The 70,514-nt window shown below is 34.7% G+C and overlaps 5 protein-coding genes and 3 long non-coding RNA genes across 17 annotated transcripts in view; 3 read left to right on the forward strand and 5 right to left on the reverse strand.

Moving 5' to 3' along the window:
• Window positions 1–427: 427 nt before the first annotated feature.
• LOC134270974 (uncharacterized) lies at window positions 428–9,548 on the reverse strand. Of its 3 annotated transcripts, XR_009992916.1 has the most exons (8): window positions 9,471–9,548; window positions 9,281–9,359; window positions 8,850–9,184; window positions 8,638–8,744; window positions 3,212–3,300; window positions 1,046–1,115; window positions 626–955; window positions 428–520 (listed from the first exon to the last, which is right to left on the reverse strand). It is a non-coding gene; the product is annotated as an uncharacterized LOC134270974 (long non-coding RNA). The 3 variants fall into 3 exon arrangements; XR_009992917.1 differs by lacking the exons at window positions 8,638–8,744; window positions 8,850–9,184; window positions 9,281–9,359; window positions 9,471–9,548 and adding an exon at window positions 4,471–4,545 and having other exon boundaries at window positions 626–745; window positions 858–955; XR_009992915.1 differs by lacking the exons at window positions 8,638–8,744; window positions 8,850–9,184; window positions 9,281–9,359; window positions 9,471–9,548 and adding an exon at window positions 4,471–4,545.
• A 3,407-nt stretch (window positions 9,549–12,955) lies between these two features.
• Window positions 12,956–17,882, reverse strand: LOC134270979 (uncharacterized). Of its 2 annotated transcripts, none has more exons than XM_062753245.1 (5): window positions 17,491–17,882; window positions 16,389–16,484; window positions 16,214–16,290; window positions 16,020–16,095; window positions 12,956–13,103 (listed from the first exon to the last, which is right to left on the reverse strand). In XM_062753245.1, the coding sequence occupies exons 1-5, from the start codon at window positions 17,539–17,541 to the stop codon at window positions 13,095–13,097; spliced, it is 309 nt and encodes a 102-aa protein (XP_062609229.1). In that variant the 5' UTR covers window positions 17,542–17,882; the 3' UTR covers window positions 12,956–13,094. The 2 variants fall into 2 exon arrangements, with proteins under 2 accessions (XP_062609229.1, XP_062609230.1); XM_062753246.1 differs by lacking the exon at window positions 12,956–13,103 and adding an exon at window positions 15,855–15,925.
• Window positions 17,883–17,989: 107 nt separating this feature from the next.
• Window positions 17,990–19,745, reverse strand: LOC134270981 (uncharacterized). Of its 2 annotated transcripts, XR_009992925.1 has the most exons (6): window positions 19,347–19,745; window positions 19,118–19,242; window positions 18,633–19,006; window positions 18,423–18,529; window positions 18,174–18,266; window positions 17,990–18,065 (listed from the first exon to the last, which is right to left on the reverse strand). It is a non-coding gene; the product is annotated as an uncharacterized LOC134270981 (long non-coding RNA). The 2 variants fall into 2 exon arrangements; XR_009992924.1 differs by having other exon boundaries at window positions 18,029–18,266.
• Window positions 19,746–20,083: 338 nt separating this feature from the next.
• LOC134270980 (uncharacterized) lies at window positions 20,084–22,746 on the reverse strand. Of its 4 annotated transcripts, XR_009992923.1 has the most exons (6): window positions 22,348–22,746; window positions 21,938–22,013; window positions 21,620–21,714; window positions 21,400–21,477; window positions 20,896–21,305; window positions 20,084–20,482 (listed from the first exon to the last, which is right to left on the reverse strand). It is a non-coding gene; the product is annotated as an uncharacterized LOC134270980 (long non-coding RNA). The 4 variants fall into 4 exon arrangements; XR_009992920.1 differs by having other exon boundaries at window positions 21,620–22,013; XR_009992921.1 differs by having other exon boundaries at window positions 20,084–20,497; window positions 21,620–22,013.
• A 6,103-nt stretch (window positions 22,747–28,849) lies between these two features.
• Window positions 28,850–46,395, reverse strand: LOC134270992 (deleted in malignant brain tumors 1 protein-like). The gene is made up of 24 exons (XM_062753263.1): window positions 46,332–46,395; window positions 45,234–45,667; window positions 39,802–39,895; window positions 39,314–39,387; window positions 38,603–38,938; window positions 38,117–38,437; window positions 37,878–37,983; window positions 37,602–37,762; window positions 36,861–37,178; window positions 36,550–36,752; window positions 36,346–36,454; window positions 35,757–36,080; window positions 35,169–35,486; window positions 34,675–34,977; window positions 34,205–34,537; window positions 33,184–33,501; window positions 32,470–33,078; window positions 31,947–32,048; window positions 31,642–31,863; window positions 31,320–31,500; window positions 31,151–31,281; window positions 30,605–30,934; window positions 29,864–30,178; window positions 28,850–29,743 (listed from the first exon to the last, which is right to left on the reverse strand). Exons 2-24 carry the CDS (start codon window positions 45,664–45,666, stop codon window positions 29,112–29,114), a joined length of 6,273 nt encoding a protein of 2,090 aa, XP_062609247.1. The 5' UTR covers window position 45,667; window positions 46,332–46,395; the 3' UTR covers window positions 28,850–29,111.
• Window positions 46,396–47,031: 636 nt separating this feature from the next.
• On the forward strand, window positions 47,032–53,074 carry LOC134270982 (peptidyl-prolyl cis-trans isomerase FKBP8-like). Of its 2 annotated transcripts, none has more exons than XM_062753247.1 (11): window positions 47,032–47,060; window positions 47,455–48,038; window positions 48,204–48,351; window positions 49,045–49,132; window positions 49,437–49,547; window positions 49,953–50,027; window positions 50,635–50,746; window positions 51,112–51,201; window positions 51,395–51,472; window positions 51,985–52,122; window positions 52,614–53,074. In XM_062753247.1, coding segments are annotated over exons 1-11 (1,509 nt in total). In that variant the 5' UTR covers window positions 47,032–47,059; the 3' UTR covers window positions 52,698–53,074. The 2 variants fall into 2 exon arrangements, with proteins under 2 accessions (XP_062609231.1, XP_062609232.1); XM_062753248.1 differs by lacking the exon at window positions 47,032–47,060 and adding an exon at window positions 47,142–47,160.
• A 4,269-nt stretch (window positions 53,075–57,343) lies between these two features.
• Window positions 57,344–60,322, forward strand: LOC134270975 (ficolin-1-like). The gene is made up of 5 exons (XM_062753241.1): window positions 57,344–57,576; window positions 58,131–58,282; window positions 58,611–58,707; window positions 59,126–59,281; window positions 60,030–60,322. Exons 2-5 carry the CDS (start codon window positions 58,256–58,258, stop codon window positions 60,284–60,286), a joined length of 537 nt encoding a protein of 178 aa, XP_062609225.1. The 5' UTR covers window positions 57,344–57,576; window positions 58,131–58,255; the 3' UTR covers window positions 60,287–60,322.
• Window positions 60,323–62,473: 2,151 nt separating this feature from the next.
• LOC134270990 (ubiquitin carboxyl-terminal hydrolase 3-like) overlaps window positions 62,474–70,514 on the forward strand; it is an 11,142-nt gene continuing 3,101 nt past the window's right edge. The window contains exons 1-14 of one of the 2 annotated variants that reach the window (XM_062753261.1): window positions 62,474–62,582; window positions 62,797–62,959; window positions 64,903–64,963; window positions 65,467–65,553; window positions 65,956–66,039; window positions 66,411–66,498; window positions 66,944–67,029; window positions 67,136–67,246; window positions 67,757–67,870; window positions 68,424–68,644; window positions 68,887–68,973; window positions 69,351–69,469; window positions 70,276–70,395; window positions 70,479–70,514. The exon at window positions 70,479–70,514 is cut by the window's right edge and continues 38 nt beyond it. In XM_062753261.1, the coding sequence (XP_062609245.1) occupies window positions 62,872–62,959; window positions 64,903–64,963; window positions 65,467–65,553; window positions 65,956–66,039; window positions 66,411–66,498; window positions 66,944–67,029; window positions 67,136–67,246; window positions 67,757–67,870; window positions 68,424–68,644; window positions 68,887–68,973; window positions 69,351–69,469; window positions 70,276–70,395; window positions 70,479–70,514 (1,302 nt within the window). In that variant the 5' untranslated portion in view covers window positions 62,474–62,582; window positions 62,797–62,871. Of the gene's footprint in view, window positions 62,583–62,668; window positions 62,960–64,902; window positions 64,964–65,466; window positions 65,554–65,955; window positions 66,040–66,410; window positions 66,499–66,943; window positions 67,030–67,135; window positions 67,247–67,756; window positions 67,871–68,423; window positions 68,645–68,886; window positions 68,974–69,350; window positions 69,470–70,275; window positions 70,396–70,478 lie in introns of those variants that run through there. The other variant, XM_062753260.1, reaches the window with a different exon arrangement.

The raw sequence follows: 70,514 nt of genomic DNA on the forward strand, positions 1-70,514 counted from the left end.
AGCAAATAAAAGAGTGTGCAATAAAAGGGGCTGAAATCTTACCACATCAATCCAAAATGGTTGTCGTTGATTGGGGAAACTCTAAATGTTGATTTATGCTAGCTGCATCTGCCAAGTGATAAAAAAGGGGGATAAATGTATTAAGTCTCTTACAGTTGAGCAGGTATATTTTTAAAGTGAAACAGAGCATCCAGAGGTATAGGATGTAAAACTATATTTTCTTACCCATTTGTGTAGGATTGAAGTCGGTTCACTGGACTCTTCTTTGGCAAACAGACTGCTCTCAAATAGGACATAAGGAAATTGTTCTATCTCTAAATAAAATATAGAATGGAAGTCAACAACAAAAATAGCAAATATTTCATAAAATGGCAAAGGAAATAAAATATCAAAAGGAGAAGTTTGTGTCATACCCTGACTTCCATGTTAAAGACTTCTCTCCATCCGTACACTGTATAGTCTGGTAATGAGTTATCAAGTCAACATCCACAGAGTGACTGATTCCTGCCAAACTGCACATCTGTTGAATTAAACATAGAAAGAGGTCTAACAGGTGCACCACTCAGATCAAGCGAGATCACAAAATAAAAATCCTAAATTTCAACAAATTTAGTGTGTCTTTTACCACTTTTGCTGTTTATATCTGTTTACATAGTGGATACTCTGTATTCCAGTCATTGCATTATATTTTTCTCTTCTTTGTGAGGCAGGTCACCATCCAATTTTTCTATGCTCCACTCTTTCCCTTTCAAAGATAGAAACTAATACAAGATTAGTTATGTCAAAAACATAATTGAAAAATGTGCCAAAAGAAAAAATAGAAACAGAAATACAGGCCAAGAAAATAATTAACTCACCTCTTGTCTGCTTTTTAAGACCAAACCTTTTCCTTGGTCCTTGGTTGCTAAGTGATTATAAATCCTGTTGTTTTCGAAGGGCCCTACTGCTCTACATCCTATCAATGGAAAGGTTAGAGGTCAAAGTGGGTCTCACTCTGTTCTTTAGCAAATAAAAGAGTGTGCAATAAAAGGGGCTTAAAACTTACCACATCATTCCAAAGTGGTTGTCGTTGATTGGGGAAACTCTAACTAAATGTTGATTTATGCTAGCTGCATCTGCCAAGTGATAAAAAAGGGGGATAAATGTATTAATTCTCTTCCAGTTGAGCAGAGAAACAGAGCTTGCAGAGGTAAAGGATGTAAAACCATATCTTCTTACCCGTTTGTGTAGGATTGAACTAAGTTCACTGGACTCTTCTTTGGCATATAGACTGATCTCATATAGAAAATAGGGAAATTGTTCTATCTCTAAATAAAAAAAATAGAATGGAAGTCAACAACAAAAATAGCAAATATTTCATAAAATGGCAAAGGGAAATAAAATATCACAAGGGAAAAGTTGGTGTCTTACCCTGAATTCCATGTTAACAATTTTTTTTTCATCCTTTCACTGTACAATCTGGTAGAGAGTTATGAAGTCAACATCCACAGACTGATTCCTGCCAAACTGTACATCTGTTAAATTAAACATAAAGATCAAATAGATGTACTACTCAGATCAAGTGAAAACAGAAAATAAAAATCCCAAATTGCAACAAATTTAGTGTGTCTTTTACCACTTTTGCTGTTTATATCTGTTTACATAGTGGATACTCTGTATTCCAGTCATTGCATTATATTTTTCTCTTCTTTGTGAGGCAGGCCACCGTCAAATGTTTCTGTGCTCCACTCTTTCCCTTTCAAAGATAGAAACTAATACAAGATTAGTTATGTCAAAAAAATTATTGAAAAATGTGCCAAAAGAAAAAATAGAAACAGAAATACAGGCCAAAAAAATAACTAACTCACCTCTTGTCTGCTTTTTTAAGACAAACTAAACCTTTTCCTTGATCTTTGGTTGGTAAGTGACTATAAATCCTGTTGTTTTCGATGGGCCCTGCTGCTCTACATCCTATCAATGGAAAGCCTAGAGGTCAAAATGGGTCTCACTCTAGTTTTTGTTAAAGCAAATAAAAAAGTGTGCAATAAAAGGAGCTCAAATCTTACCACATCATTCCAAATTGTCTGTCATTGATTGGGGAAACTCCAATTAAACGTTGGTTTATGCTAGCTGCATCTGCCAAGTGATAGAAAAGGGGGGTCAATTATTAAGTCTCTTTCAGTTGAGCAGAGAAACAGAGCTTGCATAGGTAAAGGATGTAAAACCATATCTTCTTACCCGTTCGTGTAGGATTGAACTAAGTTCACTGGACTCTTCTTTGACAAACAGACTGCTCTCATATAGGAAATAGGGATATTGTTCTATCTCTAAATAAAAAAAAAATAGAATGGAAGTCAACAACAAAAATAGCAAATATTTCATAAAATGGCAAAGGGAAATAAAATATCACAAGGGAGAAGTTTATATCTTACCCTGAATCCCATGTCAACTACATGTACTGCTCATCATTCTTTCACTGTACAATCTGGTAGAGATTTATGAAGTCAACATCCACAGACTGGTTCCTGCCAAACTGTACATCTGTTAAATTAAACATAAAGAGCAAATGAATGTACCACTCAGATCAAGTGAGAACAGAAAAAAGTCCCAAATTTTAACAAATTCAGTGTGTCTTTTACCACTTTTGCAGTTTATATCTGTTTTCATAGTGGATACTCTGTATTCGGATCATTGCATTATATTTTCCTCTTCTTTGTGAGGCAGGTCACCATCCAATTTTTCTATGCTGCTGTCTTTCCCTTTCAAAGATAAAAACTAATACAAGATTAGTTATGTCAAAAAAATTATTGAAAAATGTTCCAAAAGAAAAAATAGAAACAGAAATACTGGCCAAGAAAATAATTACCTCACCTCTTGTCTGCTTTTTAAGACCAAACCTTTTCCTTGGTCCTTGGTTGGTAAGTGACTATAAATCCTGTTGTTTTCGAACGGCCCTATTGCTCTACATCCTATCAATGGAAAGGTTAGAGGTCAAAATGGGTCTCACTCTGCTCTTTAGCAAATAAAAGAGTGTGCAATAAAAGGGGCTTAAATCTTTCCACATCATTCCAAAGTGGTTGTCGTTGATTGGGGAAACTCTAATGAAATGTTGATTTATGCTAGCTGCATCTGCCAAGTGATAAAAAAGGGGGATAAATGTAATAAGTCTCTTTCAGTTGAGCAGAGAAACAGAGCTTGCAGAGGTATAGGATGTAAAACTATATCTTCTTACCCGTTTGTGTAGGATTGAACTCGGTTCACTGGACTCTTCTTTGGCAAACAGACTGCTCTCATATAGGAAATAGGGAAATTGTTCTATCTCTAAATAAACTAGAACTGTCCAATCAGGACAAAATACCCCCCGCTGGGTTTTTCAGAAGTAAGTTTTTGCATAATAAAGATATGTATCAGACACGAATTATAAAATTTTTCTTCCAGTGACCTTGAACTTCCCCAAATGACCTTGGGTCAAGGTCATGACACACCCTTGGGTCATGGGCAATCTTTGTGTGAAATGAGAACCTACCCAAGTTTATTCATGAGAAAGATATGGACCGGACACGAATTATTAAATTTTTCTTCCAGTTACCTTGAACTTCCCCACATGACCTTGGGTCAAGGTCATGACACACCCTTGGGTCATGGGCAATCTTTGTGTGAAATGAAAACCTACCAAGTTTATCCTTAAGAAAGATATGGACCGGACACGAATTATTAAATTTTTCTACCAGTGACCTTGAACTTCTCCAAATGATCTTGGGTCAAGGTCATGACACACCCTTGGGTCATGGGCAATCTTTATGTGAAATGAAAACCTACAAAGTTTATCCATAAGGAAGATATGGACCGGACACGAAATATGGAATTTTTCTTCCAGTGACCTTGAACTTCCCCAAATGACCTTGGGTCAAAGTCATGACACACCCTTGGGTCATGGGCAATCTTTGTGTGAAATGAGAACCTACCAAGTTTATCCATAAAAGATATGTGTCAAACATGAATTTTGAAATTTTTCTCCCAGTGACCTTGAACTTCCCCAAATGACCTTGGGTCAAGGTCATGACACACCCTTGGGTCATGGTCAATCTTTGTGTGAAATGAGAACCTACCAAGTTTATCCATAAGAAAGATATAAAACCGGACACGAATTATGAAATTTTTCTTCCAGTGACCTTGAACTTCCCCAAATGACCTTGCGTCAAGGTCATGACACACCCTTAGGTTATGAGCAATCTTAGTGTGGAGAAGTAGATTCTAATGTCCCTCTGTAAGAAAGATATGGACCGGACACGATTGCACAGACAGACGGACAGACGGACAGACAGACAGACGGACAGACAGACAGACGGACAAGGTGATTCCCATATACCCCCCCAAACTTCGTTTGCGGGGGGTATAAAAATAGAATGGAAGTCAACAACAAAAAAAGCAAATATTTCATAAAATGGCAAAGGGAAATAAAATATCACAAGGGAGAAGTTGGTGTCTTACCCTGAATTCCATGTCAACTACTTCTCTCCATCCTTTCACTGTACAATCTGGTAGAGAGTTATGAAGTCAACATCCACAGACCAAAACTGTACATCTGTTAAATTAAACATAAAGAGCAAATGAATGTACCACTCAGATCAAGTGAGAACAGAAAAAAAATCCCAAATTGCAACAAATTCAGTGTGTCTTTTACCACTTTTGCTGTTTATATCTGTTTTCATAGTGGATACTCTGTATTCGGATCGTTGCATTATATTCTCCTCTTCTTTGTGAGGCAGGCCACCATTCAATTTTTCTATGCTCCCCTCTTTCCCTTTCAAAGATAGAAACTAATACAAGATTAGTTATGTCAAAAAATAATTGAAAAATGCGCCAAAAGAAAAAATAGAAACAGAAATACAGGCCAAGAAAATAATTAACTCACCTCTTGTCTGCTTTTTAAGATAAACATAGGTAATCAGAGATTACAGAGCTCACCTCAACGAATGTTGTCTTTAAGTAAGGCAAATTAAGTCACACAATTAACCAACAAAATGTGTACATCCAAAAATGCAAACTTTATGCAATTTTGATACTTTGGAATAGACCTATATAAAAACTTAAAACTAGTTCTTCATCATGAAAATGTAATTAAAATCCAGCATCTGAAGCAAGATTGAGAGTTTTCATCCCTTGATGCATCATTTGTGCAACTTTGGTTTATATAAGCCTTATAGTTTCTTGGTGATAGACCTGCACCCATAACTTTTACGAGGTCTATTATCTGGAAAATGTATGTCAAATTCAGCATCTGAAGCAAGTCCATTAGTGTGCATCCTAAGATGTATCATCCATGCAAGTTTGTTCAACATAGAGCTCAAAGTTACTTGGAAATGAAACCTGTATAAAAAAACTAACCTTTTCACTAATCCGGAAAATGTAGGTCAGATTCAGCTTCTGAAGCCAGCCTAGTAGAATGCACCCTTAGATGTACCATCCATGCAAGTTTGGTCATTATAGGGCTCAAAGTTACTTGGAAATGAATCCTGCACCATAAACTTTAACCTGTTTACTCATCCAGAAAATGTAGGTCAGATTCAGCATCTGAAGCAAGTCTGGTAGTATGCATCCTAAGATGTACCATCCAGGCAAGTTTAGTCATTAAAGGGTTCATACTACCTTGGAAATGAAACCTGCACCAAAAATTTTAACCTGTTCACTCAACCGGAAAATGTAGGTTAGATTCAGCATCCGAAGCAAGTCTTGTAATATGCATCCTAAGATGTACCATCCATGCAAGTTTGGTCATTATATGTCTTATAGTAACTTGGAAATGAAACCTGCACCAAAAACTTTAACCTGTTCACTCAAACGGAAAATGTAGGTCAGATTCAGCATCCGAAGCAAGACTGGTAGTATGCATCCTAAGATGTACCATCCATACAAGTTTGGTCATTATATGTCTCATAGAAACTTGGAAATGAAACCTGCACCAAAAACTTTAACCTGTTCACTCAACCGGAAAATGTAGGTCAGATTCAGCATTCGAAGCAAGTCTAGTAGAATGCATCCTAAGATGTACCATCCATGCAAGTTTGGTCATTATAGGCCTCATAGTATCTTCGAAATGAAACCTGCACCAAAAACTTTAACCTGTTCACTCAACCGGAAAATGCAGGTCAGATTCAGCATCTGAAGCAAGTCTGGTAGTATGCATCCTAAGAGTACCATCCATGTAAGTTTGGTCAACATAGGGCTTATAGTTACTCGGAAATGAGACCTACACCAAAAACTGCACCAAAAATGTTAACCTGCACCAAAAACATTAACTTGGTCATTCCTTTGCTGAAATTGCAGCATCTGAAACTTTGACTGGTACAATGAAACACATTAGAAACATCTTCCATGCATTTCTAATCAATATAGGACACAGAAGTACTTAAAAAAAGAAAACTGCTCCAAAAAACTTAACCTTAACCCGGGACGCCGACACCGACGCCGACGCCGAGGGTATCACATAAGCTCCCCCCAACTTCGTTGAGGTGAGCTAAAAACTAAACCTTATCCTTGGTCCTTGGTTGGTAAGTTACTATAAATCCTGTTGTTTTCGAAGGGCCCTACTGCTCTACATCCTATCAATGGAAAGGTTAGAGGTCAAAATGGGTCTCACTCTGTTCTTAAGCAAACAAGCTAATTCAGAGAATTTGTGTCCCCCGCTTAAGGAAAAAGTAAAACATGCACAGCTCGGGGGGAGGGAGGGGGGGGGGAGAGTTGGATCCCCCTCACTGAATTTGTAGAATTATTAAATGTATACATGCATGTATACTGAAGCAAATAAAATATACCATTATGGATATAAAGATTTAATTGCTTATTCTTTATTATGTGTATAGAAGATTCTTTTTATGTGGAATATTTATCACACTGTAATGATGATTTTATGAGTTTGTACAAGCCAGACCTCGTAAATTTTTCATTTCGCGTGCTGATTAGTATTATTTAGTTAAAAAAAACTATTTCAAAAAAAAAGTTGTCGGTCCGGGACTTGAACTCGGGACCTCTCACTTTGGTAGCGAGAAACATACCACTAGACCACGGAATCGCTTTACATGGTGTCAAGTATATGCAGAAGTGAAGTCACATACATGTTAATATTCATATTCGGTATTGTCAAAATTTTACACAATCCATGGTGTTTCATTTATTTAGCCTTTATTAAACAGTTCTAAATAGATGTAATAAGAACATAAAGTCCGCCGAGAACCTGTTTATACGCAATAACTCTCCTCATGCCCCTGTGCTAAAAATAGCGACATGTACTACTATAAATACTAATAAAACAAACGGAGCGGGGCACTTTGAGAGGGGTGAGAGAGGTCCTAGGGAGTTTTGGCATAAAATTACATTGAATAAGCTCAAAATTTTCTTGAAATATCGCCCGGAAATGATAGTGTTACACACAGAATGTGTAAATTTACGACCTTGAAATTTGACCTTTTGACCTCTTTATTAGGCCACAGGGAGTTGTTATGTAAAATTTCATTGCAATAGCTCAAATGGTTCTTGAGATATCGTGTGGAAACGAAAGTATTATAACAGACAGAATTTGCTTATTTATGACCTTGACCTTTGACCTTTTGACCTCAAAATCAATAGGGTTCTTCTTTAGTCCATAGGAAGTTGCTATGCTAAATTTCATTGCAAAAAGTCAAAGAGTTCTCGAGATATCGTGTGGAAACGAAAGCGTTACAGACAGACAGAAAGACGGACGGACGGACAGACGAACGGACGGACAAACCCAAATTAATATCCCCCACTTTTCAAGCGGGGGACAATAAAAGAGTGTGCAATATGAGGGGCTTAAATCTTACCACATCATTCGAAAGTGGTTGTCGTTGATTGGGGAAACTCTAACTAAATGTTGATTTGCCGTATATACTCGCCTAAAAGCCGGTCCGCCTATAAGTCGGTTGTATTTTTTGAGGTTATTTGGCAGGGATTTGCTATTGACCCGCTTATAAGTCGGTACAACTTTTTGCCAGAATCAGATGACATTGTCTAATAAATGCTATGATGTTTTACCCTGTTTTTATAATATTTTTAGAAATGCGGTCGATATATAACTTTCAATTATGAAAAAAATGAAATGATTAAATACATGTATATAAGATACATGTAATTTATGCATTATCTTATAATATATAAATGATATAATATATCCATACTTTGTTCAACGATACAGTAGCTGTTAAAAATGTTTATAGAATACGATTCGCCATCCAGAAAATTACCAGTTTTTTATGACTCGCCTATAAGTCGGACATAGAGCTTTGGACAAAAATTAAACTCCCAAAATACCGACTTATAGGCGAGTATATACGGTATGCTAGCTGCATCTGCCAAGTGATAAAAAAGGGGGATAAATGTATTAAGTCTCTTTCAGTTGAGCAGAGAAACAGAGCATGCAGAGGTATAGGATGTAAAACTATATCTTCTTACCCGTTGTGTAGGATTGAACTCAGTTAACTGAACTCTTCTTTGGCAAACAGACTGCTCTCATATAGGAAATAGGGAAATTGTTCTATCTCTAAATAAAAAATAGAATGGAAGTCAACCATAAAAATAGCAAATATTTTATAAAATGGCAAAGGGAATTAAAATATCACAAGGGAGAAGTTTGTGTCTTACCCTGAATTCCATGTTAATGACTTCTCTCCATCCTTACACTGTACAATCTGGTAGAGAGTTATCAAGTCAACATGCATCCACAGACTGATTCCTGCCAAACTGTACATCTGTTAAATTAAACATAGAAAGAGGTCTAACAGGTGCACCACTCAGAACAAATAAGGACAGAAAGCAAATATCCCAAATTGCAACAAGTTCAGTGTGTTTCTTACCACTTTTCCTATTCTTATCTGTTTTCATAGTGAATACTCTGTATTTGGATCCTTGGAACATGTTCTCCTCTTTTTTATTTGTGCAACAACCATCTGTCTGTTCTATCCTCCAATCTTTCCATTTCAAAGACAGAATCTAATACAAGATTAGTTAAGTTAACAAAAAATTGAGAAATGTGCCAAAAGAAAAAAAATAGGGAAAATAGGCTAAGAAACAATTACTTCGCCTCTTGTCTGGTTTTTAAGACAAAAACTAAACCTTTTAAGTGATTCCTCTTTGCTTAGTAGCTATATGTCTTGCTGCTTCCGGTGGGGGTCTGCTGTCATCATTTAGCCTGTCAAAAGTTCAGAGGTCAAAATTGGACTCAATATTCCTCATGTGAACGCAGCTCATTAATTCCAAAAATGTCAAGAGAAAGAAAATATCTTACCGCATCATCCAAAGTTTGCAGTTATTGATTCGACAGACTTTTATTCATTGTTCCTCCAAGCTAGCCAAGTCCTCTTCTACTAACAAAAAATAGTAAAAGTGTCAAGTCTCTTTCAGTTGAGCAAAAGTAGCGTAATTCAAGAAAGAGTGAGCAGAGCAAGAAGATATCTTTTTCATTCTCGCAAACTTACCTGAAGAATTTGTCAAAGTGCTCTCGACTCTTCTTTTGATGAACAGACTGCTCTTGGATGGACGGATTGAGGCAATTCTATTTTACATCCAAATAAAATGATAAAATGAAGTCAATAAAAGGGGAAAATGCCAAGACTACATCAAATTGCAAAGGGAGAAATTGTCAAAAATGGGGAATTTTATGTCTTACCCTCAATTTCATGTTAAAAGTGTTGTCCATACTTACACTTGACAATCCGATTGACGAGTCATATGCATCGAGTTAACCTCCACAGTGGGTCAAGCTTTTTGCTAGTTGGTTGAAACATAGACAGAGATCAAACAAGTGCAGCATTTGAATCAAGTGAGAACAAAAAAAAAACAAACATAGGTAGTCAGAGATTACAGGGCTCACCTCAACGAATGTTGTCTTTAAGTAAGGCAAAGTCACACAATTACCCAACAAAAAAGTGTATATTAAAAAATGCAAAATTTATGCAATTTTGATCTGATACTTTGGAATAGACCTATATAAAAACTTCAAACTAATTTTTCATCACAACAATGTGATTAAAATCCAGCATCTGAAGCAAGTTTGAGTTTTCATCCCTTGATGCATCATTTGGGCAAGTTTGGTTTATATAAGCCTTATAGTTTCTTGGTAATAGAACTTCACCCATAACTTTTACCTGGTCCATTATCTGGAAAATGTATGTTGAATTCAGCATCCTGAGCATCATTCATGCGAGTTTGCACAACTTAGGGCTAATAGTTACGTAGAAATGAAACTTGCATAAAAATTTAACCTCTTCACTAATCCCCCCCAAAAATGTAGGTCAGATTCAGCATCCGAAGCCAGCCTGGTAGAATGCAACCTTAAATGTATCATCCACGCAAATTTGGTCATTAAAGAGCTCATAGTTACTTGGAAATGAATCCTGCATCAAATATTTTAACCTGTTCATTCATCCAGAAAATGTAGGTCAGATTTAGCTGCAGATCAGTAGCGTTATGGTTTTATATATTTGTCTTTGACCATAACGCTACAGATCCCGTAGTGCAAAAAAGGTGCAATTTACGGCGCAATATTTTTTGCGCCCTTTTGGGGAGAATTTCTCCACTTTTCAGCATTGGTCAATCAACTACCTTTCACTACCTAATTCTAGACATGTTCTGTAGCCAGTATGTATAGTTTATCCACCTCCCAACCATTTATAGTTGTCTCTACAGGCAATAAACTCGCTGGAAGTGAATTTTCAGTAATCTAACAAATAATTTTAATCAAGCGAGTTTATCACTTGTAGAGAGAACTATAAAAGGTTGGGAGATAGATAAAATATACGGTTTAGTTAAATAATGTGTCTAGAATTAGGAGTTGAAAGGTAGTTGATTGAACAATGCTGGAAAGTGGAGAAATTCTCCCCAAAAGAGTGCAAAAAATATTCCGCCGTAAATTGCACCTCTTTTGCACTACGGGATCTATAGCGTTATGGTCAAAGACAAATATAAAAAACCATATCGCTACAGATCTGCAGCTAGGTCAGATTCAGCATCCGAAGTATGCATCCTAAGATGTATCATCCAAGCAAGATAAGTCATTATAGGGCTCATTGTAACTTGGAAATGAAACCTGCACCAAAAACTTTAACCTGTTCACTCATCCGGAAAATGTAGACCAGATTCTGCATCCAAAGCACGTCTAGTAGTATGCATCTTAAGTTGTACCATCCATGCATGTTTGGTCATTATAGGACTCATAGTATCTTGGAAATGAAACCTGCACCAAAACCTCTAATCTGTTCACTCAACCGGAAAATGTAGGTCAGATTCAGCATCAATAGCAAGTCTTGTAGTGTACATCCTTAGATGTATCATCCAGGCAAGTTTGGTCAACATAGGGTTTATAGTTCCTTGGAAATTATAGACCTACACCAAAAACTGCACCAAAAATGTTAACCTGCTCCAAAACCATTAACCTGGTCATTCCTTTGCTGAAATTGCAGCATCTGAAACTTTGACTGGTACAATGAAACACTCTAGAAGTATCTTCCGTGCATGTCTAATCAATATAGGACATAGAAGTACTTAAAAAGAAAACTGCTCCAAAAAACTTAACCTTAACCTGGAACGCCGACACCGACGCCGACGCCGAGGGTATTACATAAGCTCCCCCAACTTCGTTGAGGTGAGCTAAAAAAATTCAACATTACAACAAATGTAGCTTGTTTCTTACCAAGTTTGCCATTGTTGACCTGTTGTCTTGTAGTGGATACTCTGTATCCAGATTCTTGCAATGCTTTCCTACTTGATGTGCGGCCAGCCAATGTCTGCCTGGGCTATACTCCTCTCCGCCATTCTCAAAGATAGAAACTGATACAAGATTATTCAAGTCCAAAAAGAATTTTTTAAACTGCACAGAATAATGATATATTTAAAATACATATTAATAAAGAAAGGCAATTACAAAGGGAGAGTTCATGTGATGGTAATATAAGAAAGAAATAGGGCATAGAAATACAAGCTAAAGAAAAAATTTAGCTCACCTCATATATGACTTTTAACACAAAAACTACACCTTTTCCGTGGTCCTTGGTTGCTCATTGGCTTCGTGTTGCTGCCTCTGGTGGAACCTGCTGTCATACAGCCTGTCAATTGAAAGCTTAGGGGTCAAATGAGACTCAGTCTAGTTCATGTGAATACAATTCAAAAATAATCGAACTGTCACGTAAAATAACGCATTTTACATTAAATCAAAGTCAATAAATGGGAAAAAATGTCAAGACTTTATTGAATAACTAAAGGAGTTACTAGGAGCCTCTTACCCTCAATTCCATGTTAGGACTGTTGTCCATCCTCTTTGTGCTCTAACTGAAGAGTCAGTCAGACGACCTCAACAGTGAGAATGATTATTGCCAAGCTTTTCGTCTGTTAATTGAAAAATGATTGAAAATTAAAAAGAGATCAGACAAGTGCACAATTTGGATCGAGTAAAAACAGAAATAAAAAATGCAACAAATGCAGCTTGTTTCTTGTCACATTGGCTATTGTTTGCCTGGCCCCAGGATCATGAAGAAGACTTAGACTTCAGTCAATTTTTCAAACGTCTGTAAAATGTTGATTAATTACACTGAATTAATCTCAAAATTTGCAAATAACGGCACTTTTGAGAATCAATATTGTACTTATTTTAATTTTGATTTGCTTGACTTCCACAACACTCAAGTACAACATGAAGATTTTGACTTAAGCTTAAGATGCTTCATGATCCTGGGGCCTGGTGTCATAGTACAAATTCATACCTAGATCATTGCAATGGTCTTTTTTTATTTGTTTTATTGGCCCATGTCTGTCTTTTACGCTTCCATACCCTTATCAAAGATAGAAACTGAAACAAGGTTGGTGAAACCCTCAAACAAAGTACAAAAATGAAAAAATTCAAAATATATGAAATAAATGTTAACAAATAGGGACAATTACAAAGAGAATGTATAGAAATGAAAGAAGAGTATAGATTATAGAAATACAAGCTAAAGAAACAATTCATCTCACCTCATATCTGGTTTATAATACAAAAACCAAACCTTTTCTGTGGTCCTTGGTTGCAAAGTGGCTTCGTATCTTGCTGCTTCTGGTGGGTCCTACTGTCATACAAGCTGTCAATTAATAAGTGTAAGGGTCAAATGGGACTCAATCTATGTCATGTGAACACAATTTGTAAATAATAAAAAGAGCCTGCATCTTACCGCATCATCCAAAGATGACAGTTTTTGATTCGGCAAACTCCTATTTAATGTTGCTCCAAGATAGTCATGTCTCCTTCTGATAAAGAAAAAAAGCTGATCAAATGTAACATAAATCCAGAAAGAGATAAAGAAGTAAGGAGGCATAACTTACAACAGTGAAACCTGTCTAATTTGACATGCACTGGGAGACACATTTTGTATCGGAATAGACAGGATGTCGAATTGCACCGTGTTAAAATCATGAAAAATAGTAAAATGGGAAAGAAGTTTAACGTCGGAATTCACAGTGGTCGGATTATTCAGGTGTCGGATTAGACACTGTAGTACCATTAGAATTGGCAGCGGTGTGCTGGGCTCTCCTTTTGATACCAGATTGCTCTCTAACAGGAGAATGGAGGCAACTCTATTTTTGATTAAAAAATTAAATGAAAGTCAATACAAAGGCTTTTTTAAACTCTGAGAAAATTTCAGAAAGAGAAGTTTGTCTCTTACTGTCAATTTCACGTTAGGACTGTTGTCCATCATTACTCTTGGTGCTCTAGTTGAGGAGTCATCCAGTCGACCTCCACAAAAAGAATGATTCTTTGCAAGTTTTTGTCTGTTGATTGAAAAAAATAGAAAGAGATCATACCAGTGAACTATTGGAATCATGTGAGAATAGAGAACAAAAAAATCCAAAATTGCAACAATGCAGTTGTGTCTTACCAAGTTGACTATTGTTGGCCTGTGGTCATAGTAGATACTCTGTATCTGGATTCTTGCAATGCTCTCCTATTTGTTGTGCTACTGGCCACTGTCTGTCTTATACTTCTTTACGCCCATCTCAAAGATAGAAACTGATACAAGATTATTCAAGTCCAAAAGGATTTTTAAATACACAACAGAATAAAATACTTAAAATACTAGTACATATCAACAAAGAAAGACAATTACATAGGGAAAGTGCGTGTGTTAGTAAGGTTAGAAAGAGGATAAGTCTTGGAAATAAAAGCTTAAGAAACATTTCAGCTCACCTCATGTTCGGTTTTTAATACAACCATAGGTAATCAGAGATTACAGAGCTCACCTCAACGAATGTTGTCTTTAAGTAAGGCAAAGTCACACAACAAAAAGTGTACATCCAAAAATGAAAATATTCATGCAATTTTGATCTGATACTTTGAAATAGACCTATATAAAAATTCAAACTAGTTCTTCATGAATATGTAATTAAAATCCAGCATCTGAAGCAAATTTGATAGTTTTTGTCCCTTGATGCACCATTTGTGCAAGTTTGGTTTATACAATGTTATATAAGCCTTATAGCTTTTTGGTAATAGACCTGCACCCATAACTTTTACCTGGTCCATTATCTGAAAAATAAATGTCGAATTCAGCATCCGAAGCAAGTCCATTAGAGTGCAACCTAAGATGTATCCTCCATGCAAGTTTGATCATTAAAGAACTCATAGTTACATGTACTTGGAAACGAATCATGCACCAAAAACTTTAACCTGTTCACTCAACCAGAAAACGTAGGTCAGATTCAGCATCCGAAGCAAGCCTGGTAGTATGCATATTTAGATGTATCATCCATGCAAGTTAAGTCATTATAGGGCTCATAGTATCTTAGAAATGAGACCTGCACCAAAAAACTTTAACCTGTTTACTCAACCGGAACAATTTATAAATATATATTCAAAATCCGAAGCAAGCCAGGTAGTATGCATCCAAAGAGACAATGTATCATCCATGCAAGTTTGGTCAACACAGGGCTTATAGTTACTTGGAAATTAAACCTGCACCAAAAACTTTAACCTATTCAGTTAACCGGAAAATGTAGGTCAGATTCAGCATCCGAAGCAAGCCTGGTAGTGTGCATCCTTAGATGTATCATCCTTGCAAGTTTCGTCAACATAGGGTTTATAGTTACTTGGAAATGAAATCTGCACCAAAAACTTTAACCTGTTCACTCACCCAGAAAATGTAGGTCAGATTCAGCATCCGAAGCAAGCCAGGTAGTATGCATCCTTAGATGTATCATCCATGCAAGTTTGGTCAACACAGGGCTTATAGTGACTTGGAAATTAAACCTGCACCAAAAACTTTCACCTGTTCACTCAACCTGAAAATGTAGGTCAGATTCAGCATCCGATGCAAACCTGGTAGTATGCATCCGTAGATGTATCATCCATGCAAGTTTGGTCATAAAAGTGCTAATAGTTACTTGGAAATGAGACCTGCACCAAAAATTTAACCTGTTCACTGAAACCGGAAAATGTAGGTCAGTTTCAGCATGAAGCAAGCTTGAGAATAGAGAACAAATGCATCCTTAAATGTACCATCCATGCAAGTTTGGTCAACATAGGGCTTATAGTTCCTTGGAAATGAGACCTACACCAAATAGTGCACCAAAAATGTTAACCTGCTCCAAAAACATTAACCTGGTCATTCCTCTGCTGAAATTGCAGCATCTGAAACTTTGACTGGTACAATGAAACACACTAGAAGCATCTTCCATGCATGTCTAATCAATATAGGACATAGAAGTACTTAAAAAGAAAACTGCTCCAAAAAACTTAAAAGGGACGCCGACACCGACACCGAGCCGACGCCGACACCATATTCAGCTCCCCCAACTTCGTTGAGGTGACAAAAACCAAACCTTTTTCTGTGGTTCATGGTTGCTTAATTATTGGCTACATGTTGCTATCTTTGTGTGTGTGGGGGGGGGGGGCTTGCTGTCATACATCCTGTCAAATAATAAGTCAAATGGGACTCAGTCTAGCTTAAGTGAACTTAATCTATAAATAATTAAAATGTAACGTAACAAAGCCTCAATCTTACCGCATCGTCCAAAGTTGGCAGTTGTTGGTTCGGCAAACTCCTATTCAATATTGCTCCGTGATAACTAAATCCTCTTCTGATAAAGAAAAAAACAGATGTCAAAGAGCTATGTTTCCTTCAATTGATCAAATGTAACATAAATTCATAAAGGAAAAGAAGGGCAAGGATGTATAATTTTATCTTCTCAAGCTTACCTGTAGAATTGGCCGCGGTGGTCTGGACTCTCTCTTTGATGTCCAGATTGCTTCCAAGCAGAAGGATAGAGGCAATTCTATTTTACATTTACAAAAAAATAAATGAAAGTCAATAAAAAAGACTTTGTCAAATAATTAAAAGAGAAAATTTCACAAGGAGAAGTCTGTCTCCTACCCTCAATTCCAAGTTAGGACTGTTGTCCATCCTTACTCTTGCTCGCATTGAAGAGTCATCCAGTTGACTCATACAGCGGGACTGATTTTTGCCAAGCTTCTTTACGTTGATTGGAAAATAGAAAAAACAAGTGCATTATTTGCATCAAGTGAGAACAGCGAACAAAAAATCCAAAATTGCAACAAATGCAGCTTGTTTCTTACCACTAGGTTATTGTTGACCTGGTGTCTTAGCACAAATCCATATCAAGATTCTTGCAATGATCTTCTCTATTTTTTTTGGTTGGCCCATGTCTGTCTTTTACGCTTCTCTGCCCTTATTTAAGATAGAAACTGAAACAAGGTTAGTGAAACCCTCAAAGAAAATACAAAAATGACAAAATAAACAACATATGAATAAATGTTAACAAAGAGAGACAATTACAAAGAGAATGTGAAGCGTTAGCATTGTTAGAAATGAAAGAAGGGTATAGATTATAGAAATACAACCTAAAGAAACAATTCAACTCACCTCATATCTGGATTAATACTAAAACCAAACCTTTTTCTGTGGTCTTTGATTTCTAAGTGGCTTCGTGTCTTGCTGCTTTTGGGGGGATCTGCTGTCATACATTCTGTCATATAAAAAGTATAAGAGGTCAAAATGGACTCAGTTTACATAGTTGAAAACAATATTGAAATAATCAAAATGTTAAGAGAAAGAGTCTGCATCTCACCGTGTCATCATCCAAAGTTGGTCGTTGTTGATTCGGCTATTTCCTATTCAATGTTGCTCCATGATGTCTTAATCCCATTCTAATAAAGGAAAAATCCGGTGTCAAAGAGCTAACTTTCTTACAGTTTAGCAAATGTAACATAATTCCAGAAAGAGATAGAAATGCAAGGATGTATAACTTAATCTTCTCAAACTTACCTGTAGAAATTGCCGCTGTGTACTGGACTCTCCTTTCGACGACCGGATTTCTCACAAACAGGAGGATGGAGGCAAATCTACTTTTCATTAAAAATTAAATGAGTCAATAAAAAGGAAAAAAGTAAAGATTTTCTCAAAATATCACAGGGAGAAGTTTTTTTTACTAAGTAACAATACAACAGCTTCTTACCAATTTGTCTATTGTTGGCCTGTTGTCATAGTGTATACATGTACTCTGCATCCGGATCCTTGCAATGCTCTCCCCTTTGCTGTGCGGCTGGTCAATGTCTGTCTGTCGTTTACTCCTCTCCACCTTTCTCAACCATAGAAACTGATACAAGATTATTCAAGCCAAAAAAATAATACATTTAACGTATACACTAACTAAGAAAGACAATAACAAAGGAAAAGTGCATGTGTTAGTTATGTTATAAAGCGACAGAGCTTAAAAATACAAGCTTAAACAATTCAGCTCACCTCATATCTGGTTTTTAATACAAAAACCAAACCTTATCCATGGTCCTTGGTTGCTAAGTGGCTTCATGGCCTGGCTTACTGTGTCTGGAAGGACCTGCCATCACACAGCCTGTCAGTTAAAAAAAATTAAGGTTTCAATGGGACTCAGTCTTGCTCAAGTGAACACAATTTATAAATAATTAAAATGTCTCGTAAAAAGAGCCTTTATCTTACCTCATCATCCAAAGTTGGCAGTTGTTGATTCAGCAAATTCCTATTCAATGTTGATCCATGATAGTTATATGCCCTCTGATAAAGATGTCAAAGAGCAATGTTTTCTTAAATTCAGTTGATCAAATGCAACATGAATCCAGAAATAGAATGCAGAGCAAGGAGGTATGACTTTATTTTCCCAACCTTATCTGTAGACTTGGTCCGCAGTGTACAGGACTCTCCATTGGATGACTCGATTGCTCTCAAACTGGAGAATGGAGGCAAGTCTATTTTTCACTAAAATTAATTGAATGAAAGTCAATAAAGGATGATGGAGGAAATCTATTTTTTTATTTTAATAAAGAAAATGAAAGTCAATAAAAAGGAAAACTGTAAAAACTTTTCTCAAAAAAGGAGAGAAGAAAATTTCACAATGAGAAGTTTGTCTTTTACCCTGAATTCCATGTTAGGACTGTTGTCCATCCTTACTCTTGGTGATCTCACTGAAGTGTCATCCAGACGACCTCCAAAGTGGGACTGATTCTTGCCAAGCTTTCCGTCTGTTGATTGAAAAATAGAAAGAGATCAAGCAAGTTCACAATTGGGTTGAAGTGAAAACAGAGAACAAAAAATCCAAAACTGCATAATGCAGTTGTGTCTTACCAAGTTGACTATTGTTGGCCTGTTGTCATGGTCGATTCTCTGTTTCTGGATTCTTGCAATGCTCTCCTATTTGTTACTAGCCACTGTCTGTCTGAGTCGTATACTCCTCTATGCCCTTCTCAAAGTTAGAAACTGATACCTTATTATTCATGTCCAAAAAGAATTTTAAAAACAAGACAGAATATTTAGAATACATGTACACGCTAATAAAGACAATCATAAGAAAGGGAATGTGCATGTGTTAGTTATGTTAGAAAGAGGTAGGGCTTGGAAATACATGCTAAAGAAACGATTCAACTCACCTAATATATGGTTTTTAATACAAAAACCAAACCTTTTCTGTGGTCCTGGGTTGGCTTCTTGCTGCTTCCGGCCTGTCAATTGAAAGTTTAGAGGTCAACATGGGACTCAGTCAAGCTCGTGTGAACACAATTGATTAGTAACCCAAATTTAAAGAAAATGAATTTTTAAAGAACGAATCTTACTGAATTTTCCACAGTTGGCAGTAGTTGATCGGACAAACTCCTACTTGATGGTGCTTACTTTTGGTGTTTTCATTGAAAAGTCTTTGAGTCAGTCAAGCTACACAGAAGGGCTGATTCTTGCTAAGCTATATTGCAATAACATGGAAAAAGATCAGACAACTGAATCATTGGTATCAAGTGAAATCAGAAATTAAAAAATTCCACAACGACAACAAATGCAGTTTCTTACCACATTTGACTTTTGTTGGCCTGAAATATGTGTTCAGATCATACTTATGTCCTGCTCTTTGTTGTGCAGCCGGCCACTGTTTGTCTGTCTGTACTATATTCCTTCCTGTCCTTGTCAAAGAGAAAAACTTATAAAAGATTAGTAAAGTCAAAAAGATTTACATACAAGAAACTAAACAAAAACACATGAAAAATGCATACAAAAAATAATTTATTAGAAAGAGAGACAATTACAAAGGGAATGTGCAAATATTAGTTAGCAATAGGAAAGGGGGAAAGGGGTATTTTGCATAGAAATAAAAGCTAAAGAAACAATTCAGCTCACCTTATGTCAGGTTTTTATTACGAAAACCAAACCTTTTCTGTGGTACTTGGTTGCTAATTGGCTACGTCTTCATGCTTCCGGTGGGACCTGTTGCTATACACCTGTCAATTTAAATTTAGAGGTCAACAAAGGACTCTAGCTCAAGTGAACGCAAGTGAAAAATTAGCAAAGTTTCAAGAAAAAGAACCCGAATCTTACTATATCATTCAAAGTTCTTAGTGGTTAATTGGACAAACTTCTACTCAATTTTTCCTCCTTTACCGTTGATAAGTCATTGAGCAGACCTTCACATAATGGCTGACTGTTAAAACATGGAAAGAGATCAGAAAATTGAACCATTTGCATCAAGTGAGTTCAGAAATCAAAAATTCCACAATGGCGACAAATGCAACTTCTTACCAAATTTGACTTTTTTTGCCTGGAGTAATATTGAACATTCTATGTTCAGATCCTTGTTGTATCCTCTTTGTTGTGTGGCCGGCCACTGTTTGTCTGTCCTATACTCCTCTCTGCCCTTGTCAAAGAGACAAACTGATAGAAGATTAGTCAAGTCAAAAAGAATCAAACACAAGAAACGAAAAAAAACACATGTAAAATGCATATAACAAAGAAATAGTTAGAAAGAGAGACAATTACAAAGGGAAAGTGCAAATGTTAGTAACAGGAAAGGGGAATGAAGGGTATTTTGCACATAAATACAAGCTAAAGAAATAATTCAGCTCACCTGATATCTGGATTTTAATACAAAAACCAAACCTCTCCCTTGGTCGATCCTGGCTGCTGAGTGGCAACATATCCAGCTTCTCTTCATTCTATCAGTGGAAAGTCTAAAGGTAAAACTTGGATTCATGCTATATCTTGTGAAACAACAATTAAAAAATATATGTCAAAATTTCAAGAATAAACCCCCCATGACACCATAGTTTTAGTTCATTCTAGAAGTTTGAAAACAAAAGTGCAAAGGGAATTCATACATAAATTGAACTTAAGCTATTTTTGCCGATTTTTGCTAGAGTATTTTGTTAAGTTGTTAAATCAACCTGTTTTGCATAACAATGAAACCTTTGGTACTTTCAAGATAAATTCTTGGATCTGAACGTCTGTCCCACTTTTGATTGCAGTAAATTTCCCTTAAAACATTTTTATGAACTTTATGTGTAATTCTCATCGCATTTTCAACAGAAATCATAATCCAAAATTGTAACAAAGGCAGCTTGTTTCTTACCAAATTGGCTATTGTTGGCTTGATGTCATAGTGGATACTCTGATTCCGGATCCTTGCAATGCTCTCCCCTTTGCTGTGCGCTCGACCACTGTCGGTCTGTTTGTCTGTCCTTACCATTTCCATCCTTATCAAAAATGGAAACTGATACAAGATTATTTAAGTCCAACATGCTTTTTAATAAGACAGAATAATAATATATTTAAAATACATATTAACAAAGACAATAACAAAATGTGCATGTATTAGTAATGTTAGATTGGAGTATGGCTTAGAAATACAAGCTAAAAAGCAATTCAGCTCACCTTATATCTGGTTTTGATACAAAAACCAAACCTTTTCGATGGTCCTTAGTTGGAAAGTGGCTTCATGTCTTGCCCTTTTCGTGTGGAGGGGGGCTGCTATCATGTAGTCTGTCAGTTGAAAGTTTGGTGGTCGAATAGAACTCAGTCTAGCTCATGTGAACACGTCAAAAATGAGGAAAGTGACAAAAAGCTCGAACCTTACCTTATCATCTAAAGTTGACAAATTCCTTCTCAAATTGCTTTCTTTATGGTCTTTTGCTTGATAAGTCAATGAGCCGACCTATAAAGAGGGTAGATTCTTGCTAAGCTTTTTAATCTGTTACGTGAATCATTTGAAAGAGATCTAACAAGAGAATCAATTGGATCAAGTGAGTTCAGAAATCAAAAATTCCACATTGGCGACAAATACATTTTCTTTTTACCATATTTGACTTTTGTTGGCCTGAAGTAGATATATTTTCCTCTTTGTTGTGTGGCCGGCCACTGTCTGTCTGTCTGTACTATACTCTTCTTCGTCCTTGTCAAAGAGAAAAACTGATAGAAGATTAGTAAAGTCCAATAGAATTCAAAACAAAATCAAAGAAAAAATGGAATTGCATACAAAAAATAGATTTGTTAGAAAGAGGGACGATTACAAAAAGGAAAGTGCAAATGTTAGTTACATTTAGTTACATGTATGAGAAAAGGAATAAGAGGGTATTTTGCAGAGAAATAAAAGCCAAAGATAAAATTCAGCTCACCTCATGTCTGGATTTTAATACAAAAACCAAACCTTTCCTGGCTGCTAAATGTCCACATATCCTGTTGCTCTTCATCCTATCAATGGAAAGTCTAAAGGTGAAACTTTGATTCTGACTAAAAAAATATGTCAATATTTTAAAGAATGAGACCGCCATATTTCAAGTTCATTCTAAACCTCTGTTTGAAAACAAAGGGCTAGAGAATCCATGCATAAATTAGACTTGAGCTATTTTTGTCGATTTTTGCTGGAGGATCTAACTTTTCTTTAAAAACCCATTGCCAAATCTGTCCCACTTTTGATTGCAGTAAATTTCCCTAAAACATTTTTAAAAAATCTTTTATGTATACTAGTAGCATTCTCCACAGAAATCATAATCCAACATATCAACAAAAGCAACTTGATTCTTACCAAGTTGACTATAATTGGCTTGTTGTCATGGTGGATACTCTGTATCCAGATTCTTGCAATGCTCTCCTATTTGTTGTGCAGCCCGCCACTGTCTGTCTGTATGTATGTCCTATACTCCTCTCTGCCCTTCTCTAAGATAAAAACTGATACAAGATTATCCAAGTCAAAATATTTTAAAAGCAAGACAGAATAATAATATACTTAAAATACATACATGTATAACAAAGAAAAACGATAAGAAAAGGGAAAGTGCATGTGTTAGTAATGTTAGAAAGAGTAAGAGCTTAAAAATACAAGCTAAAGAAACATTTCAGCTCACCTCACATCTGGTTTTAATACAAAAACCAAACCTTTTCCATGATCCTTAGTTGCTAAGTGGCTACATCTCTTGGCCCCCTTTGGGGGGGGGGGGGCTGTCACACAGTCTGTCAATTGAAAGTTTAGGAGTCAAATGGGACATTGCCTATCTCATATTTGAACACAATTTAAAATTAGCTAAGTGTCAAGAAAAGAAGATCGAATCTTACCTATCATCTAAAGTTGGCAGTAGTTGATCAGACGAATTCCTTCCCAAGTTGCTTTCTTTTGGCCTTCTGCTTGAAGAGTCATTGAGCCGATTGATTCAGAGGGGATGATTTTTGCTAAGCTTTTTGTCTATTGAGTGAAACGTGGAAAGTTATCAAAACAAGTGAATCATTTGAATCAAAAGAGTTCAGAAATCAAAATTTTCCAAAAAATGACGACAAATACAGTGTCTTACCCCATTTGATTTTTGTTTGCCTGAAGTAATAGTAGATATGCAGTGTTCAGATCCATGTTATGTCGTTATATTTGTTGTGTGGCCGGCCACTTTCTGTGTCTGTACTTTACTCCTCTCTGCCCTGGTCAAAGAGAGAAACTGGCAGAAGATTAGTAAAGTCAAAATGAATATAAAACAAAAAACAAAACAAACCAAAAAAAAAAAAACACACACACATGAAAAATGCACACAAAAATAATTTGTTAGAAAGAGAGACAATTACATTGAAAGTGCAAATGTTAGTTATAAGAAAGGGGTAAAGGGGGGTATTTTGCATAGAAATAAAAACCAAAGGCACAATTCAGCTCACCTTATAATTGGTTTTAATACAAAAACCAAACCTTTCTCTTGGCCGATCCTGGCTGATAAGAAGCTACATATCTTAGCTGATGTTCTTCATCCTATCAGGGGGGAAGTTTAAAGGTAAATCTTGGATTTAGTTTGGATCTTGTGAAACAAATTTAAAAAATATACTTCAATTTTTCAAGAATAAAACTGCCATATTGCCATGTTTCGAGTCCATTCTAAACCTAATTTGAAGGAAATTCATACTTAAAATGAACTTGAGCTATTTCTGTCGATTTTGGCTGGAGCATTTAGTTAAAGGTAATTGGACACAGATTTGAAGTTATTATTTTCTCTATAATATTACGACTTATATATTTTAATAGCATTTCACACAAAAATTAATTAAAAATCTTATTTCGTTTAAAAGATATTGAAATTTCAAATTTTTCGGCGGGTTTGATTGACATATCCTTGCACTCTCACAAATTTAATTTTATTCTTAATAATAATAGGAAAAGTTGCAATATAGTTTTGTATAAATGAAAAATATTAATGCTATAATCCAGAAAATTCAGAGTAGACACGTTGGAAAGCAAAACATACACACAATATATTGTCAGTCCGTGCAGTTGTGGTAAGCAGACTGTGACGATTGAACGCACCCGGTGAATTCTAAATATAAACAATAACAGAACTCGAGCCCTGTTTACCAAAACTATGTACATAACACGAGTGTGTTCGATTTGCTAAACTCTGCACGCATGTCTTAGTTCGGAATGACGATACTTGTGAAGGTGTTTTGCTTTCTAACATTTCTACTCTGAATAAAATTATTTTTCTTGATAAAAGTTTTAATATTTCTCATTAAAACACATCAAAATTGCCACTTTTCCTAAGGATTAAGAATACAGTTAAAATTTGTGAAAGTGCAAGGATGTGTCAATCAAACCCGCAAAAAAATTTAAAGTTTTGATAACTTTTAAACGAAATAAGATTTTTAATTAATTTTTGTGTGAAATGCTATTAAAATATATAATTCCTGATATTATACAGAAAAAAATGAGAAAATATTAACTTCAAATCTGTGTCCAAGTACCTTTAAGGTAGGATTCTTCTCTGGTTTCTGACTAGATGAAACATTCAAAGTATATTTGCTTATATGTCTAATATATTGAGGTATAAGGAATTTAAAAGACTATATTTTTCTTTCCTCATCACAATTGTACAACTTTGAATAGAAATGGTAAACTGCGTTTGAAAACTAGCAGGGACTATATTTTTGGCGGAATGGTAGCGTATGAAAATATCTTCTTTTCTGCCTCTCAAAATTATAATAAAACAATGAATTTAGTTATAATTTTTACACAATCGAAGACTTCGAAAAATTTTCAAATGTAAGTTAAATTAATAAAAGGGATTTAAACTTTCAAAATATATCAAATAAATATGATTTTCCAATCAAACTAGAACTTTGTTAGCTTTTAAACGCTTCCTATCAAAGTGCAGATTTGAGCCAAAAAACCATAAAACGTATTTTTTCTCTCTTAGTAAACGATCAAAACTTTTTGTTTTTTTGTATCATTTTGTACATTTATAAGACTACTTTATTATTTGTGAAAATAAGAAAAAGTTAAATATAGGAAGCATATGAAAATAACTAACATATCCTAAAAAAAATTAAGAAAAACAGAGAAAATTCGGATTAGCCAAGATTCAGTTAAGTTAAATTATTTATGTAAATTTGGTAATATCATGCTATATACCCATTATAGTAATATGTTTTTATGCAAAATGAACAATCTTTAAACTTTTGAAATAGAAGTAGGTATCACATGATTGGCAAGAGTATTTTTTTATTTTTAATGTCAAGGAAAAAGATAATGACCTTGACCTGACCTTGCCTCTAACACAAAACGGTCAAATTTAATTTCACTGATACTATCACTTACTGATATTGTCTTCTTGATTCTGTGAATATTAGAAATATGAGAAGAATCCTACCTTGTGTTGTTAAATTATCCTATACCGGGAGTCAGTTCTTTTGTTTTTAGCTCACATGAGCTTCCCAACAACAACAGAGACATGTTTAGTCATCTTGATATAGAAGCATCCTTAGGAAGTGTAGATTTTAGTTTGTTCAAATGATGACACCCCCCCCCCCCCACGATAGAGAAGAGCCTATAAAGGAGGATTAATTTTTACATGGGAATATGTACGAAAAAAAACTTAAATATCTTCTTCTTTACATCCCGCGTGGCGCAGTGGTTAGAATGTCTGCTATAGAGTCGCAAAGTAAAGAGTTTATCCTTAAGTCGCGGGTTCGAAACCCACTGTGGGTTGTGGAGACCGATCCTTCTAATGAGACCGTATAATCCTAGGTCCCGTGTCGCAGTAGAAAGATCCCTCCCTGCTCAATGGAGCTAAGTGCCGAGTGCAAGACAAAATTTGCAGCTTTCCGCCGGCCTAGTGGTGGCGTCTCCATATGATAAAATTCTCGAGAGGGACGTTAAACCATATACAATCGATCAATCAATCTTTACAACAGAAAGCCATGATTAATTATGATAGGGTCTTTCCATTTTTTCTATGGTTCCGCGGACGGACGGGTTTTAAAGTTAAGAAATTAAAAACAAAAAACAAAAAACAAAAAAACAAAAACAAAAAAAAAACATCAACAAATATAAAATTTAGAAACCAATGCAATTTTCTCTTTAGGGATCGGCATCTCTCTAGTCACTTCTTTTTTTAAATGATGTTCCAAAAACCTCTGCATCTTAATTAACCAGTGGCATAACTTAGTTACAATACGAGGAGAAGAAATCTTTTTTTAAAAAATCTTTTTAAGAAAATTAAAGCCATGATATGTCATATTAAGTTAAAAGCATTCTAAAGTAGGGAAGATCCAAGGGGAGAGATCAAAATTTTCCATAGAGATTCATTGGGGAAAATCTGTTGCTCAAGAACAGTAGAGAATTGATAATTTATATCGATATAATAGCATCCTCGGGTAGTGTAAATTCAAGTTGCCAATCACCCATCTACCCCATCTGCACGTAATTTTTTCAAAAGATTATACTGAATTCTAATCTGTCGTAGCTAGTGTTTGATCAGGTGAGCGATATAGCCCATGGGCCTCTTGTTTAAATACGCGTGAAGCAATGTTTTTTGAATAAATATTCGCAAGTTGAAAAATAATGATATGAATAAATCTATAACTTACCATAAATCCCCATAACCACCCATTCATTTCGGTAGTATTACAGCTAAATGATGAGACTTTTAAAAAATTTTGCAACGTGTAATCAAAGATTTCGGTAAGGTTTTCTGTGTTTTAAACCTTTGACCTTTTGACCTCAAAATCAATAGGGGTCTTTTTGGCAAGGCTTTAAATTTCATTGAAAACCGAGATATGTGTAGCCCAAAAGACAAACCCAAATTAATATCCCCCACTTTTAAAAATGTTGATGTTTCAGAGATTGGGTGTACCCTAGCGCACAACATCAAGAGTATGTGCCCTATAGGGCCTTTTAGATAAAATCCTACGTACTCATACAAAATTCATACCACACACCAATTATTCCTACCCAATTTACTAACTTAAAAGAAAATTCATAAATACAGTGTTCACTTCATTTTTATAGATTTTAAGTATAATGGAGATACAATGTAGTACATAAAAACTCACCAGTCTTTATCTACCCAGACCAATGCTTAGATATATACGCAGTAGACTTGTTGGTTGTGGACAGGTCAGACTGGTATTGTTAGTGGCTGAGTACAACTCACTGCCTCATACACCCGCTTTACACGTGACGCACAGATTACAATCCATAATAGGTGGATCAAAGATTTTTCATCCGGTTCCATATTTCATTTAAGACTATGGACTTGGACATAGTCAAACAATAAAAAAAATCATACATAAGTTGTAAAACTGTCAAGATTTATAAATTAAAAGATTTAAATAATTGTTTTCAAAAATTTCAAAGACAATGTTCCTGCAGGTAATTGAGGTACTTGCGTGTGTATGTAAGAGGGGTGGAGCTCTTGGATTCAAGTTATTTTTCTTTCACAAATCTGTACATCATGGTATTTTCTTTCTTTGTAATGTTGCTTTTTTTTCAAATGGATAAGACTGATCCACCCATATTCTTCGAGACATTTTAATGAAAATACGCCCAGCCGTTTCCCTAGCATGTTCTGAACCAAAAGGCATCTTTTTGACCCCTGTTACTTGAAAATTACATATGCTTTTCACAAATATACACTGAAAATTATTTAATAGATATTTCTTATAAAGTAAAAACCCATGATTTTCCAAGAGCCTTCCATCCAAATCCGAATTAAAACCTAAAGCACTGGGGGGTATCTATGTTCTGTTAAAGTCTCCCTCTACTTTTCACATGAATATTAATTGATTTTTTTATATTCCAGTTAAAATTGGAAGTACATGTGATCTATCGCGATGCACGCCGGTTTTAACGTTTGGATACGAAAATGGAGCCATACATATAAGTTTTAATTTTTTTTTTATTCCAGTTAAAATTGGAAGTACATGTGATCTATCGCAATGCACGCCGATTTTAACGTTTGTTCTTGCAGGCACACCCCACCCCCACCCCCCGAAAATGGAACCAAACATATAAGTTTTAATTTAAAGATTTTAACTCGCAATGAACAAAAATAAGAAATTTTTTTTAAAAAGTGGTCAAGCAATAGATAGTTAACGTCTAAACTTGACCAAAAACTACCAGGTTTTTCAGGGGTGATGGGTGGGGGTGTTTAGGTTTCCACTAGTAATTATAATTTTACTAATCGATTACAATACAATTTTATGAAGGTATCTCTCCAGTTTCTAATAGTCAAAGAAGTGTTTTAATATCTCCGAATTCAATTTCTCTTTTGAAATTTCTGTTGGTAATTCAAACTCCCTAGAACAAAGGAATAGCTGCTTATATAACTGATTCTATGTGGATATTTGGACGTTCAAAAATATAATTACAACAGGTTTTAGGACCAAGGAGGGGACACCCCAAACTCTTTTTTCTCGCAGTTCTTTATTTGGCAGACATTTCTGTTGAATTTTTCCTGGTAATTTGCAAAATTCATGTTGAAAACAGGCTACAATTTTTATCACAGTATTGCATGGTGATTTATACCTTTTGCTTTGGTGTATGTGTCCATAGTAACAATAAAATAGTCTTTTGTCAACTTTTGTTGAGGAAAAATGAATTTATTGCGAATAATATTGCAACCATAATGAAATACTAGTAAATATCCAATACCGGTGTAACTTATATATTGTGCTTTAATTTGATTGTTTAATTAAAATGGAACTTTTCAGAGCTCACCTTCGGGACTGTTATGAATAAATAAGACAAAGTTTCATTATTTGTACTTTTTTGTTTTATTTCATTTCAATTTAAACAATCAGTAAATATAACATTTGAAGCAAAGGTACAACATTCCTGTATATACTTTGGAATGAACAGAAGTCATAAAATGGTTATGTAACCATAATTTGAAAATGAAAGTGTTTTGGAATACCCTGTATGAAATGAGGTAGAAGGATACATAATCTACACCCATATGATTTAAAGCCCGTATTAATAATCCTGATTCAATATGGAAGACTAATTGACAAACATAGGACTTTTAAAAACGGTAACACAAACTATCATTCTGGAGGAGCTATTTCTCTACATTCTGATAGGGATCGGGTAAAGTGGGGAGTCGGGCGATCCTCTGGGGCATTTTCTATTGTCACACAATTATGGTAGGTTTTGTTCTGTTGGTTATCATACACATGTAAATCAGATGCCGAAAAATTCGGTCTCATTACTGCATATGATGAGTCCTCAATTTCAGATTTAATACCGAGAGGCTTGGTGTCTTTATGTTCAACGATGTGGTCATCACTTGTGTCAAAGTCACTATCTGTCTGCTCTGGTGAAAAATGAATTGTATTGTAGTTGATGTTAGAGAAAGCTAGTGCTGGGTTCCTGTCTTCACCATGATTGTGATACTGAACGCTGTCATTTTGTATTCTGACGTCAGCAGAGTCATAAAGGTCGTGGAGTGGATTCTGGGCGTGGATAGATCCGTCATGTGACTTGTTCAACACACCTTCCCTAAACGAGCCATGCACGTCACTACCTGTGTCTTTTTTCTTTGATTGACGGCACTTTATCACAATTATGACAATTACTACAAACAACAAAAATCCAGCAATTGCGGAGATTACGGCCACAACTGTTTTGTTGTCGTCTGCCTTTGAAGGTAAAGGAGCGTCTGGCTTTGGTGAGGTGTCTGAAAATGTTGAAATCTTATTAAGAACCAACAGCTTTCAAATATGCTTATATCTTTGACGATTTTCATTTCCACTAATATCATACTAATATCTAAAAAAAAGTTTGACCCTATACTTACCGGGTTTTGGCCTTGGTAGATGAGTGCAAGTTACAGAGGCATAACTCTTTCTAGCACAAGTCTTCCTTTGAAGACATTCTTCCACATGTGTTCCCGAGGCACAATCCAGAGTGTGGTTCATCCAGATTGGATAACTTAGTGGTCCGTCGGTGGAGCAGCAAGAAGCATAGCCATAGGGGAAACCCAGTTCCTGGCACACCAGAGTGGCTCCTTGGTCCGTGAAACCATCATCGCACAGCAGGTACCACTGATTTTGTCGGAATAGCAACACTGGTCCAGATGATTTGCTTCTACCTATGCTGTTATATATCCGCACTAAAATTGAAATAAAAAGCCTTGAAGTTCATCAAGTATTTTAAAGGGGGATTCTTAAAAGATTTTGTTTCCTCAATTTTTCCTACTTTGTTAAACTGTCCAAACCAAGCTTTTCTCGTATAATAATACATAATATCTTTAAAAGAGAAATTTAAAAAGAAAACCATTGAAAAAATAACTAAATATGCTGTTGTTTGCTCATAAATTAGAGTTCAGTCGGTAGTGTTGATTTTCAAAAGCTTTGACATCTGTACAATTGTATTCTGACAAATGTCATTGCCGTATTTTATCTATTAGCGATCGAAGCAAAGGTTGGGTATTTCATGATTTTAATCGCGTACAGATCTATTTATTTGATCGATGGGCAACACTCTTTATATACTAAAATGTCATAAAAATTCCAAAGTGGCATGAAATGACCGCTACCATTTTGATAACAGAACACCCCCGCATCATTCCTGTGATCCACGCATTCTCCATCGACGACTTCCTGCCATCCACTGTGAGGGCAGTCGGTCAGACTCGTGCTTTCATCAGTGCACTGATACGAGGATTTATAGACCACGCCCTTTCCGGGCACCTTGTAGGGACCTTCAATGGGATCACCGCCATGAAATCCCATTTGTCTACAAAGGGCAGTTGCTTCCTCTTCACCCCAGTTTGTGCTACACATAGTACCCCAATTGTCGTCGAAAAATATCTCTGCCCTTCCTGATCTACCCGAGGGGTCTCCACCGGATATACGGTAATATATACCTGAAAACAATTTATTTTTAGATTTAGATTTTTACAGGACAAGTGTCGATACAAAAATCTTTGATACAACTCCCAATGATCCAATTTCTAAAGAAACTAACTGAGCACAAAATGACTTAGAAATACCAAGTAGAAATGGCTTAGAAATACCAAGTAGAAATGGCTTAGAAATACCAAGTATCAAACACTGATGCATAATGTTGATATTTCACAAACCTTGGTCATTGAAGCAGAAAACTCCAGCGTAGTGGAGAGATTTACACTCCGTTACAGATCCCACTGGGGAATGAGGACACTCCTGTAGGGAGCCCTCGTGACCTTGACATTGAACGTTAGAAATCCAAATGCTAACAAAGATGTTTTCTGTATCATTTACCACTTCCACAGTTGTTTTCCCTCCTCCACATAATGGCTGTAAGCTAGTCCCCGGATATAATTGTTTTGTCGACATACAACTCGGGCGTCATTATCATCCCAACCGTCTCGACAAATCCGGCCGTCTACACCCATGTAGCTCACTTTGACGTCACCAAAATATTTCCCGCCATTAATCTTTATACTGTAATCTAGAACATAAACCAAATGCTAACAAAGATGTTTTCTGTATCATTTACTTTTTTTTAAAACCAGAACTTGCTGTCTTAATAGCACAGTTGTTTAGTTTATATTTTCAAGTTTAAGACTTTAATGAAATGAAGGTCGCTTGCCTTGAGTCAGTATTCCATTGTAACACAAAACAGAAGCATACTGCAATTCGTTTCGGCGACACTGAACTCCGGATCGCTGAAAAGTGTGCGAACATTCCAAAATGTTCTTTTCTGATCCACTGCATTGAAACTCCGTAAATAACTGTTTGCTTGGTATTGGTCCAAATGGAGAACAGCATATGGGCAAACTTCGTTTATATCCAAGTGTGGTACAGACAACATCTGAAAAGAAGGAGGATGATTATAGAGAATCAAACAGATAAACCATTCATCCAATATCTTAAAATAGAAATTAGGACGAGTACCTGCTTCAGGCTGTCCAAAGGATTCTGGACATACCGTCCCCCAGGAATTACTGCTATATAATTCAACAGCACCATAGAAAGTACCACCGTTTTCCAATCGGGCTGCAAATAAATGAAAAGATGAAAGTTTCCAGTGATCATGATCGACGAAAAATTACTTTTCACAAAAGTTAAAGATGGAATTTGACTCCAAATCCATGGTCCTTATTGTACGAATACCACACCAGATGTACACTCAGTCTCGCAGAAATTACTTTAAGACTATTGTATGGATCTTTGATTTCACCAGTTCTTTTTTAAATCTTTTCTAGCAAAACTTCGGTTTATTTCCTTCAAATTCAATTTCACAGTTTCTATCCACATTTTTCTTTAATTAAAAATCTTTTCATAAAATACTTTCACTTTACCGCTAAACCAGATAAAAGAAAAAATAGCAGTGAAGGCAAAGTGCAATTTATCGGTATGCTTTTAAAGATACAGGGCAAGCATAAACATGGTTTTAGTTTGCAGGAAAATAATTTACCTTGGTGAAAACAGGAAATTTCAAATATTGGTATAGACTTGGATTTCCTTGGATCCCAGTTTCCTTTACAGTGTGTAATTCTAGGAGCATTGGGAGAACACCTGATATCTGTGACAATATTGTGAACTGACGGCAAACTTATGGACTGAGAAAGTCTGGATCCGCCTGCAAAGCCTGCATTTAGACAAAACAGATTGACTGCTGCTTCGTCAAAGTAAGTATCATCTAGGTAGAGAGTATTGCTTCCAACTTCTAATTTTGGGATACCCTTCGTCTTGATTTGACTATCAAGCTTAAACAATAGCTTATCCGTGTTAGAACAAATCACGCCTGCAACTGTATCGCTATCAGAACATCCATGATCATCACTGAACTTGGAGAAGGTGCATCTGTTGATTTCATTGGCGCCATTACATGTTAAGTTTCCCATTACAATCGGAAATGTGAAGTCCTTGTAAACGTTCACTGCGTACCCCGTCTGGTATCCTTTTGTCTTGCAGATCATGGTGGCATCAAAGTTGTCAAAGAGTTTATTGCAGACGTATCCCGAGAGGCCATATCTTGAAATCACAACTGGTCCATAAAAGCTTTCTAAGTGAATTGTCAGATCTGAAAGAAAGTACCAATACTGAACACATGAAAGAAAACGACTGTATCTAAATGATATGTAAATGGTCTAGCTATTGATTACAAAGCTTTGCAGTTTTGGTTTACCTTCTTCTGTTGAAGTTTGCAAACAAAGCACCGATGCGTACTTCCCACTTCTACACCGGCCAGTTTTCTCGTATGTACAAGAAAAGGGATTGAACTCGTTACCAGTACAGGAGAAATTGGAGAACAGTATGGGGTTTACAGTTCCATTATTTCCCACTGCTGAACAACATTGGGCTTTTCCAAGAGTAAAACCCAAGGCTTTGCAGACGACAGTAGCATCTTGATCATCGAAATTCTCATCGCAGACGGAGTACCAGCCATCATCATTCCAAAGTTCAAGACGTCCATAATCCACACGACTGCTTCCCGTCAGACGAACTACAAAAAGATTTCAGTTAATATCACAGTTTTACATTTAAAATGTCGAACTCATACAAGAGATCATTTCAATGCTGTGTGAACCATCTCTACGTAATTTTTAGCCGGGCTTATTGCTCAAAGAGCAATTGCCGGCTTATGTGATCCTGTTCAAGGCAGGATGTTGACCCCATAGTCGCCATTTCAAAGTTACGTGCAAAAATATAGTTCTTACTCTCAACCGCTTTTGAGATAATACAAACGCTAAATAAAGCAACAAAAATAAAACGAAGTTTTACCTATATAAAATAAACATTAGTAGTAATGACTTTAAAAAATTCATAAGTCAAAGAACATAGTTCATTAGCGTAAGGATTTTTGACAATCAGTGTTACCGTAGTTTTCTACACATACGAGGTAAAGCAGGAGAGGGAACCAGACTGGCCTATTTGTTTACATTCAGCTGCGGTACCAGATTAATTCTGATTCTGACAAATTTTGACCATGGTATTAGGATTGAAAAACTCACTGTCAGTGTCTAATCATTTACATTGATAGTTTAAAATATTTTTTTCATCAGAATATAAACGTGATTCATATAAGAAATCCATTCTATTCTGTAAATGAGCCCGGCTGTCTGTACTTCTGAGTACTTTGATTGTAATACTGTTAATTTGACTTTGTCGTGTTGTACGTTTCTATCTACTATCGTAATTTTACATACCCGTTTCGTAACATTTCACCGCTGACATCGTCTGAAGGGGACACAGCGACTGACTGGACGATAAAGACACCACACAATCTATAAGGCGCTTTTCATCTCCAGTACAGTTTAAGTAATCCATCAAAGGGGTACCCCTAGGGTAATTTTGTCCGAAAGAGCCACCTGGCAGGGCCACACCATCTCTATATCCGCTTAATTTACATATGACCTTGGCCTCAGCGTCCGTCAAGTTACCCGCACACAATGACCCCCAAACTCCGTTCAAGTTAAGTTGAACATGGCCTTCGCTTAGTTTACTCCCATATGAGAGTCTCAATTGAGTTTTTGGTGGTTCTAAAAATAAATTTGAACATGATGTGAAGACCTTTTTTAGTCAGTGTATGATACTGAGATGTACAAGCAGTGGTTAAAAAGATAGAAGAAAGTAAAAAATGCTTGATGTCATGCATATAATGATATATTAATCAAACCATTTGCATTTGAACAAGCAACGGCTGCAGCGATGCTATCATCAAAACGACCAAGGTCTCCGATCTTTCCAGCATTTGGACATTCATTGAACTTATTCTCATTTCCAAGACATGAGACATTCCTCAGCCAGAAAAGGTCTTTATGCTTTGGTCGAAGATGCCGAAGAGCTTTCCCAGACAGAAAACCGTTTTCTCGACAAATGACTGAGGCGTCTTTGTCGGTAAAATCGGCAGCACTGAGCAGACCAGGTTGATATACGTAAGTCACTTCAACGATGTTTGATTGCCCCACGTGAACACTTACTGAAATCATGAAGCAAGTAAAATCAAGACGTTTAGAGACAGAAGGAATAGCTTCTATTAGTCTTATCTTTGGTAAACAACGCGATAAAACTGAAATACAATATTCGTATGCAATTCATTCTAGTTACGCATTGTAAATGTTCATTAAATGTACACAAAATAAATGTTAAGATAATTTGAACAACCCTTACAGGTACTTTGTGCTGGATTAGTATTCGTGCAGTAAACTGCGGCATAGTTCTTATCACTGCAGCTAGGATTGATATACTCGTTCTTGCATTGCCTTAAACCGCTCTCCGTCCCATCACAGTGAACATCTGACATTGCAAGATCCAGATCCTTGGGTTCTGGTCCTAAGCCTGAACAGCAGAACTTGATCGAATAGCTGTATTGTAATTCATTGCAGACGACACGTGCTGCATTCTCATCAAATCCATCGGCGCAAACTGGTCCATAATTGTTTTTCTTCCATGCCAATACTGTTCCGTAATTGTGTTGGGATAATTTCACTGAAAAGCCATCACACCAATAACTGACTCTGATTTCAAGAAAGGTTGAATCTTTCATCCACTGATTAATGTGATTTTTACCGATTTATACTTATATTTTTCTATACGTTTGGTTGAAATTTATCCTTTAACCAGGAAACTACCATAATACCTTGGCTCTACCAGACTACTTAGGTGGAAGATTAGGAGAAAGAGTTCCAACATTATTTTATTTACCTTTGATTATTTAAATTAAATTGAAAGATGACATCATGATATCAAAAAATTTACCCCATGGCATACAGTACACTCCGGCGTCCTGAGAATGGTCTTTGCAGGCGTCAGCTGACTGATTCCACCCCAGATTCGCACACTCAAAAATAGAGTTTTCGGAGCCGAAACAGCTGACTCTGTCCATCAGGACGGGCCCGGTCCCTGCGCCATGATAAGAGTCGCGATACGAGGTTCCACTTGCATAATGAAGCTGTCGACACACGACATCGGCGTCACTTGTTGACCATCTATTGTGACAGATCGTTCCCCAAACTGAGTCACGTGATATTTCCACTCTGCCTTGGTTTGCATTATAACCTCCAGCTAGACGAATTTTCATACCTAAAATGTTTTTTTTTTTAATTGATATATTAGACTTTTAAATAAACATTAATTTTATATAAGCTATTTAGATTGATTGAATTTGGCCAAGAAGACACGTTTCAGATCCCAGATTTTGAAATTGAAGAGGATTCTTACACTCTGGCCAGATTTTGAATGATCACAAAATTGCAATGCAAGACAACCCAAGAAGCCTGTAACAGAGCATTTTTCTTAATTGTTTGACTATTCGTAAATCAACATCGAAAAATTGTATGTAACAAACCTGTACTGTTATAACAAAGCACGCCTGCGGATGACCTATCGTATCCACACTCTGGAGACACGGAGTAATTAAACACACAATCAACTATACGCTTTTCTTGACCTGAACACTGCAAATAATGTGAAGTTATAAAATATTCAGCCTATTTGCCTACAACCTTAAGTCAAAATTTAGAAAAGATGACAAAGATTTATTCTTGCCTACCTTGACACTTCCAATCCAAATGGGTTGATAGCGCGCGAGTTCATCAGAGGAACTGTAAACAACTCCTCCTTTGAAGCCGTGCTCCCGACAGAGGACCATTGCCGCCATGTTTTCCCAACCATTACGACAAACCGTTCCTTTGACGTCAAACTGACTTACCATCACTCGACCGTTGTCGGAGTGCTCAATGTTAACACTGAGCTCTAAACCAAAAATTTCGACAATTTACTAGTATACATGTATATGTGTTATAAGAATCCTTCATGAAACAATATTAATTTTTTAATTCCTTTGAAAAAACGAAGACTTACGTGGATTGGTGTCTTCGTGTGTACAAAGAAGAGATGCGTAGTTATCTGAAGAACAATATCCTGTGTCATGCTCACACTGCAAGATGTCAGTTTCATTTCCCGTGCAATTTATGGATATCGTGTAAACATATCTCCCTGATCTTCCAAACAGACCTGGAAGTAGGACCCTTGCTCTTGAGTAACCCAGTTGTCTGCAGACGACATCAGCGTCTTTTTGGTCGAATCTGTCCGCGCATAAAGTAGTCCAGTAATACTTCTGGAAGACTTCAACGATGCCGAGTGTTGCATTATCCCTTTGGTATCCATAGGACAATCGCACTGTGGAGAGGTAAAGATTTTATGAAAAAATATTGTTGTACTAGAAAAAGCATTGATCTTTACTTCAGTCTTAACAATATAGTGGACACTTACCACTTTTGTAGCAGTACACTCCTGCGTCGTTGTCATGGTTAATGTGATTTCTGAGGTTTGAAATTTCTCCATCCAGATCCTTCTGAAATCCTGATGACGTCACAATGCTAGAATTTTCATCCTAAACAATTCACGCTGAGACAAAGTAGACAAAAATTGCATGAAAATTTTCCGAGGATTTGCCTCTGTTCAAATAGAAGAATAAAATATTTCGTATAGCTGTGTTGCGTGGGTTATAAAAGATAGCTATTTTACCTTCTCAACTTAATATAAACATTTTAACAGAAGTTATAAGAAAGAGGAATAGCCTTGGCAATATATAAACTATACCACTTTTGTAGCAGTACACCCCTGCGTCGTTGTCATGGTTACAGTAAGTTCGATTTACATTCCTCCATCCAGATCCTTTGCATGCAATCACAGAATTTTCCACTCCTAAACAACTCACGCTGGACAAGTAGACATCTCTCGCTAATTCCGAGGATTTGCCTCTGTTCATATAGAAGAATAAAATATTTCGTATTCTGTGTTCGTGAATAGGAGAAATGAGGGATGGTACTTATCCTTAAACACTTAGTTATCATAGGGATTAGAATTATAACTTACGAATATGAAATTCCAGTTAATAACCAACCTTGGCCACTGCCATCAACAGAAATAACTGCAATTCCACCAGAACTAGTTTTGCTTTCAGCAAGAGAAAACCCAACCCCTAAAATTGTATCAAAATCATGACCCTGGAATTGTATCACCAACGAATGATAAAAATTGATTAATGACTGCTTTATTAATTGAAATTTAAGTCTAAGAGAATAACACTACAATCTTTGTCATGTTGGACATACCTGACGAGTTATAACACAATACACCTGCTCTTTGGTCTGTGTAACAAATCTGCAACTCTTGATAACACTCCGATAATTTACTTTCGTTGCCATGGCAATGCAAGCCTGTGAGCAAGAAAGGGAGCGTATCCTCTGCTTCATGGGTCATCGGCACTCCTCCCAAAAATCCCAACTGCCTACACGTGACATTTGCCTCTTCTTCAGCAAAGTAGGTAGAGCAAACTTGACCAAAAACTTGTTGCTGGAATATTTCAACTTTACCGCTGTTTAGCTGTGAGTCCTTGCTGTCTTTGTGTAAGGGTGATAGTTGAATACCACCTTCTACAAACGGTAAAATAAGACCCAAATTAAAATCAGACCTTTTCCGTATATGCTCTGTGCATGAATTATATGTCATCTGAGGAGTCTGTTTTGCTTAGATTGGATAGAGGTTTTATCTTTTGATTCAAATGTGGCATTTCTTATCAAGAGATGTAAAATACTAGCCTTTTAGTTTATCATAGCAGCTGACGGAGCCATAATGAACATCCTGTGTGGCACAGACATTTGGAGTGTAATTTTTGTCGAACTGACAATCCTGTATTCTATTCTCTCCATTGGAGCAGCCCTTGAATGGATGGGAGTAGTTTCCCATTTGTCGTCCGTAAGCTGCCATTGGTAAAACTGTTCCTTGGCTGAATCCCAACTGTTTGCATATGACCAGGGCATCTCTGGCAAAGAACTGGGGCCAAGCACACAGGAGTTTCCATTGGTTCTCTTGCCAGACTTCTACCATTCCATGATTGATGTTGTTTCCATGTATCAATCGTACTTCTGCAGACTCTGTAATATTTTTACATAATCTAAAACTGCATCAGTCTGTATTTTTACTCTCTACCGTTAAAGCCCCAAACGGCATCTGAATTTTTGTTGAAAACTGTTTAAACTGTCGCTATTAACATATGTATGGTTTGTAGATACTTACTTTTTGAAATGAACTAGTAAAATCTGTATCGTTTATAGAAACCATAGACCTTCTTTAGGTCTACCGGTATGTAGAAACTTATTGTTTTGTTATATGGATTCTGTTGTAGGTACTAACTGTTTCACATATAGGTCGTTTGTTCATTCTTACTGTTTTGACATCTGGATCGTTTGTGTAGATTTTACTGTTTTGTCGTCAGTTATCTGGATTTGCTTATTTCAGTAGGTACTCACTTTTTTGACAGTCGCTTGTAACATCAGTATCATTAAGACTCCAGACGGCGTTACATCCTCCACAATAGTCATCCCTAGACAAAACACGTTATAGCTGTGAATTTCATAATTAATTAAGCCTAGACTCATGTCAAACCGATAAAAATGGGGTAATTCGGGAATCTGTGCTTTTAAATTCAAAAGTAGAGATTCTACATGTAACATCAGTTTCATTTGCTTATTTTTGCTAAAGAATGTTTTTTTTTTAATTCTAGGGTAAGATTGGTATGCAGTCCACAGGTCAAGTACTTGTTTGGACGCGGTGCGGCGAACGAGTATTGAACCCGGGCCTCTATTTCACAAAGGAAACGTCTTTATCTGTTTATGAAGGAAAACTGCGCTAATATTCAACATGCTATGTGAAATTTTCAAATTCAACCATCAGAGAATTTAAAACTGCTGTTACCGTGTCAACAACAACAAAAAATAAATAAATAAAAGGTGCTTACTTGCAGATCGCCGTTGGAAAAGCTGGACAAGTGGAAACGTCACAAGGTGCTACGAAACAATTTACAAATGACTGGCCATCTGGACATAATTCAACTGTAATTTTAAAAAAAAAAATGTCATTTTTAGTAACACGTTGGTTTGAAATCAAATATGACCAAACTCAGAAGCTGCTCCCGAATATCATGTTCCTCTGAATGAAAGTATTCATAAAGATGAAAAGTTTATATTGACAGAAAATTGGTTTCAAAATACCCATTTTATGAAGTTTTCTGACATTTAAGTCAATGGTATTTGGTTCAAAATGCAATGCACGGAATTCATTTAATTTAAACTACTAATTTCTTTCCATCTATTTAAGTTTTTATCTTTTTAGGAAAAGGGACCTGGGGTGTACCAAATAGGAATTTCTTTGGTTATGATCACCCTCTTTCAAATTTTGAACTTCCATCCAGTAAAATTAACACTCTTCCCTTTTGCGAAGTTGGGGAATCACTGTAGCAGCATTCAAGACGACACGTTTGCTTCGAGATGCATTTTAAAATCAGTCAATTGAAAGGTCTTATATGCAGTTGGTTCGTGACTGATTTCTTTAAGATTTTTTTTAAATCTCTATTAATAGAGTCTAAAAGTTCTCTTTACCTGTAAGTTATCGAGGATGTTCCAGGTCTTGAACCCTTTTATTTTTTTTTGTGTTTAATATTAAAAAATGTTTGTAAATACTGAGGGTTTTTTTTTTCAAATACTGTTTACTATTCATCATTTAATTAACAGTGTTTAACCCGGATGTCTTAAAGTACTTGCAACCATGTTCCTCACATTTTCGTATTGTGTTGGAATTAAACTTAAGTGGGGGCATTGAAACAATATTTATCTAGATTATTTTTTTAACATCAAATTTTACAAAATGTCTAACCTCTGCATTTTGGTTTCAATACTACATATGTAAATTCTCTGTAAGATGCGTGGATATGAATTTATTATATCGATCTATCTGTATCATTATGTATAATTTTTTTTTTAGATTTTTCGGCAGAAATGTCTATATGGTAAATATTGTGTACAACTTTGATAAACAAATAGAAATGTTTAAGTGGGCCCAACAAAATACTAAGTAGTACCCATTATTGCTTAGGGAAGGAGGAAATGTTTTCAGAACCAACCGACCCCCACCCTTAATTAAGGTTAAGAGAGTCTAACATCAATATAAAGAATTATTTATCCTGGTACATGTAGAATTCTGAAACATCTAACTCCGTTGTCAGTCCAAAATAACAGGCAGACAAGATTTTAACCATTGGATGCATGGAAACTCTTTTGAAAGCTTAAAGTCAGCCCCAGGGTAGAGTCGAGTCTTTGCACCAGAACTACACCATGAAGGCAGTTTTGGACTAATCTACATTACTTCTTAACGATTTTGAATTACCAAATACATGTTCAATGTGTATAGACATTGCAACACTTACCTGCTGCAGTGACAATGTACGTTGACAATAGAAGAATCAACATGTAGTTTATATCCAACATTTTTTTGTTTTCATGTCTGCCATGACGGTTTATTTGTAAACATTTCTAAACGTGGTCACTGAACTGTTAAGGTTTGACAACTGCTGTTTCGAAACCAGACTTTTAATTCTTCCCTGCTGCCCTATTTAAATACTTTTGATTTCATAACGATCTGGTGAAATTTACTACCACCATGCAAGGTATTTAAAAGAATTTAGAGAATGCATCTTGCAAAATTTATTTTGTTATGTTAATTATTCATAACATTCCCTTGTTGGTGCTTTTTAAAAACTTTGAAATACCGACATATCTAATGTCTAAACAACATTTTATTTTATGTCTGTAAAGATATTTTTAATAGTCGAACTATCAGTGCCTTGGTCCTTTTGGAAGAAGAAAAATTATGTACATGTAGTGTTTATCTTGCAGAACTTGATTCACTTTTTAAAATACTTAATCAAACACAATATAATTTGATTTGCTGTTGTCCAAAACAATTTTTCTGGCACCATAATATACTTTCCACTGACCATGTACTGTTAGTTATCATACTGTGATCATATTTTTATGATTAAATGTCAAAACATCGTTTATGGAGGGGAGGGGGGATTCAACTTAATTGCAAAAAAAACTTGACAAGCCAAGAAAAAGAAAGAAAGAAAAATTATCCAAACTCGGAAAATCCTGGCTCCCCACTTTTTTCCCCAACATTACTATCAGTATTGGAAATGTTCATTGAATGGCTGCCCCCCCCCCACTTTATACTACATGAAATTGAACCCCCCCCCCCCCCCCCCCCCCCGAAATAGGATTTTTGAGTTTGGACAAAATTTTATTTTCATTTTTTTTGGCTTGTCAAAATATAAGAAAAAAAATGCTGGCCCCCCACTTTCAAAAACGATGCTACGTGGCTGTATTTAACATACTCAGTATGTCAAATGAGGTTAATGTGCAGTTGACCCTTAAGGTTTTGGTGCAGTATGATACTGCACCAAAAACTTAAGGGTCAACTGCACATTTCCTGTAGTAAAAAGTTACGTCTGGGGAAAGGAGGGGGTGTCCCTTTGGATGCTACATGCCTGTGATTAATTATATAAAATAAATATAACTTTTAATATTAAATATTTTCTGAGATTATAAACTGTTTGTTACTTTATTATATTTGTGTGTACTTTCAGGCATCGTCGGAGAGAAAATTCATGGATTCCAATGATGACCTTCATTAACAGATTAAAGCTTTATTCATCATGCTTTTTTTTATAAAAAAGCATATATCCACATCCATCTAGAATGGCATTACTTTGCAAGAAGACATTACTTGACAATAGGTGATGTAATGGCAGATATTGATTGTATGAACGTTCAGCTAAATGTCAATTAATAAATTCAGTATAATAAACCAAATACATGTATTACTTGATATCTTTGCTGCTTGGTTTTATCCTTAAAAATATAAAATATTTATATAATGCTTTAAAGAGATATTCATTCCTTTTTTCATCCATCAGGAAAAAAAATCAGCATAGCATGTACAAAGATATCTCAAGTTAAACCAGAAGTCTCTGTCGAGACTGAAGCTCTACTGGTTTGAACTTATAGCAAAGGAAGAGAAGAGTACTTAAGCAGCTGGGATTTGAAACTTTACAACAGCAATATATAGAATAATGATCGTTGATAAAGTCTCTTTATGTTCTTAGTGTAGTCTACTTGTGTGCCAAGTTATATTGAAATCAGACCAAAACTGTAGGAGGAGTAGCATTTTGAAACAATTTTACAGACATTTCAATTTTTAGTAACCACGGCAACACAGTTCATCAAAATTAAAATTTGATACACAGAATTATGTATCTTAGTGTATTCTACTTGTGTGCAAAGTTATATTGAAATCAGACCAAAACTGTAGGAGGAGTAGCATTTTGAAACAAATTTACAGATATTTCTATTTTTAGTAACCACGGCAACACCGTTCATCAAAATCAAAAACCGATACACAGATTTATGTATCTTAGTGTATTCTACTTGTGTGCCAAATTATACTGAAATCAGACCAAAACTGTAGGAGGAGTAGCATTTTGAAAGAATTTCACAGAAATTTCTATTTTTAGTAACCACTGCAACACCGTTCATCGAAATCAAAAACCGATACACAGAATTATGTATCTTAGTGTAGTCTACTTGTGTGCCAAGTTATACTGAAATCAGACCAAAACTGTAGGAGGAGTAGCATTTTGAAAGAATTTCACAGAAATTTCTATTTTTAGTAACCACGGCAACAACGTTCATCGAAATCAAAAACCGATACACAGAATTATGTATCTTAGTGAATTCTACTTGTGTGCCAAGTTATACTGAAATCAGACCAAAACTGTAGGAGGAGTAGCATTTTGAAAGAATTTCACAGAAATTTCTATTTTTAGTAACCACGGCAACACCGTTCATCGAAATCAAAAACCGATACACAGAATTATGTATCTTAGTGAATTCTACTTGTGTGCCAAGTTATACTGAAATCAGACCAAACCTGTAGGAGGAGTAGCATTTTGAAAGAATTTCACAGAAATTTCTATTTTTAGTAACCACGGCAACATCGTTCATCGAAATCAAAAACCGATAAACATATATATAGTGTATTCTACTTGTGTGCCAAGTTATACTGAAATCAGACCAAAACTGTAGGAGGAGTAGCATTTTGAAAGAATTTCACAGAAATTTCTATTTTTAGTAACCACGGCATAACCGTTCATCGAAATCAAAAACCGATACACAGAATTATGTATCTTAGTGTAGTCTACTTGTGTGCCAAGTTATATTGAAATTAGACCAAAACTGTAGGAGGAGTAGCATTTTGAAAAATTGTTTACAGACAGACGGACGGACGCCGGACGCATTACTATCGCATAAGCTCTTCTGGTCTCTGACCAGTAGAGCTAAAAAAACAATTAGTGGGACATATGCTGTCTATAGGATATGACCATGTATATTTGGTCAATGTTCGCTGAAAGAAAATACTAGTGCCTAAATTGGTCTCAGATGAAAGGTTGCAAGTAGCCTCATAGCATGACTTGGGTGTGTGTTCTTAAGGCCATTCACACCTTTTGTAGACATGGAAAAATGGACAGTTGAATAGAGGTGTAAAATACAATTATATGGTTTCTTATTTTGAAAAAAGTATCACAACCTTATTTAGAAAGGAGCGAGGTTCAAGTGCATATCATTTATCAAAAGCAGTGAATGACAAGGACTTACATAAGCAGGTAACCTCTCAAATTTATTGAGTGTTTCAATGGAGACTTGTACATTAAAAGTATGTATTATATGTAAAATACAATTATATGTTGTCTTTTTTTATTTTGGAAAAAAAAACAACATTGTTTAGAAGGGGAAGGGGGGGGGGGGGGGAGTACATATCAATTAACAAAAGAAATAAATGGCAAGAAGTAATATAACCAGGTAACCTCTCAAATTTATTGAGTGCTTCAATGGAAACATACATAAAAAGTACTATACCAAAACTCTTAAGAATTTATCATACATCATATGTCTGTGTCTGATTTATAAGAGCATTTCCTCACAGATCAGCATGATACAAGTCAAATTCATAATACTGGTTATATCTTTGTATACCGGTACTTTCGTAATCAATATCCTCAGTGTTTGGATCTACTCCTTTTTCTCCTCCTTCTGTCTGAAGAACGACTTCTTTTTCCATGCCTGTCCCTGGATTCTCCTCTGTCCCGGGACCTACTTCTCTCTCTTGAGCGCTTTCTGTACTTTTCTCTTTTTCTGTCATAAGATCTCTGTCCACTATCATCTCTTTCATCATCAAAATTATCTGACATATTCCTTGATTGCATTGCAATTGGTTTTCGCCATGGGCGATCTTTACATCCAAATCTTAACTGACCTGATTCTTTTTTCCCTCCAAAACCTCCCCCCATCCTTCTTGGAATCCACCCTGGCAGAGTGCGCTCCAGTTCAAAGTCAACAAGAATTTCATGTCCATCGATTTCCATCATATGTCCATCCCTCTCAGCTCTAACTGCCGATCGCTCCTCCTTGAATTCCACAAAAGCGTAACATCTAGAATGTCCAGTGACAACGTCCCTCACTAATCTGATCTTATTAATACCTCCAAAATAGGAGAGTTCAGATTCAAGCGTCTCTTCGTCAGTTTTGGGGTTTAAGCGGGACACAAACACTGTACAGTGAGGGTCACCTGCAACATCTTTGTTTGGTTTGTAGGATGAGGATAGGGCTCTGATGATCCCATGATCATGTGGTTCTGTATCTGTCTTATCAATACTCCCCGCCATAAGAGGACAGTACTTTTTGGCTAACGGAGTCCATTCTTCTTGGGCCATTCTAAAAACGAATAAACATATCGTCAATCAATTGAAAATGTGTAGCCAATGTTGCTTGATTGTAAACAACAAATGACAGACAAATAATCCTTGCACGTGCAGAAATAACGAAATTGTTGATATCATACATCAGTCATTGTAAATCTTTGTAAATATTGTATGGCTTTTGATATTCTATGCATGGAAGAGGACTACCTAAGTTTTTGTTTTTGGAACTTGTGTCCAATCCCTTTGACATGTTGTCAATAAAATATGTTCAAAACATAAATCAATAAGAATTCAGAAATTCAGTATAATAAAATAATGGTACCTGTTTTGATATTATTTTTTTTAAGGATATCATTTGAAATTGACACCCCAAGGAAAAGCATTGTCAACCGACGCGTCAGTGGAGGCTTTCCGGGATGTCAATTTTTACTCTTTTCCTCAAAAAACAGGCACCATTATATACACATTATCACTCTGGGACGCCCCTGATATTACACATTTAGAAAAAACAGAATATCATGTATTTTCAAAAATGAAAATTTGGGTAAATTCGAATTTCCTGACTTATTTCTTTCAAATATTTTGTTTCTTACGGGTCTTTGATTAAAAAATCAATTTACCATTCGTGTGATAATGATGAAATTAGGTGATAAACAGCATAATTAATCGATTCTTACATGTTTCAGGCACCTGTCTGCACAATAGATTCAACTTCTGGTTGTTGTTAAATCATCTGTAGCAGAAAAGGCATTCTCTCATTCTCTAACCAGAGTTGTCTTCCGCTACGCTCACTACACCTCTGTCAACGCTTGTTGTACAAGATTCTTGTACAAATTTTAAACGGTGAAATTTTGAAGTTAAAATAGTAATAAATTATTGTAATTATTGATAAAAAATGATAATTCATCATTTATTTCAAACCTATATTCCCTTAAAACGACTTATTTTCAAAGTTTTAAGTGAACTATTTTGCGCAGTAAAAATTAAAATCTTAATTAAAAAATCCTTTTAAGGTGTAACAAATTAAAATAAATATTGTTTTCCGATAAGAAATATAATTATAAACGACTATTAATACAATTTTTAATCATTTACAATTTTTCAAAGAATCTTGTAAAACAAGCGTTGACAGAGGTGTATGTGGGAGCGTAGCGGGAACGACAACTCTGGATAGAGAATGGGAGCGTAGCGGGAACGACAACTCTGGATAGAGAATGGCAGAAAAGGTTAACATTAAAGGATAGTTAATCCATTTATAATGAATTAAAATTGGATTTGTTGTGACATAAGTAACACTTCTCGCCTTATTTTGATATGTAATGCATAATGAGCAGATGACACGCTTCTTTGATTGTCGCAAATGTATAAATCGCTTTACGGCATCCGTAGGTGAAAGGAAACAGAAAGTAGGCTAAAAACGTTTTTTTTAATCCTGTTCTTATTTAACAATATATTTAATTGTGTGTTTTAAATTTGACTATAAATTGTGATAAATCTGTTCTCTAAGTATTTATATCATCATATTTCTTTAAGATCAGCCATCGCATTAATTTATGTTGATTTTGTCGCATGTTCTAGAATGTCATTGAACTATTTGCATCATACACGTGATTGTAGTTCTCTCAAGATTTTAATTAAATGTTGAAACGATCGGTTTAATTAAAATTTTATAAAATATTGTAGACCATGCAATATTTTACCATGTTTCAATTTTATAAATAAACTTACTATGCTAATGTATACATGTCAAGCTTGTTATTCTTTTCTTTATGAAAATGCTGTTATGTACATTTTTTTCAGTGGAATCGGTATCTAGTCATGAAGATTACGACAAACAAAGACCATTTGATAACATAATTGATGGGAAAAGTGAGGAGAACTCGATTCTCAGTGGCATCGGAAAAGACAGTAACAATGGTGCCCCTGACTCTAGTGTTGCATCAGAAGGCAATATCAATCAAAACAATTCAGCTCACTTAGATTCAATGGCATCAAAAGACTCTACATCTTTGTCAGAGGGTGTGTCATTCTCAGAGGATGGGAAAGTTGAAGTAACAGATCAGCTTTCAGAGTCTAGTGATCAAAATGAAGAGGATATGCCCCCACTTATAGATAATGACAATGTTACAAAGAATGACAATGAAAAGACAGATTCTGAAAATGACACTGTTGTTGATCAGAATAAAGACAATAATTGTAGCACACAAAGCACAGGAAATATAGAGCCTCAAAATGATAATATGAATCCTGACAATGTAAAAGAAAATGATGTGAAAGATGAATGTTTAAAAGAAGATAATGAAGAGACAGGTAATGGTACTACTGAAAAGAAAGAGGAGGAGGAATACCTAGATATTCTTGGAAGTGGGTCCCTTAAAAGAAAGGTACTAAAGTTAATATTAATGGACTAACTTTATTTATGTTAAAAAAAACAAGCTTATTCTCAGAGCCACTGTCAAATACCGAATTTGTAAACATTTGTAAATGTGCATTTGTGTAAATTTCAGTAGCAGTTAGATTGTTGTACATGTATTATTAATTTTATACAGATCCTAAAAGCTGCAGCTCCAGGTGCTAAAAGACCAATTACAGGTGATGTTGTGACAATCAAAGTGGAAGGTAAACTTGAGGATGAGACAGCTGTCGAGGTACATGAATCGTTGACATTTGTTCTGGGAGACGGAGATGTTATTCAAGGTAATTTGTGTATACACAAACTTAAATCAGTTTCTTACTAAGAGGCAATGCTGAAAGTGCTCAAGAACCATGCCCCCTAGTACCCCCTAGTACTATTATGCTTAAAATGATGTTTTGAACTTTTGATCAATAGTTCAAATAAATTAGCTTCTTGAAGTATTTCCTTTTCCTTGAGCTTAATTCTAAAACATGTACATTTAATTCTTAGATTTCAATTTTAATGCTAGAGAATTAAATTAAAAAAAACTTTCAGTAATCAAATGTATTTTCCATAAAAAGTCATGTTAAAGAAGATGTGATGACAATGAAGAAATATTTTGTATTTAAGGAATGAATTTAATAGCTACCCATTTTATACGGTATAAACTATTGGGGCTTTACGCTTTATTAAAAAGCGGTTTATTAATGTTACAGTTTATACCATATAAAATTATTTAAATTCATTGCTTATAATTTAATTTTCATTCATTTGATGTAAGAAAAAAAGATGATTGTTCTAACAAAATGACTTCAGTTTGTACAAAATTTGAATGTAACATCAGGCGGATTGATACGTTTTTGACGCAAGTCATTGTGACGTAGGCAACCCATTTTATACAATATTAAGTAAATTTTTTATCCAATCAAATACAGCGTTACAACCAGAATTAAATTATTACAAATTAAACTTATTAGCATTTTCTTCATGAAAAGCTTGGGATCTGGCTGTTGCTCTAATGGAAGAAGGACAAATTATAGAACTTCACACAGAGGCCAGATTTGCATATGGAGAAAAGGGAAGGTAGGGATTGTTAAAAATTTATTGTTTTCATCTTTGTCTTTAAATATGCACACAATGATAAAAGCCAAAGTTCCTGTAAAAAAGATACTCTTGTGTTGGTAAATAAAACTCGCTGAAAAATGGCTAGTCCAGATGTTAAAATTTACAGAAACAAAATTATATTTTCAAACATTTCGTAGAAATTTTTTGGCATAGCTGATTAGTTCCTGGCCTAAGGTTAACAGCTGACTTTAGTTTCATAATCTAAGGTTGTGTAAAATCCAATGAATAAGTGATAAACATAGTGTCTTATTGCTCTATTTAGAAAACCAGACATTCCACCAAACTCTTCCCTCACATACATCATAGAGTTGATCAAAAAAGATTACCCACTAGATTACGACAGCATGTCTGCCACAGAGAGACTGAAATATGGGTAAGTGGCCTATTACAAAGACTCGGCTTACATAATTTTAAGCAAGGCTTCTTTACCAATTATGAGCATTGTGACCTAATGGCCTCTTTTTTCAATTTACCAATGTTAAAGTTACTCTTGTGAGCATTGTGGCCTATTGACCTCTTTTTTTCAATGTGTTATTGCTTTTATATAACATCAAAGTATTTCATATAAATTTGGCAAGACATTCTATTGTTCATGTAACACTTCTCTGGGTTTAAAATTTAGGAAACTTCCTCCAAAAAGCATATTTTACAAATTAAAACTGGTGTACCTTTATCAAAACTTAAGAGTTTGTATCATTGTTTCTTGTATGCTAGATTGTTTAAGTAATAATGGTATATTTGAAAAAATAAATAACTTTGATCATTATTTGATATGCAGGGAACAGAAAAAAGAAAGAGGAAACTTTCTGTTTACAAGAGAAGACTACATGTCTGCAATAACCTCTTATACAAAGTAAGTTATTACAATTAAGTACACATGTAATGTAAGATCTTACAATTACGTAAATGTGTAAATGTAAGTTATTATTATGATGTAAGCACACATTAAGTAAATATTGATTTTAATGAGTGGGCAGTAATTTTGATTAGATTGTGACACAAAGGTTGTTCAAGATCCAAAGAATGTGTATATAACCTGTCCAAAGTCATGGAAAATTTTATCAAATGGGGGGGGGGGGGGATAAAATCATTTGTGTTATCACTTTTAATTTGTTTGTGAAACAAATGAAATATCATGCTAGCACAATATTAAAAGGGCTTATTGTACATGATCTGGCAATATTTGATCACAAATACAGTTGAATTTTGGATATGTCACAAATATTTTGATATACACTTTTCCTTGATGTATTTTACATTAGATATCTTTGGATATCTGGAAGTTTTTTCTTTGTCCTATCAAGTTTGAGATAACAAGGTTTGACTGTATTTAATATTTCCTTCATTGGAAATTTAACAACATAATAATTTTTTAATATCATCGATAGAATTTCTAGTAAGTTGTAAGATTGAGCGGATAGTTTTCATAAAAGATTGATGCAGTGTAAATTGTTCTACAGGGCTGTTCAGATTCTAGATCCTGCCACTTGCTCCGATTCCGCAGAGAATTTACAGCAGTTACTGGAGAGTCGACTGAAGTGTTACAACAACATGGCGGCGTGTCAACTGAAAGTAAGTATGGAGCATGAGAAGCATAAATCAAAAATAAGTTAAATTGCAAATTTAAGACAAGATTAATTACCACTGAATATGTTAAGTTATAATTATATCCCTGCTCTGAAGGAGAGGAGGGTACACTGTTTTACCATTGTTTTTATACAGATGTAATCTACACAAGTACACATGTACAGGGTAATGTTTGCCCTTGTTTTATTTCCGCATTTGTTACAAAGAAAACATGATCGTACGTATTTCAATTGGGTGGGTGAATTTAAAATAGGGCAAAATTGTTTCAAGTGTGAAATGGCAAAATATAAACTTTGTATACACTATAGTATTTTGCATATCAGATCTTCAGTATGATGTGTTCCTTTCAGACAAATGCTTTCGATGCTGCCATAAAGTCATGTTTAAATGTCCTTGATGTACAACCAGAGAATGTAAAGGCTTTATTCAGAACAGGAAAGGTATTTATGCAAATTATCACACAAGCCACTGGATTGATCAGATCATGAAACCAAAAAATTAGATAGTTATTCCTTAAATAACACTAATAGGAAATTGTATTTTACATGTACATTTAAATGTTTGTGAAAATATGTATTTTCATAATTTATGTCATATTTTTAATAACAGTATTTTTAAAAATTGCTTTTTAAGGGTCATGCAGCAAAAGGAAACACAAAAGAAGGACTTTTGTACATGAGAAAAGCTCAGAAATTAGAGCCAGACACTAAAGTAAGTCAAGTCTACAAATACATGTAATGTTCTGTAAAATCATATATTTTCTTGGGGGTCCAATATTTTATGAGTTTGGGAGAAAATTGGTTTGTGGGAAATTATTTTCTTGGTTGAAAAAGTGTTATCATAAAATATATAGGACATGAATTTGTGGGTCTCGTCATGCCACAAAATTAATGAAAATTTATAAAAACCCCACAAAAATTTGGGAATTAACAAATATTGTGATATTTCTTATGGTATACAGGTTAATTTCTCATTCCAAAAATTGTAATCTATCAAATGTTCATTACACTGTTTAAATTGTGTGCTCCAAATAGTTCTTGCTTTAGATAAAAATTAAGAGATACTGCATTCTGACATTGTATACAACATGTCTTCTTGGGTTTCAGGAATCTAGTGAAATGTTAACATTTTCCTATCTTGAATCTTGTAATTACACAAAATGCCACCATACTCCTAAAAATTCATTGTATAAAAAAGAGTCAGATAAAATTTTGACATTTTAGGTGATTAATCAAGAGATAATGAAGCTAAGCAAGAAGCTACAAGTTGAGAGTCAGTCTGAGAAGAATATGTACCAGAAAATGCTGGGACAGAAACCACAGACCAAAGTCAACAAGCCATCACAGTCCTCCAGCAGTATGGTAAGTTACTCAGAGAAAAATATAGTAAAAGCGGAAAATTTCATTGGGAATTTAATTTCGTTTATTTCGTTGTGTACAATTATCAACAAAACTAAATCCCACAGGGAATTTCATATGACTATATACATGTAATATTGAATAATGTTACTTTCTATACCACAAAATTTAATGCCCACAATACCATTTTAGATATAAACAAATCAATGCAATTTGATCCCCACGAAAATTTGTGTATCTACAGTACGTGTGCAAGTACAGTCAAACTTCATTATCTCAAACTCTTATGATCAATTAACTAACATAACAGAAATCAGCTTTATGATCTGTTCATCTTTTGGCCATAAGCATTTTGCCAAGAAGCTTATGATCAACACTTAGCTAAATTTTTAAGCATACAGCTTATTTGCCCATTGAATTCTAATGATTTTGGTGAGCATTGTTGCCCATTTTTTGTTCTTCCACTCTAGCTATTTTTACTTTTCTGTTTTCAGTGGAAGTGGACCTCAGTTATAGGTGGCGTTACCATAGCAGCTGTTGCCATGGGAATTACAGCATACAGACATTTACAACATTGAAATTGATTGGCTCTGCACATGTGTAAAATGAAAATACAAAAATACAGCTTATGAATTGCCATAATAAACCCTAATGTCTACATGCATAAAATGATCGTGCTTTTATATCTTGCAGAAGTGAACATTTCCATGAATGAAAATATTTTTATTGAGTAGAATGCAGTTTGATATGTAATACATTTGTTACATGCTCACATTATTCTTTGTTCCATTGTATGGTTTAAACTATCATTTACTTTCTCATGTTTTGTTGTTGTTGCTGTCATGAAAACTGACAATTTAGATTTGTATGGGTACATGTAGATATAATAATGCATGCAAATCAGTCTATTTGTTATAAAATGTAACATATTTTACAATAAAATATGCAGCCATGATTTGTTTTAGTTTGAATGATAGTAGGTGTTGAGAGTAATATTTCAGCTCACCCAGGCAGAGGACCCATAATGAGTTTTATACATGTCTGTAAATATTTTGCATTTTTGTTGTCTACAAGACAACTAGGTCAGTTTTAACCAAACCTAGGAAAGAAGCAGCCTGGAGTTAAGGAATCAGATTTGTGTAAATGAAATACTTTACTCTTCTTCCTAGGGGATTAGTAGAAATCTTAGAGCCTGAAAAAGACAATACCCTACAATTCTTCATCTACAAGTACAGTCGCCCCTGTTGCGCAGTGGTTAGAGCGTCTGCTATCAAGTCGCGAAGTAAGGAGTTAACCCTTATGTCGCGGGTTCGAATCCCGCTGTGGGACGTGGGGACCGGTCCTTCGGATGAGATTGTATAAACTAAGGTCCCGTGTCACAGTAGTTGCTGGCAGGAAAAAGATTCCTCCCTGCTCAATGGCCATGAGTGCCGAGGAAAGGACAAATTATGCAGCTATCCACCGGCAAGTGGTGGCGTCTCCATATGAGTGAAAAAATCTCGAGAGGGACTTCCACATCATAGATGAATTATTGTAGGAAATAGGATTCTTAAACGTCTTTGAACGGGTTACATGTACTATAGTCATGAGTAAACCGTGCATTGCGGACGGTTGAAGGAGTGAGTTTCTTTCATGAATCATATTATTACGGTACCACTAGACACCAGTGTTTATTATTAAACTTGCATGGATGCCAATTGTAAATCTTTACGTCAACATATCGGCAACCGTTTCGAAATCCGCAGTACCGAAAATTGTCTGTTGCGATGATAACTGTTTTTGTCGAAAAACAAAATCTCCTCTTCTTTTTTCTAAACCGCTGACTCTTAACTTAAGTATCCTCCTAGAATGGCCATGAGTGCCGACATAGGACAAAATTTGCAGCTCTCTCCACCGGCGAAGTATGAGTGAACAAGAGGCCCATGGGCCACATCGCTCACCTGAGTACTGTAGCTTAGAAAAAGTAGAAATTGGTTTATTATTGAAAAGTTAAAATCCAAAAGTACATGATCAATCATGGATTTGCTATTCTTCAAAGAATTTTCCCATATATTTCTATGTAAAATCGGCCATTTTGGCCCCGCCCTACCTGGGGTCATGTGAACAAATTTGAATCTACACTACCTGAAGATGCTTCCATATAAATATGATGAATAATGGCTTTGTCATTCTTGAGAAGAAGATTTTTAAAGAATTTTCCCATTAATTTCTATGTAAAACTTTGGTCGGCCATTTTGGCCCCGCCCCACCCCCAGTGGTCATGATTTGAACAAAGAATCTTCACTAAGATACTTCCATATAAATTTGATGAATTATGGCTTTGAAAAATTTCTAAAGAATTTTCCTATATATTTCTATGTAAAACTATTTTGATAATCACTACCTAAGGATGCTTCCATATAAATTTGATGAATTATGGCTCTGTCATTCTTGAGAAGAAAATTTTTAAAGAATTTTCCTATATATTTCTATGTAAAACTTTGGTCGGCCATTTTGGCCCCGCCCTAATGAGAACAAACTTGAATCTTCACTCAATGCTTCCATGTAAATTTGATGAATTATGGCTCTGTCATTCTTGAGAAGAAGATTTTTAAAGAATTTTCCTATATATTTCTATGTAAAACTTTGGTCGGCCATTTTGGCCCCGCCCTACCCCTGGGGGTCATGATTTGAACAAACTTCAATCTACACTACCTGAGAATGTTACCCCATAAGTTTCATCTTTCCTGGCACAGTGGTTCTTGAGAAGAAGATTTTTAAAGAATTTTCCTATATATTTCTATGTAAAACTTTGGTCGGCCATTTTGGCCCCGCCCTACCCCCGGGGGTCATGATTTGAACAAACTTACAATTTTGTTACCCCATAAGTTTCATCTTTCCTGGCATAGTGGTTCTTGAGAAGAAGATTTTTAAAACATGCCACCAAATTTTCATTAATTCCCAATTATCTCCCCTTGAATGAGGGCGTGGCCCTTCATTTGAACAAACTTGAATCCCCTTCACCCAAGGATGCTTTGTGGCAAGTTTGGTTTTGCCAGTGGTTCTTGAGAAGAAGTCGAAAATGTGAAAAGTTTACAGACAGACAGACAGACAGACGGACAGACGGACAAAATGTGATCAGAAAAGCTTCGGCTCAGGTGAGCTAAAAATTCTCGAGAGGGACGTTCAACAACATACAATCAATCAGTCTACAAAGTACATGTCTACCTCATGTAGACAGTTTATTCGAGGAATATCTGGTAACACAGGATCGCAAAAAAGTAAAGTTTTGCGTGAAAAATACTATTTAACTATTTTGACAATTCACATTAAGAATCCCTTTTGACGTTTTAAGTTCAAACCAGAAGAGCTTATTCAATAGTAAGGTGTCTGTCGTCCATCTGTCTGTCTAGCTGTCCGTCTGTCTGTCTGTCTGTAAACAATTTTTCAAAACTCTTCTCCTCCTACAATTTTGGTCTGATTTCAGTAGACTACACTAAGATACATAATCTTGATTTCGATGAACGGTGTTGCCATGGCTACTAAAAATAGATATATCTGTGAAAAATTTTCAAAACGCTACTCCTCCAACACTGCTGGTCAGATTTCAGTATAACTTGGCATAATGTTAGGCTACATTAAGATACATAGTTCTATCTATCAGTTTTAAATTTCAGTGAACGGTGTTTCCATGGTTACTAAGAATAAAATTTTCTTTGAAAACGCCACTCGTACAAATTTGGTCTGATTTTAGAGGTTTCGTGCATAAGTATCGATGTGTAAAATGAGGTAAAACAATCGCGGGAGGTAATTAAAAATCCTTTCAGAATCACATAATACTCAATCACTTAGCAAAATAAGTTTCTAAAATACATCTCGTTTTTGTAAGCGTAAAATTCTATTGCGTCTGTTGCGTGCTTTGTTCGTCTGAAAAAAATACCGGTAGGACCTTCCATGGTGAATTTCAATATACTTTAACCATACAAAGAATTTTACATATAGAATAAGATATCAGTTTGATGGATGTTCCCTAATTTCCATCGGCATATTGAACAAAAATCCTTAGAGTTTCCTTTTAACTGATGACGGACGAGTACTGATTGTCATTCTGCATACTGAAAGGAAAATTGATATCTAATTAGATTGTTGGACAAAGTTCTTTCTTTCTAGTGTCATTTTAAATACACCCCACTTCATCAAGAGACAAAAACCAGCAAATATGATACTCAGTCGATTAAAATTGAATATTGTTATAAAATATAGGAAATTTCCTCTTTTGATTCAATAATCGCTTGAAATTTGAAAATGAAGAGTGAGAAATTCAGAATTTTCATATAGTTTTATAAATAACACAAATAAACATTTCCCAGAAATCAGCAATATTTCTCATAAATTTGATTATATTTAAATTGGTAACACTGAATAATGTTTACCAGGTAAAACAAGAGAATTTTATAAGAATTTTTTTTCATAAGGTCAAAAGCTGTGCAAGAATTTGTATAGGATTATATAGAATTTGTATAGGATTATATAGAAAGCGAAACAAAGTCTCGTACTATAAGCATTAAAGAAACTTAACGATTTCTTTATACTTTAGGTATTTATTATTTATGTTCATGACATTCTAAATCAATGAAATTTCAAATCAAAATCAGGCAAAAAATATAAATTAATCAACGCATCATTTTTCTTTTTTGGTTTATGTTAAGTACATGTAACCTTAACAAAATGTATCGATATTTCTTAGCTTATTCCTAGTTCTTGAGATATCTATCTTTTAACTCGATAGTAAAAAATCAAACATTTATTTTTGAAGCTGGAAATACTATTTCAAGTAAAATGCATTTCAAATAATTTGTTGGTTATTGAAAAAGTAATTAATAAACTTTAGATCTTTAATTAACGCTTTGAAATTTCTACATAAATTTTAAGACGTGGGCTCTTCAATCCATGAAAATGAATTCCGAACTGCAGTTGAAAAAAAGAGGATTTTTTTCTGAGAACAGTTTGATCCTTTGAAGATGGATGTTGCAAAATTTATATCATAATTATTATCATGAATATTCATCAGAAAATTATTCCTTAAAAGTAAAGACTGGAAACAAGCTGCATAGCTTTGCTTTACTATTTCAATCGGAGAACATTCAAAATATAATTATTTAAAATATCTAAAAATGGCTGCAAGTTTTTTGTATACATTTTTTAAAATTTTAGTAATTCTAGTAACTAACGTATCTTCTTCCATAGTATTGCAGAACTTTACAGCTGTAACCCAACTAAAAGATAAAATTTTTCCTGAGGAAATTCTTGGCCAGTTTTCTGCCATATCTAAGTTATCGTGTGCCATTGAATGCAAAGAACAATGTAGCTGTTTTGCATATAATCGGGAAGAGGGAATATGTCGTCTTCAACAAGAGTGCAATGAACTGTCTGCGACGGACATCGCAATTGGTTGGAATTATTATCGCACAGTTACAGGTAACACTAGAGTATACGTAAAATATCATTTTCATAATTTGATTAATTATTGATTTGTTCTACAGTGAAAGGATATTTTAATGCCCGAAGATTCGGCTTTCTTATTTGAAGATGTTTGTAAGAACATCGTTTTGCGTGTACCAACAATTCTGACCTTGACAATGATGATTGACCTACATTGAAAAATTTTAACCTTGTCCACAACCTTTGAACAGTCGGTGCTAAGGCTTTCATAACTCACATGTATGTGTACTTTTAGTGACAAGAATTTCCTTTGGGCTGGGTACCATTTATATATTACCGTTTGACCTTGAAACTTGACCTACTTTTTTAACCTTAAACTTGGTCATAATATTTAAACGTTTGGTGGTTAGTCTTTCATATTTCAAAAAGACAAATCCTTGTTCAAGTCACAGTGAGACAAGTTCTTTCTTTGGGTAACAACATTCTTTTATCTCTTGACCTTGTAGTTAGACTTGCATATGAGAAACGTTAACCTTCGTCATGCCATAAGGGGACATCAATGTTTGAGAAACACGTCTTGTTTTTTAAAGATTCCTGTAGTGTGATTGATTTAGCGGCACACTGTCTAGAACTGTACTCGGATGCCTGTCACAGATCGTCCGGAGTCTACACGATACGGTCCCACGACGGCGAGGCTCGCCAGGTTTATTGTGATATGGAGACAGAAGGGGGAGGCTGGACAGTAAGTACTTGTTTCTTTTATCTGGAGGAAAAAAATCATTTTCCATAAAAGACCTCAAAATTAAGCACGCAATCATATACACAAACAGGGAAAAAAATATTTTTGTTTTATTTTGAGGAAACTGATGAACATGTCATCAATAATATATACATGAATATAACCTTACAATTGAAATTATTTGAAAGAAAATCCTCATTATAATTAATAAAGCAATAAATCTTTATACTTTCCCAATCCAGATAGTTTTTTATATTGTTCAATAGATGAATAGATTTGCAAATTTTTGGTAAAATGTAATAATAATAATTATTATGTCACACAATTACAGGTAATATTGAAACGTGAAGACGGATCTGTAAATTTCTCCAGAAACTGGGACGATTATAAGTACGGGTTTGGGAACGCCTCCACAGAGTATTGGATTGGTGAGATATAAAAGTTAACTCCTTTAACTTTATATTATCTATTAATAAATATTAATTATTATTAATTAATATTATTAATTTATGGTAATTGTTTTGGCATTTAGATCGTTATTTCGAGGTTTAGAGTTTGACTGATTAAAAAAAACGACGAAAGAAAGTGGTAAAATACCCAGTCGATTCTATACACAAGAGAATTGTGTTCTCACAAACAATTTCTGAATCGAAACAGACTATTGACAAATTAGTTGAAGACACAAGAGCAACTAAACTGAAGTCAACATTTCGAAATAGTGCAATGATGAATATAATGACGTTGTTTGCAAATGCAATCTGTATAGTCAAATCAAATTGTGGAATAACGTGTGTTATACTAATAAGTATTTATACTATCAAACATGTCGGTATTATTTAATTTCAGGTAACGAGATGATGCACAACTTGTCCGCGTCACGCTTATACGTCATGATAACGCATATCAATGGATCTGTCTTCTACCAGACATATGGTCACTTTTATGTGGCCAGCGAAGCAACTGGATATAAATTGTACTTTGGGGAACAGTCGGGAACTATGGGTAACACACAATTCATAAATGACATTTACTATATATTTTTAAAATGAATCAAATGATACATATCAGGAAAAATGGGAAGGTTTGTTGGAATAGTCATTGTTAAGTTACAATTTGTCTTTTCGTGAAGGGCGTTGGTTAAATATTAAATCAAGAGTAGATTTGGGATGCTCTTGTTCCTTTGTATTTTTCCTTATTGTATACTAAATCGCCATTTGTTGCCAAATCATTTATCTTTATCCAATACTTTTCTATATACTTAGTACTTAGTATGATAGTTTTTTTTAATCAACATCTTGCGCACATGTCTCTTTTCCTAATGCTTTAATGTTGTAAATTTTGAATTTACTAGGGCTAGGTATTAAAATGCAAAATTAACTTTTGCATTTAACCCCCCCCCCCCAGGAAATTGAAAATTTACAACATAATAATGTTCCAATAGATGTGAATCTATGCCAAAAAGAAAAATAGGAATAAAAGCATCTCTTATAATTTTCATTTGAACTGAACTTAAAGCAAAAACATTTTAATGTATATAATTAGCAGTCTATTATGCCATGAAAACCACAGACACTTGTTTCGGTAATAAATTATATACTATGGGTTAAGCATGTATTACCGAAACAAGTGTCTGTGATGAGAACTTTGATTTATGCACTAATATGTGTATTTGGTTCAGATTGAAACAATTTCAATGATCTATCTAGGCAACTCTTATAGTTTGAATATAAAATATTCTTTTTCCACACAGGCAATGCATTCATGTACGGATCCTCTGCTACTCAGCTCCACTCAAAGGAATTCAGCACGGTAGATAGGGACCAGGATAGAAATGCCGACATTAATTGTGCCGCATTGTCGGGTGGGGCGGGGTGGTGGTACAATAGTTGTCACAGGGCCCTCCTGACCGGTCCCTACGGCACCACCGAGTGGACCCACCCCTGGAGTCCCGTGTTTGAGGACGGCACGCAAGTCAAAGCTGTGAGGATGATGATGAAGCGAAAATAAACATATACATATATACGCAGCTGAATTATAGTCCAAGAAACTTACATCTATGATAACATATAGATAATGTTCTTGATCATGTTATAATTGATTTCATGGACATTGCATGGAGAATAGAATTATCAAAATGTCGGTTTCACATATGAAAATATGAATGATCTTGACCTCAAGATCAACCATGAAAGATTTTGATAAATAATCAATAAATGAATTATTATATAGTGTGTCTTTATTTGCCATAACTCATAAAAATGTTGATAGTTGGATAATTAATGTGTTAAGTTTTTTATCAGTATCGCTTACGGAGGTGGACAAAAGTTCTCTTCTTCTCGTTTTATATTTTTTAGAAATTGAAAATGGGTAAGAAACAAAAATATTCCAAGAGATCATGCATACGCTTTGTAAAATTTTCAATAAATTGGGATGATGAATATCACTTCGATTTTTGACTGTCAACAAAACCTTTTCATCAGAAATAAATTATACTCTAAATTAAATTGATTATCAGTCTAAATAAAATTAGATTTTTGATCAGCTCCAACTGCTTCAGAATTAGGTCTTTTTTAGTAATCAATTTGAATCGGGTCAAATCTAATGTAAGTTTGTTTGGATCCTTAATATATATACTAAATACTTTAATTTTAAAGCACTAAATACTTTAATTTTATTAAAATACTTTAATTTTATTAAAGCAAGTCACTCAGTAAAAATGCCGCAGATTTTTGGTTCGAAATTAAACTTCTGTCGGTAATTGGAGACTTCATGAAATAAACTAGATCGTAAGAACTTCGAAAGTAAAGCACATGTCATTCAAAAGTTTTAACATTACATGTATTATACATGACAGCCATGACTAAAAAGGAATTTTCATTCAAAAGTTTTAACAAATTTTTATTGGGCATTCCTAGTCTCAGACGGGACAAGGGTAGTACCTGATAGCCAGTGATGGGGGTTTCCAGGGGAGGGGGGATCCTGAACCTGGGTATTAGAAAATAAAAGATTTAATCTTAGAAAGTTTTTATGTTTTGAATTGTCGCTGCATGGCAAATGCTTAGAGCATATGCTCTTGAGTCTCACACTAATGAGTTGATCCTATCATCGCGGGCTCGAATCCAACTGCGGGGTGTATAGACAGGTCCTTCGGATGCGACCGTAAAAACCGAAATCCCATGTCACAGTAAGTGATGGCACAAAAAAGATCATCTCAATCATTTCGAAAGCTCATGTTTATTGTAAAGTCACAGGAAACCAGAAGGGATGTTAAACAATAAAATAATTTACAAAACAAACTATATTTTTCTTTTGAAATTATTATGAACGATTTAAAAAATCAAAATTTAAAAATATTAATTTAGCACGAAGACACACACAATTCATAAGTTCAATGTAAAACTTTTTTCACTTTTCAGAGAACTCTAAATGGTAGTACTGTTACGGCCTTGTGTACCCCTACCAAATAACACGTGTGTATTATTAGGTAGGTGTATACTTATTAAATTTAAAGAAAAAAATATTAACCCCATGTGCCTGTGTGTAATATTATCTATAAAGAACAATTCAATTTTCATGAAATTTTTATCCAGAGATCTTCAACACAATTTCAATCATCGATCCCGCTGCTCGAGCTGCCACATATACCTCTGCCAACGCTTGAGCACAAAAAAATGCACATTAGCTAACTTCTTCATATGCATTAAAAGCTATATATGTGCTTAAAAAATATAAATACGAGACTGAGTGTAGATATACAATATAATTATGTTATTACGTTCAAATTAAAATTTTCACTGATTTTCAAACTTTAATAAAGTTAAATTGACTTTAAACATTTGTCTGTCATTTAAATGTGGCGTCAGTAAATATATTGTTTTAATTTTTTATTTAATATTTGATATGTTTAAAACACGATTGTTGTAAATTATGTAATCTACAGAAAAGTCTTGTTTTTGTTGGCCTATATAAACAAATAAAATAGATAGAAAGATCTTTTTAGTTTTATTTATCTAACTCATCAAAAATACACCATATGTGGTTTTAATTTAGCCATGAATGTATAACATGATTTCAGATGGTATAAGAAATATGGTGAATTTTGAAAGCATCTAAAGAGGGGGAAAGAATAATATTGGGGGAATTCGTCCCTGTTATTGGCATGGTTAGGGATTCACAGAACTACATTTACCGCGTGCCCATTGACCTCCGGAAATACGGCGCATTACGCCGTATCAGTCCGCCATGATAATTTAGGTCTGCTAATATTTTCTATTTTGGGTGTTTTTGCGATTCAAAATACATCGTAAGTAATTTGAAGACCTCAGGAATAATCTTTCATTTTTTATAGCTATTCCTAATTGCATGACATTAATTTTCAGAAGATTTTGGTGAATTTCTTTGAAGAACCTGAATGGGCATTATGTTCGCACTCTTTGAGTGTCTGTTACGTGTTTGAACACTACGAAATTCAAAATATTTTGTCAATTTTCCTCTTGTTTACTGCATTATTTTTCCAGATCTTACAGTTTTATTAAAGAAAAACTTTATATGGTTTTCGAAGAAGGTGATTAATTTTCCGAATTTAGTGTTTCATGGAGTGCCCTCATTTAGAAGACAATGCCTGTATAACGACCCCGAATCTAAAGAGTGAGAATCTACCTTCACGTTTTCTTTGTGGTGGTGAGTATTTCATGCAACTTTGAGGAACAGGTGAATTCTCTATGTATTCATAAAAATCATTCAGATAAAGGGTATTGAAGTGTGTCTATCAAAAGTAAGGTCGATAACTCTTATCTATAGTCTGTAACCTTTGATATGAACTAACAAAAGAGAGTTGAAAAAAAAAATACCGAAATTGGTATAATAATAATTTATGATCAGTGCGATGATGTAAAATGTCTTTTGCAAACAATATGCTTTTAAGTCTCTAACGTATTCTGGATTTGGAATGCATAAGCATTTTATATGAATGAATGAAATATATGGAGATAACGAACAGTATTCAAGCTCAAAAATCCATAAAACAATACAAAAAAGGAGCAGGGCAAACACTGACCTCCAAAACACCAGAGGTGGGATCAGATGCTATGGAGGAGTGAGCATCCCCTGCTGACGATCAAGAAACAACGAAAAAAATCTGTCGTCAACACAGTGTGCAAATAATGGACTTAAACAAATTGTATGAATTGAAAGGAGAGCATAGTGTTGTCAAAGGTGGAATAGCATGCTTTGCAACTCTTCAAGGCCCTATTTTATGATTGCATGGTATGACATATGAAATTGACACTAGTGACTCCTATAAATCTAAACATGCTATATGAAATTCATCTCAGGAGTTTTGAAAGGATCCATATCCCTATGTACAATCCCATAATGGTTATTTTACAATCTGAAAAGACCCCCCCTCCTTTTTTTAAAAAGGTATAAATTTTAAGAACATTTATATAGCATTCAGTTCTTTTATGAAGGTGCATGGATTTTGTTCTACATTCGAAATTATGTGAACATAATAGGTGTTTCTTAATCCTCTGGAAATTGAAAGAACGGACAACAAAGTGTGTCTTTCAGAAATAATGTAATTTTCTGAAAGGTCAAGAAAATTTGTTACTAAGTGGACAAAAATCAATATGGGCTGGTAAAAGTTGTAAAGTTGGTCCCTATAATTTTTTTACCCCAGTAAAAAAACATTTGCAACCCCATTTAAAATGTCTATTTCCCCATCCAAACTTATCTCAATTAGAACAAGAAAGATCTGAAAAATTATTCATTATCGTGACTATTTAAGTATTAAAGTATTAATTTAATTCTCAAAGTTCCTCTTGTACTTATTGAGAACAGTACTTTTCATTGAATGCTTTATGTACGAAAAAGCGATATTTAATTGATTATGTAAAATTAGACTTAAATATCTTATATCGTAGATTTAACAGGTCAACACTTGGCTTTTACACTGCAACTAGATCAGTCATTATATACCTGAAATTATATTGTATAATATTATTTGTAATGTATGGATAATCATTACATACAGAAGCTATGCAAATTTTCCAGTCTATCTTTGACTGTGCTGTGGTTAAAAAAAATTTGATCAACTAATTTTGGAAATTAATTATTATATGTATACAAAAGGTTTATATTTGTAGATTGTTGAAAATATGAGATGTACACTCACTGCAGTATTTGAATGAAAAAAAAAAATAAGTTTTATTATTAAAATTTAAAAAAAAGGGTTGATCACAGAATTTATTTAGTGTGTGAATCAGTCAATGAATAATAACACAAAATCTCCTCCTAATAAATATTGATTCACTGTTGAAGCTAGCTTTTCGCTATAATATTAAAGAAATCACTGGGCTGCATGTCTGGTCTGACCTGCTGGTAAAGTATTTGACCAGTCACTTGACTGACAGTGAATCTGGTTTACTTCAGCCCGGTCTAGCCTAATTCTGAACATGGAATGCTGTCTCTGCACCTGCATGAGATGGGGCTTTGTCATGGGGGGAAATTGAATACCATGATGAACAAAGCAAGGCTTGGTCTATTCAACACACACATTGAATGAACATGTGTAAAGTGCTGTGGCATTTGTTAGAACTCCATTTCAATCTTGGATTTTTTTTCAGTTTGTAAAACAGAACAGAGTCCATGGATTTGCCTGAAGTGTGGGCGTATCCACTGTGGGAGGTATGAATTTTTTTTCTACATGGACCCCCTTTGGGGTTCTTTTTTTCACTGTTCTCATTATGAATTTTTTTGGCTAGTAAATTTATTACATCATGCTCAATATAATTTACAGTGGCAAGACAGAAATATCTTGAACGAATCAATAAATTTCATTTAGCTCTTTGCATTATAATGGGTAGTATTTAAAAAAGAATGACATTGTGCAAATATTCATAGAATATAAAATATTGGAAACTTACCATTACAATGCAAAGCATATATATTATATGTATGAATGATGTAAATTTTAACTTTGTATTGGTACATTAAGGTATGTTTTAAATTTTGTGAATGCTGATAAGCAAATTGTATTTGCAAAGGAAATTTTGAGTATTATTTCATTTTAAATGATGATTGTATTTATCAATGAAATTTTGATGTATAATGTAATATATGGATTTCCTTGCATTTGTTGTGTAATTTTGTTTCTCCATTCTGTGTAACTCCTTGTCGTCTAACCACAGATATGTAAATGGACATGCCAAGCTCCACCATGAAGAATCAACAAACCATGCAGTGTGTATGGACTGCGACAACTTTGCCGTTTTTTGGTAATTTATCACAATCTTCTAGGGTTGATGTCCTTCCTAGGGAAACTGGAAGGAAGTTGAATAATATGTATATGATTTGAATAATTTGCACATGATGAAAATACATGACCTGAAAAATGATGAATTTACATGTCATTACTATTAAAAAGAGACTTTTTTTCATCCCTAGTACTTTTTAGTGAAGAATAAATACAGTTTAGGCTTGTTTGTTTTTGAAGTGAGATAAACATATTTTTGCAGTGATAAAATGTATGTACATGATGAAAATGCATGAACTGAAAAAAAAACACCATTTACATTTCGTTTATAGTATTTAAAAGTGACATTTATTTCACCCATAGTCCATTTGCAGTGAAGTTATTATATATTTGAGGTTTATTTGTTTTAAATGTATTTTTGCAGTTATAAGTGTGACGAGTTTGTTATCAATGATACCACACCAGGCCACCTTGAGAAGCTCCGCAAACAGCTGCAGTCCATCACCAGGTATACAGGACAAAATTCTACGTCTATTTAATGACGCTGCGAAATCCGGCATCTATTTAATGACACTGTGAAATCCTGTGTCTATTTAATGACGCTCTATATCTTTGGTATTACCAGTTTTAAGTGAAAAATGCTAATGAGTTTTTGGTCAGCTGTTCTTGTGATCATCAGAAAATCTTCTGTTTTTGGCAATGTTGTTATATCCTGTTGAAGCTCTAGAAATAAATTAATTTGGGCATATTTTCTGTAATTATTAACTTGCATTAGTTAATCTATGCATGTGTGTGGTTTATTTTTACTGCTGTTGCAATAGCATATCTCAATAGTGCATTCACTGGGTTTATGTTCATATCTTAATATTGATTATACAGTGCACAGGCATATATGAGACAAAAGCCAAGAAGAAGATGTTCAACTGACTCTCAGGAAAATGAAAGGTCAACAAAAAAGATGAAAAAGGTGAGAAAAAGTAAACACACACATATAGGAACAGAATTTCAGATGTTTATTTACTTTCAGCAGAGGCTTTAAAAACATTTTTATGGAACAAAGTAATAAGTCCAAGTTACATGCAAAAAAGATGTATGCAAAATCATGTTCCTTGAGTCATTTTCCACAATATTGAGGAATATATATTTCCAGACTGCTGTAAAAAAATATTGTACAGTCATATTAAACCTCTTTCATAAACTCTGTGGGATCAAGAAAAAACCCTGAGATATCTAAGGATTCAAATATCCAGGGTAAAATAATCGAAGAATAAGCATTTAGGACTGCAAAATCAATTTGACATATCCATGGTGTTCGATAGACTTAAGTTCATCTCCTACTATTTAAGAAGAAAAAAAAACTATGAAGTAATATTTAGTGGAAAAATAATGAAATCTTAATATCTTTTATACAGGATGTCCAGTTAAGAAAACCAAGGTCTTCAGGACTAAGGAATCTGGGAAACACATGTTTTATGAATGCAGTATTACAGTCTCTAAGGTACATTTAGTATGTTATGAAAGAGAACCTTGCAATCTGTAGAGAAAAAAATGAGACAAAAATTTTTATTAATTTAAAATTTATGGAGGATTTATTCATTTTTTAGCAACATTCAACAGTTTTGTGGCTATATCAAGCAACTGCCATCCTTAGAAGAAAAAGCAACAAAAGTCAAGAAAGTCCAGACAAGAAATTCAAAAACAACAGAGGAGGATATGTGAGGATTTAATAAAAAATCTTTTTTTTATTTTAACCTTTTTATTCCCCACCATGGATTTGGCTTTATAGTGATTTATCATATCCATCTTCCTGTCCTATCTGTTTGTTTCTCCACTAAGTGAACAGCTCAGTTTCAGAGAATCTGTTAGAAATACTTATATCAGGCTTCATTCCCTGGTACAAATTGGTGCAAGAGTAATTGTAGTTTATCAAAAACTTTTCGCCTTGACATTCCAATTGACATTGATGATTGATGTTACTTTCCTATTGTTTGTTTGTTTGTTAAGCTCAATTTCAAAGAAACTGGCAGAGACATTTTCTTTCAATTTCCAAACTTCTTATGATAAGATGTTGATGAGAGCATTGTAATTGTGTACAAAAAAAGATTATTAATACCTGTATAAAGATTTGTTGTTTTTTAAACCACCTTGCATAACCCGTAGAATGTAGTTCAGTTTAAATTCACACAATAATACATTAGTTTATGCCATTCAACATTATGTTGTAGTTTATTGGTTGAAGAACTGAGGAAAACCTTGTGTGCTTTATGGCAAGGCTCAAAGGGTGCCATTTCTCCCGAATCCTTGTTTGCTGTAATTTGGAAGGTTGTCCCCAGGTTCAGGTTTGTAAACAATTAAAAAAAACGTCATTGAATTAATATTTGAAAATTTTAACATGTAGGTATCTAAAAGGTTTCTTTTTCTTGAGGAAAAAAAAAAAGAAAAAGTATGTGTGCCTCAACAAGTTTGTGAGAAAGGACTTTAACCTTTACCATATCAGATATTTCAATACAGGCTAAATAACATAAATTTATCTGTCAAAGAATGTAAGAAATTAATAACAATGTTGAAAAGTTTTGTATGAAACAAACTTTGTTGGTTTTGCTATCAAATCCTGTGAAACCACAAAAGCTTTTCTGACAGTAGATTTGATGGTTATACCAATTAAGTTCATTTTCCTGAAAACTTTTGGACACAACACACAAAAAAAAAACCATTACTACTGTAATTTGTTGTGTCAAGCATGACCTAAACCCCTTCATGACCTTTCGATTCTTGTGAAAGTTGTTCTTTAGTAGGTTCATCTCTTTAAAAAAAAAGTATGAACGTAGATACATGTATTTGTTAACTTTTAATATTGACAAAATTTTTGAGAAAAGCCTTTCTGTATTATAGGGGATACCAACAGCAAGATGCCCATGAATTCATGCGATATCTCCTTGACCGCCTTCACACGGAACTGCTGACTCTCCTACCCTACCCCAACAGTGACAGTCCATTTATTGGACCCAAGGGCAAGAGCACCATAGTCACGGCTATTTTTGGAGGCCTCCTCCAAAACGAAGTCAAGTGTCTTGAATGTGGGGTGGAGTCTAAAAAACACGATCCGTTTCTAGGTGTGTGAAATTTTCAGTGTTGATGTACATGTAAATATTTTCTCTGTGTAGCAGTTTTCCACTTTAGGTATATTTATTACTTATAGACATTATGAGCTAACCTTTTTGGTTAGTTCAAACTTGACATATACACCATGCTAAATGTATTCATTGTTTTATCAACATTCTTACAGATGTCAATATTTAATAAATTAATTGATTAATATACATGTATTTAAGTACTTATTTTTTAATATGAGCAGATTTATCACTTGATATACCACAACAGTTTTGTCACAGGAGTGTGAAAGCCAAGGACGGAGTAGAGCAGCCAAGGTGTACCCTCTCAGGTGATTTGTCACACCAAACATGTATAAAACTGATATAGATAATTTATGCATAATTTCATTTATAAAGAGTGAATGAGACTGGGCAGCAGACCTAGCCTGTTTTCAGTCCTCTCCCTAAAGGTCAAGGTAAATACACATTATTTTAGGTACAATGTTGATTAATTAAACAAAGGTAGGAAAAAAAAAAAAAAAAGAAAAAGAAGGAAAAAATTGCAATGAAGTATCGGTTTGGAAATGAGTAAAGTTGCATACATGACAGAGTTTAACCTAATTACAGATTTATTTCTTAACCTTCTTCATACATTCATATATGATAATTTTTAAAATTGAGTAATTTTAGGATAAACCTGGGATTGCAGTATGTGACATACTTTCAGATTGTTTACAAAGTTTTACTGACCTTGAGGAACTTGAAGAATCTGAGCTCTATATGTGTAGCAACTGTAAGAAAAAACAGCGCTCCACCAAAAAATTCTGGATCAGGAGATTGCCAAATGTAAGAATAGAGAATGTACTTATGATATTTTTGTTTAAATGTAAGAAAAGTGACTGAACGTACCTATGATATTTTTGTTCCACCTTCATGTAGGGTGAGTTCACCATGCATCAGACACATAACTTGATTCCAAATATTTTTTTTACAATGATGTATGTATTTAAGGTATGAGTGTAATATCTAATCAAGTTATACTGTATAAACTGGGTAGGGGGCCAGTGTAAGTTTTATAAACTTTGAAGCAGTGTATAAAAAATGTTATCTGTCCCAACCCAGACTATACAAGTATAACTATGGTAGCTATTCAATTTATTCCTTAAAATATTATATTCTTGCATATAATATAAAAAATAAAACAATCACCCCCCCCCCCCAAAAAAAAAAAGACCCAACTTTTGTGAAGAAAAAAAATACATTGGGCCATCTTTAAAATAAATTTTGAGTCGTGCCATTTTTAGTCTGACTGTCGGTCAGGAGAGGAAAACCAAACAATATTTTAAAGATGTCCTTGTGAAGCAGATTTATACTTTTTTGACATCAGTCATATTTTGACACAGGCAATACATGTCTTACAATATTAATAAACCAAATTTTCAGTCAATCAATTAACATGTTACAATTGGAATTAAATTATTCAGCAGTACTATCAGGATGTCAAATTGTGAATAGATTGAATCATAATGTGTTGGTTTTAAATTAATGCCTTTAACTATGACAATAGAAAAGTTAACAGGATATTTCATTTATAAAATTGATGAAGTATGTAAATGCATTCTTTTTTTACAAGTTGCCTTTATTTGTTGCAGGTTCTCTGTTTACATATAAAACGTTTCCGATGGCAGTCTTTCTTCAGGGTGAAATTGGAGACATTTGTAGAGTTTCCATTGGAAGGCTTGAACATGCACAAGTATATTCTAGATAACATGGTATGTGAATTTTTAAAGTAAATTGCCTACACAAATTTTTATTAAAAAGATGATTTTGATGAACCATATTGTGTATTTCATAGCATGAGACTCGGGGAAGTTGTGGAGGAAGTAATGAG

The sequence above is a fragment of the Saccostrea cucullata genome, unplaced genomic scaffold (assembly GCF_032062105.1).
Source record: "Saccostrea cucullata isolate Sc308-1 unplaced genomic scaffold, CSIRO_AGI_Scuc_v1 ctg1567, whole genome shotgun sequence".
NCBI lineage: Eukaryota > Metazoa > Mollusca > Bivalvia > Ostreida > Ostreidae > Saccostrea > Saccostrea cuccullata.

Coding starts and splice junctions, on each gene's coding strand:
- LOC134270979 (XM_062753245.1), bottom strand. CDS start 17,541: ATGCAGAGTACATGTATACACTATGACAACAGGCCAACAATAGACAAA. Junction 16,291..16,388: donor GTCCTAACTTGGAATTGAGG/GTAGGAGACAGA, acceptor AATGTAAAATAG/AATTGCCTCTATCCTTCTGC. Junction 16,096..16,213: donor CACCGCGGCCAATTCTACAG/GTAAGCTTGAGA, acceptor TTTCTTTATCAG/AAGAGGATTTAGTTATCACG.
- LOC134270982 (XM_062753247.1), top strand. Junction 48,039..48,203: donor GTGGGTCCCTTAAAAGAAAG/GTACTAAAGTTA, acceptor AATTTTATACAG/ATCCTAAAAGCTGCAGCTCC. Junction 50,747..51,111: donor TGGCGGCGTGTCAACTGAAA/GTAAGTATGGAG, acceptor TGTTCCTTTCAG/ACAAATGCTTTCGATGCTGC.
- LOC134270975 (XM_062753241.1), top strand. CDS start 58,256: ATGGAGACAGAAGGGGGAGGCTGGACA. Junction 58,283..58,610: donor CAGAAGGGGGAGGCTGGACA/GTAAGTACTTGT, acceptor ACACAATTACAG/GTAATATTGAAACGTGAAGA. Junction 58,708..59,125: donor CTCCACAGAGTATTGGATTG/GTGAGATATAAA, acceptor ATTTAATTTCAG/GTAACGAGATGATGCACAAC.
- LOC134270992 (XM_062753263.1), bottom strand. CDS start 45,666: ATGGCCCAAGAAGAATGGACTCCGTTAGCCAAAAAGTACTGTCCTCTT. Junction 31,501..31,641: donor CAATGGAATACTGACTCAAG/GCAAGCGACCTT, acceptor TTTATGTTCTAG/ATTACAGTATAAAGATTAAT. Junction 29,744..29,863: donor TCTACCAAGGCCAAAACCCG/GTAAGTATAGGG, acceptor CAACATTTTCAG/ACACCTCACCAAAGCCAGAC.